Source organism: Ornithodoros turicata, chromosome 6, assembly GCF_037126465.1.
Source record: "Ornithodoros turicata isolate Travis chromosome 6, ASM3712646v1, whole genome shotgun sequence".
Classification (NCBI taxonomy): domain Eukaryota; kingdom Metazoa; phylum Arthropoda; class Arachnida; order Ixodida; family Argasidae; genus Ornithodoros; species Ornithodoros turicata.
Window position 1 is genome coordinate 24,690,296 of NC_088206.1, and position 72,089 is coordinate 24,762,384.

Below are 72,089 nucleotides of genomic sequence, written 5' to 3' on the forward strand. Positions count from 1 at the left end.
ATGGCGACAAAGTGCAAGTTGTTGAAGCAATACAAACACGGCGACAACATAGCGCCTGCGTTAATCAACGCTGGATTCAAGCGCCCAATAATCAGAATAAACTATTTAATGTCTTCGGAATTCATCAATGAAGACAACAAACGAAAACTTCAGAGTTGGAAATAGAACTGTAATTTATCGAAATAAACAAGTGTATAAGTGAAACAATAATTGTAATATTTGTCATCATTATAATGAATTCTTCGCATCACAATGAAAAACACTTTACATTTAGCATGGCTAGACTGAGAACAATGATCGCTAAGGAAACGAATATTCCACAATTTGTGTAAGAATTCTCATATGGGATGAGACCTGACCACCAAATAGGTTTTACTCGACTACACTCTGTACAAGTTCAACACCCGATGGATAGAATTGCCGAATGGATAGAATTCCAAGGCTTGCAGTGGGGGCCAAGAGAGGGCAAAACGGGAAATAAGGCAAGATAACTGATTGCGGCGGGTCGTTCGCGACAACTTTTACAATCGCATTAGGGTTCACAGCCTGGGAGATAATACGAAGCCTTCGCGAAAAGCGAATCTATTATCAGATGCCACAATGCAAACGAAAGATTTTACGAGCACGACGTACAGGCCAAGTCTACGTTTCTAATCACGTAGTCTTCGTAACACACGGCACACAAACGTATATGAAATAATTTCCAAGTGGCAATCAGTTTTTGGGAGAAGCGGATCACACAACAGCCATCAGAAGTGCTTAACCAATGCACAATGAAGATGAGTGTTATGCATAAACACAATGGAAGATATGTTATATTAATTATAATAACCAGATCAGCGCAGGTCACACATAAACGTAGATCCAATTCACAAAATATACCCGACTTTTCCCGTAACCATACAGAAAAACTATCACAATATTTTAGTGTCATAGCATCCGGGCACTACAAATGGAAAGGTCATACTTTAATTTTATAAGTCTTTAGCTCATAACATTGTAAAACGCAAATTCCACACTAAAGATCATTTTCTTCTTTAAATTTTCAAAGTCGAAACTGCACGCTATTTCTTGCATTTTTCAAAAGATATAGATTAAAAAGTTGTGCATATACTCACACATACTATAGAAGATATTTGATTGTGGTTTAATTGCTAAAATTTATCGGTTCACATTCAGGAGAAGTGGTGACTACCACACATCAGTAAGAGTTTAATTACAATTTGAACAGGTATTGCGATTTATGATGAGTGTTGTAGAATGTGTAATTTCACAATACGCAAGCTTTAGGTCGCTCACTTTGACGAGCACTCTCTCACGATGTCAGAGAAGTTATTCGAATGGATTGATATTAGATAGCATCTGATAATAGATTCGCTTTTCGCGAAGGCTTCGTATTATCTCCCAGGCTGTGAACCCTAATGCGATTGTAAAAGTTGTCGCGAACGACCCGCCGCAATCAGTTATCTTGCCTTATTTCCCGTTTTGCCCTCTCTTGGCCCCCACTGCAAGCCTTGGAATTCTATCCATTCGGCTATTCTATCCATCGGGTGTTGAACTTGTACAGAGTGTAGTCGAGTAAAACCTATTTGGTGGTCAGGTCTCATCCCATATGAGAATTCTTACACAAACTGTGGAATATTCGTTTCCTTAGCGATCATTGTTCTCAGTCTAGCCATGCTAAATGTAAAGTGTTTTTCATTGTGATGCGAAGAATTCATTATAATGATGACAAATATTACAATTATTGTTTCACTTATACACTTGTTTATTTCGATAAATTACAGTTCTATTTCCAACTCTGAAGTTTTCGTTTGTTGTCTTCATTGATGAATTCCGAAGACATTAAATAGTTTATTCTGATTATTGGGCGCTTGAATCCAGCGTTGATTAACGCAGGCGCTATGTTGTCGCCGTGTTTGTATTGCTTCAACAACTTGCACTTTGTCGCCATGAACTTGCACAATCTCTTATTGATGTTTCCTTTCTTTGTATGAAGATTCTTGAATGGCCCATCACTCCGGTGGTCCACCGCAATTGATATGTGAGTTTCAACAGGTGATAATACATCAGACCTTGCACAACAATATTGAACTTCTGTTGATTCGACATCGTTGCAGAGACTGGTAGAAGAAAATAATTACGTTGCCGTGGTAGTGGAATATATCTCGTGATAAGATTTTATGTACTTTCCATTTCAGATATGTGTAATTTCAACAAATCCGTAATGAATCGTGCGATATAGACCGCTTGTATATGATAATTTGATCCGACTGCTTTCTTGATGTACGCAATGCCCATTGCAATGATTACAATTACATCTGGTCTAGTGTATTTCAATTCTTCGTTGGCAAACCTCAAAAACTACGCCATCAATCCCAATGGCCCTTCCGACGTTGATGTGTAGATATTTTTATAAGTATTGTAGATTAGGCATATAAATTCTTGCACCTTCAGTTCTGTAGTTTGCACCATACCTCCGAATACGACCATGTCTAGGACGTATTGAAATGCAGCGATAATGAAATCGTTTCGCGGCTCCTCCTTTTCGAAGCAGTTTTTTATCACATCTTCCCATGACTTATGGTATCGAGTACAAAATCTGTCCATCTTTTCAAAGTAGAGCAATTGTCTCTTCTGTTTTCAAGTGCACGTCTACACTTAATTAAAAGCATATCTATGTTTATTTTATTGATTAAAATTTTATTATCTGGTTTAGAATGCTATAATCTCCAACTGTCGTGAGAATTATTGTTTTGACTTTGTTTCAAGTATTCACTCGTCTGATACTCTATGAGTTATGAACTTACTGCCTGAAATAATTATTGTCTTGCATTTGCTTCAATTGTTCACTCGATTGACATAAGTAAGTATCTCTAAGATTGGAATGCCTCATAACTCTGAGTTGCATTTCACATTTGATATTTCTGTGTGGTTCATTAGAAATTTCTATTGCAAGATATTACAAAAATTGATGTAATTAAATCGTTGCTACCAATTAATAATTTGGACTTTCTCTACATCTTCAATAACAATATCGCATCTCTACAAACTTAGTCGACTTGTCAACCACTTTGACGAAAGATTTCCGTTTCAGGGAAAGGATGCGAAAAGATAGTGACCCCCGCGAGTGATATCGACATCTATTTGCGCTGCACAATAAAATATATCGCCTTTGAACTCTCTCTTATCTGACCTCTAGAGCGTTCTGTTTGCTGGACGAATGGATATAGCCCCTAACCCTTTGAGTGATAAAGCATGCGCGGTGCTATGGTCACATAGATAGAGACATAAAGTCTCCTGGCTTTGAGGAAAAGAGTGAAAACAGTGCATATTTTCTACGTTTTGGATACCTCCATCAAGGTTCGTAGTGTTTGTTAGAATGAAAATTATATATTGGTCGATTTTATGATGGTTCAGTGATTGATTATTTTCCTCTGTTGTTGTTGTTTACGTGTCGCCGCGTGTTCCTCTGTTCTTCAGCGTTAAGTCTGTGCTATATTGTTAAGTCTGTACTATTTCGCCTTTGATAGATTGATTAGCTATTATTTCTCTATGTGTTGGATGATGCGCAGGTTTTGGCTCTCTATTAATTGTAGCTGTTGATTGTGTTGTTTCTCGCTTTTTTTACGTCTATGCTATTCACTTAATAAGAAATTAAAAGTTGAGTAATGTTGGAATATGAAATTGAGATTCTCTATTCTGCTCGAAAATGTTATGCCAGATATTCCCACTATTGCATTGATGGTTCTCACGTATAGGAATATTAATTTTCTGGTAGGTTTGATTTTCTGAATGATAGATTACTGTGTTGTTTTGATTAGGAATATCATCTTCGTAGTGGTATAGATTTTATTTCCTCTTGTGTTCGTGTCGTTCTTTGTTCTGTTTGTTGGCTAGGAGCGTGCTATGTGGTGAAGTTCGTTTTTAACATATCTATTTTTTGATGAGTTTGATTTTTTCATCTGATTTTCTGAATGATAGATTACTATGTTGTTTTGATTAAGAATAACTTCTTTGTAGTGGTGTATATTTTATTTCCTCTTGTGTTCGTGTCGCTCTTTGTTCTGTTTGTTGACTGGGAGCGTGCTATGTGGTGAAGTTCATTTTTAACATGTCTATGTTCTGATGAGTTTGACAAATGTATTGGTATAGATTTTATTTCCTCTTGTGTTCTTGTCGTTCGTGTTCTGTTTGTTGGCTGGGAGTGTGCTATGTGGTGAAGTTCATTTTTAACATGTCTATTTTCTGATGAGTTTGGCAATGTAGTGGTATAGATTTTATTTCCTCGTGTGTTCGTGTCGTTCTTTGTCTGTTTGTTGGCTAGGAGCGTGCTATGTGGTGAAGTGGAATATCTTCTTTGTAGTGGTATAGATTTTATTTCGTCTTGTGTTCGTGTCCCATAGTCTTCCAGTGTCTCTGCTGTTCACAGTTAATTACATACAACTATCAGAACTTCCCGCTATTGCAAAGATGGTTCTCACGTATAGGAATATTAGACTTTTTATAATACAAGTTATAATTTTGTTTATAATCATATTGATTAAGAATATATTCTTTGATTGAATGTGGTGATCGTTTTGATATGGTGTAGCTATTATTTCCCTACATGTCGGTTAGGTTCTATATTAATGCTATGTGTTGATTCGAATTATTGCCTTATGTCTGTGCTATTCACTTCAATAGAAATTAAATTTGTGTCACATTGGAATATTAAACTTAGCTATTGTGCTCGAAATTACTTACATCTATCAGATTCTCACATCTCAGACTTTTTATAATAGCACATGAAATTTTGATTGTAATCGTACTGATTAAGAATATCTTCTTTGATTAAATGTGCTATCACTTCTGATTCATTGAAAACTTCCACTAATACAAAATATTGTGTTTGATTTGTGATACCTATTCAATGCTATTGTATCGTACCTTTAATAATTATATTCTTTGTTACGTGTATTGTGTTCCTTCTATTTCAGATTTTTTGGCTAAGTTTTTTCCATTCACGCAGAGCAGAGTCATAACATAATTCCTAATGACTTTAATAAATATATTTTCACTTGTACTTTTGTGTATGAATATCCTTTGCATGTAAACTGCACGCCTGTTGTAACTGGAAAAATTACGATTCAAGTCTACTCAGGCTGAAAAATGGCGAAAGTCGGCGGCCTAAGCTGAAAAATGATGAAAGTCGGCGGCCCAGGCTGAATGGTAAACGCGCACGCAGCCCTCCGACCACTCGACGCCCACTTGTCGCGGGAATGAAGTCGGCCCAAGTAGGAAAATGGTGAAAGAAGTCGGCCCAGGTGGAATGGTAAGCACGCACGCAGCCCTCCGGTCACGCTCCGCCCACCACAGCAACCCTCCACCCGAGCACTGCCCTGTTACAGGTGGTGAAGGTTTTTCGGCTGGGTTTTTCTCCTTCACCTGGTTGACATCACAATTCCCAGCACTATTGGCTTTAATAAATATATCTCAACTTGATTGGCATTAATAAAAATATTTTGACTTGTACTTTTTGTGTATGACCCTTCTTTGCATGTCTCTGCATGTAAACCGCTCACCTGTTGTATCGGAAAAATATGTGAAGTCGGCCAAAGAAGTCTGCCCAGGTTGAAAAATATGCTACGATGAGCGCACGCGCAGCCCTCCCCCGCCGATAATCACGTGGACAACCCTGCGCACACGCGCCGCGCAGGGAAAAATACGGGCAGGCCTCAGGGCAGGGGGGTGCCGTAGTTTCTCACCCGGCTCGGTTCTCAACCACTCTTTACTACTGACTACTCTTGTGGGAAATTGAATACTGTAATGACTTATGACTATTTGGGGATTGTATCAGTTTTCATGACTATAACCTGCATTATAGATTATCACCGGATCACTTCGGGCTCCCCTTGTTCGAAATGGTCTAATGCCATGACCTATTGCTATTTCAGCATTTTATCAGCTTTTTATGACTATAATCTGTTATATGGGCTATGAGTGGACGGTGTATCGGTTATGACGAGGGCAGTGCTGTGCTCCGTTTAATGGACCTACATCAAACTGTCAATATCCCAAGAGTTGCATGCCATATCATTGCACCACTTACAGTTAGGGTAGTTCAAATTAGTCTTGTGGTAGTCATTACCATAGGCTATGGTCATGAAAAGCCCATCAGATACCAAGTAGTGATGTCATGACATTATACCATTTCCAGGACCGGCCGCTGCGGCCCGCACCCGACCCGGGCCGGACTTCTTCTATAGATTTGCAGCCCGGGCTCGGCCAAGGCCCGACTCCGCCGGCCCGGGCCTATCCCGTACCCGACTGTTTCCATGCTCAGGCTCGGTCCCAGCCCGTCTCTGCTCTATGTGTTCTCGAGGCCCGGAGGCGTATTTAGTTTTACTAAAGAGCACAACGCAGCGAGGAAAAGGACGCAGGTAATTGGTGGACAGTGAGAAGTACACTCGAACGGAGCGGCTGTGTTTCTTTGCAAGCCCTATCACCGCCACCACCACCACCATCTTTGCCGGCAAGCCGCTGTGTGCTTAGTGTTTACTTGCTTGGGAAGGCAGCGTGCAGTGGCGCGTGGGAAATATGTATATACGATGCGGTTCAAGAGGGACTCATCTCCGCTCTATTGCGCATGCACCGGTGTTAGTTGCCCTGTCTCGAACTCTCAGCGAACAAAATATGTCAGAACGCCTAACCTAACTGACCCTCGTGCCGGACTCTCAGCGAGCCCGCCACACCAATCATCCCCAAATGCGTGTAATTGCACGTGTGAAATCCAGACCCATTACACGAAATAAGCATGATCACATATAAAAAAGTGATAGTTATCAGATGAAAATATCATGATATCCCACAACCAATGGAGGAAAAGAGTGACATGAAAATTCAGCTGTCCAGTCCCCTGAAATATGTTCGCGTACATGCCCGACCATGGCGGGCATTTCCAAGCCCTTACCCAGTTGCTGAAATCCGAGCCCGGCCCAGGCCCGCGTAAAAAAGGCAAACCCGGCCCACGGGCCGGGCCGCACTCAGGACTTCGGGTAAGCCCGGGCTCGTGCAGTGCTCCACTCTGAAATAGTCCAGTTATAGTCTGTAATTTAGGTTATGTTCATGAAAGCTCATGAAGTCTCGCATAGTCATAATTCAGGTCATTATACCATTTCCGACAAGGGTAGTTCGAAATAGTCCAGTCATAGTCTATAATGCAGTTTATAGTCATCAAAAGCTCATAATACCCCGCATAGTCATAAGTCATGACATTACTCAATTTCCAAAAAGAGTAGTCCGAAATAGTGCAGTCACAGTATGCAAACAGGTTTGAGTCAGGAAAAGCCCATAAAATCCCACATAGTCATAGATCATGGTATTATACTCTCTGCAATGAGGTTACTCCGAAATAGTCCAGCTATAGTCTATAACGTAGGTTATAGTCATGAAAAGCTCATAAAATCCCGCATAGTCATAATTCATGTCATTATACCATTTCCGACAAGGGTAGTGTACGAAATAATAATAATAATAATACCTTTATTAATGTGCCCAAGAACAGCCGAAGCCTTGGTGTTGGCGCACGCAGCCAATGCAGTATTTACAAATATATACACACACATATGTATATACATACATATACAGGTTAGGCGAAGCATAACATAACATATTCAGGAAGAGGAGCGTAACGGGAAGACATTCACAGTGATACATACAATACAGACATGGAGATATACAGTACATAGTACTAAAAGGGGAAAAAACTGTACAACTTCATGTGTTAGTGAGTGAACGCAAGAGGAGAGTTTTAAAAACGTTTGAATGGGAGGTAAAGATATAAACAAAGGGGTGAATTACGTTTGTCATTTGTTGAATACGTACGATCGGATTTGCAGGCATATGGTGGGATAAGTACAATATATTCGTGTGTGGGGTTACATTGACAGGTACGGCGATATGAAGCTGATGTAATAGAGATGGTGTATCGAGAAAACTGTGTAAGATCTTATAACAGAGCATAATATCATGAAAACGGCGTCGCGTTGAGAGTGGTTGGAGGTTAAGAAATGACATTATCTCAGTATACACATACATTCTGAAGTGAGGGCTTTTTCTTAAGAATACGCTATGTACAATGTGTAGAAATTTCTTCTGGACAGATTCAATCCGTGACGAGTCGGTGCAGGAAAGAGAGTTCCACACTGGAGACGCGTATTCCAGTCGCGGTAAAATTAAGGAACGATACAGGTGAAGAAATACAGAGTGCGTGGAAAAGATTTTGCATGTATATGTGAGCAAGCCAAGAATTTTGAGAGCTGAAGACCGAACGTAAGAGACATGATCATGAAAACGCAGCTGGGAGTCGAAAATGACCCCCAAATCCTTCAGTACATCGACACGCTTGATGGCATCGGAACACATGTATGTATTGCATATTATGTTAGTTTTTCTTGAGTAAGTCACATGTTTCGTCTTCAATAGATTAATAGTCATCCCATTTTTAGAGCACCATTCAATTACAGAAGAAACGTCAGTTTGTAGCTTATGAACGTCATTTGGGTCGTGGATAACTTTAAAAATCTTCACGTCATCGGCGTACTTAAGAACATGAGAATGACGAATATGCCCTGCTAAGTCATTAATAAAGACATTGAAAAGGAGCGGCCCCAGAATTGAGCCTTGAGGAACACCTGAAGGGGGAAAGTAAGGAGAAGAAAAGGCACCGTGCACCTTTACGACACAGCATCTGTTACTAGTCCAGTCATAAATGATAATGTAGGTTATAGTCATGAAAGGCTCATAGAATCCCGCATAGTCATAATTCATGTCATTATACCATTTCCAACAAGGGTAGCCCGAAATAGACGAGTCATAGTCTATAATGTACGTTATAGTCATCAAAAGCTCATAAAACCCCGCATAGTCATAAGTCATGACATTATTCAATTTCCAACAAGAGTAGTCCGAAATAGTGCAGTCACAGTATACAATGCAGGGTTTAGTCATAAAAGGCTCATAAAATCCCGCATAGTCATAACTCGTGACGCAATACCAATGTAACAAATGACCAAATACTCGCAATTTATCTCCTTATCGTGCAGCAGTAGTCATAAATTACTGGGTTATACTGATTCCAATGGCGGCACATGCAATGATATGTGACGGATTAAATTGGCTGACCACTGGATTAATTTGGTTGACCATATGATTAAATTCAGTGACCATTGTATTAATTTCAGTGACCATGGGATTAAAATGAGTGACCATTGGATTAAACTGAGCGAGAAAACCCTGTAGTACCTTCTCTGCAAAAACGACGGCAGCACCAGGCGCCTGTCAAGCGAGCTCGCGCCCAATCTGGGTCTATATTGTAATTAAATAAGAGAAGCTGATACAAAACCGGAAATATCAAACATTCTTTCTCAACTAATTTATTGAATGTGGACATGTTCCGTTTGGAGCTCTCGTGCAACTTGTCGATAATTGAAACTATGATAATCAAATTGATCAAATGAGTTGTCTGCTCAGCCATCGACACCACTACTTGAAACACGAAACCAGAACTGAGTCATACGTGTGTGGCTCCTGACACAGATACCAGAAGCCAATCCAAGTGTGAGCGACGTTTTCGGTCGGTTGAGCAGAAGGCGTGGTGGTGTATACATGGGGTTGTTAAAAACATGTGTCAGAGAAGTGTAGTGTTACGCATAGTGTCTCTTTGATAGCCACGTATAGACCACATAAAAGTCCAGTGGAGCATCAAAGGTAAGCGGTGTTTACCAGTCTTTCTACGAATGTTTTTCTAAACAAGCCTCGTATGCACGGGCTCAACGCTGTTCAAATTCACTGAAAACATAATGCCTGTCAGCGCTGATATGTTCATTTTCCAAGTTCACTATTGTTATGACATCCTATATAAGAGTTGGAGCAGGTGGCCCTGTATAGTCCTGAACTCAAATCAACAACTCGTCCCTCATCTTTATCCTCTCTAGGAAGCACACTAAAGAAATGTCCCTGCTTTCGACGAGCCTGTTTACTGGACCACTCAAGTCGGAATAGCACAAGCATTTTGCGTAAGCTCATTCTGTGGGCCGGTAAGTCCACTAGGATTTCGTTTACGGGCGAACCATGGAGTTCGTCCTGAACATAGGAATCAGAAAAAGGTTAGGCTCCATGGGTGGTTGGCGGCATTCTATTTGAACTCTAATATAAGCTAATCACACAATATATTTTCTTAAAAGTGCGCGTAATGAAACCATCCGTACCAAGAAGAAGTATTTAAATTTCAATGAAGCAGCTAACCTAGCTACATCTGTTAATATTGCATGTCATGTGTACCAGATGTATAGTTAGTTCCAGCGAACAATCACTTGCTTTAAGAGTCGAACTCACAATTTTCACTTGACATCCTGAGGTCTGTGCACTTCTGTAGCCATACAGTTGTAAATGTGAAATGTGCCAATGCAAATGTCTATTGTCATATAACTGACAGGCTACACCCGGCTTTGGAGTTTCTTTGACCAGTTTAAATGAAGTGCACATTGAGGTTCGGCAATTTCATTCTTGTTTTCGTAGTCTGCTTTGTGCACACAAATTATCGTCTGTTTTGATGACACCAGTGTCTTATGTTCTACAGGTGGTGTCAGCTGTGATGCGGGTTACATGAGCTGATCGAACAGTAAAGGTAATTGCGTGATGTTGGCAGTTGTGCACGCTCAACAAAAATAACTCGCCACCAATGATACTGTAGTTTCATTTTGGAGTATCCAGGAAAAACATCTCTAATTCAGTACGGTGAGACTTCTTTGGAATAATTTGAAAATCTTACCACAGATAATGAAGAGGAAATACACTTGTGTACCTACACTGTAACCTCAACCATTGTCAATCTACAATAAAAGAGACTGCTTGCGCTAATCTTATTAGACCTAGACTGGGATGTGTCTCCCCGATATGGGACTCTTATCACGTGGTCTTTTGAAGTACAATTGAAGCTGTCCAGGATAATGATGTGTGTTATATCTTAAACAACTGTAGCTCCACAGTAGCATAACCGTTATGAAATCTCAACTCCTCCTTTCTACTTTAGACTTGCACAGCCAAGTAGCTGGCCTCTTCCGAAGATAGTATCGTATGCAGAGATATCTTAGTGAAACATTTATTTCCTCATTATTAGATGATGTTTATAAAGTCCAACTAAAACACCATTGCCACAATTATGTCCTCAACCTTTTTGGCTACCATACACAGTCGTGCCTCGTTAATATAGACAACTCGAATTATAGACGATTTTTGTAAGGAGCAAACTTTTTCAATGCATTTTTGTCTCGTTAATATGGAAACTCGCTTTTCGGACAATAGTGCAGTTGCTCCACAGCTGCCAAGGCAAATTGTCAGGCTCCGGCGTCGATGACTTGAGCAATGCCAAGCAAACTGTCACATCTGCTATTGCTCAAGCAGGACTACAAATGGCTCTTCAGTTCTTTGAGAGTAATGGTCACGAGCAGCAGTCTCTAAGTGTTGCTGACGTTTTGCTCAGTGTAAATCTAATGCACAACCATGAAATCTATGCACAACCATGTATACCTGCAAGCACGCACTATTTTAGGATTTTTTCAGTATGGTTTTTGTTATTTTCGTGATGTTCGATAATATGGACAATTCATATGGATGATTTTGGTCGGGGACGAAAGTGTCCATGTTAACGAGGCACGACTGTAGCTGAATACTGGTATGCCCTGTAGAGGACGGTGGTCTTCCTCTACATGAGCCCCGACCGGCGATGATGGTATGCCACGGAGAGGCGATGACGGTGGCCTGTCTCCATGGCCGCGCCGGTGGAACTGAAGCCGGTGCTCCACGCGCGTGGCCATCGTTGTCGTCGTTGTCGTCGTCCGCTACAGGGGTCCCCCGGCCGTCAGATGCGTTGCGGACGCATCGCAAGAGCTGGAGTTAACGGGCGACCGTGGTAGGCGTATAGACGTGGTGACGCGTGGTCGAACAGGGGCACGGCACACGTTGGCGGCGTTTCAGAGGGGATGAGGACGGGAACAGCATCCGTGTGTAGGTGGTCATCCTTGTGGTAGGTGTGGACGGGAACAGCGATCCGTCGCAGAGAGAGTGAGGCGCTCGGTGTCGTGGTCCTGGGGTGCCGCGACCGGCACGGGAGCCGAAGCTCGATAGTCCCAGGTGGAGTGAGTGAGGTGCCGAGACGGGCTTAAGCGTGCCGAGGCGTCGGCTGCCGCGACTGCCGCAACCGGCAGGTGAGCGCAAGGCTCGAGTGTCGCGGCCGGCAGTGAGAAGCGTGAGAAGACTTGAGCGAAGAGAGAAGCGTACGTGAGAGAGATGTTCTTTGTCCAGGTCACCAAATGTAGAGGACGGTGGTCTTCCTCTACATGAGCCCCGACCGGCGATGATGGTATGCCACGGAGAGGCGATGACGGTGGCCTGTCTCCATGGCCGCGCCGGTGGAACTGAAGCCGGTGCTCCACGCGCGTGGCCATCGTTGTCGTCGTTGTCGTCGTCCGCTACATGCCCTACCTCACAGCCTACCACTAATCCACAATTCGGAAGAATTTAAGCGGGCTTGCTCAACCCACACTTTGGGTGCATAACATTAAGCCATTCTCTCTTTCAAAAATCCTGAGATGAGCACATGCCGCGAAATATCCATCACAGAATTTTGCTATGCAAATGAGCCAAAACCAAGACAGTACGACTCAGGATCGCATCACCTTTGCTGATGGACACTTATCTGAGCTGGAAAGTGGGTAACCTGGCCAGCGGATCAGCACCAGCTCGAATCATCTTCATCACTCCAAAGCACATGGCTCTCTTACATGGAATGAGCACTGTGCTCCCTCCCCCCAGTCACTGCTGTTTTGCTCATTTGCATATTAAATGCAAATTCAAATTAGGCGATGGATATTTCAATGCATATGTGCGTGTCAGGACTTTAAAAAAATGGAATGGCTTTCAACAAGGATTGCCCTTGTTATGTCTTACTGATCATCCCCTCAGTTCCAAAGTACTCCCTGTCTTCGATTGGGCTGCACTTTGTGAACTTGTGTAAGGGGTACAAGTTCCCGCACTCGAAAGGTGCAGCCTTTGCACTACACTAGACCATTCGATTGGAAAAAGTTCTGCACGAGTTCATGAAAATGCTGCACCTCCTCCGACATTTGTGCAACATTTCCTGCACTGTGGACTGGAGGATGTGAATAGGGTAGCTGTGGTTGCTGGTGACATCTCGTCATCAATCTGGTGCATACTGGCAATCAATTTTTGTTAAAATAGGCGGGTTTTTGCTCCTCTAGTCAATTAATACGATAGCAGTCGCCGAAAAAGTTGTGAAGCAGTGCAGACATCTGTGACAGATGATCTGAAGCTTATATCATGATAGGCGAGCCTGAGCGATAGGCGAAAACACGCAAACCTGATGGCTAAAGCTCTCATGTTAGTGTCATCCTTGTGTGTTTTCGCCTATTGCTCACGCTCGCCTATCATGGAGTTTATTCGCCAACTAACTTACATCTGCACCATCTTATGTACGAGGCTTACACCTTTCTGTTTGTTTGGGCTGTAGTGGTACTTTGCATGGGGGCTGCACCTGTCATGCACTTCGTTTGCGCTCCTGTACACTGCCCCTTGTGCTTTCCAATGAGTTGAAGGCAGATGTTGCTTCAACAGCCAGCGCCAGTCTTAATGAGCTTTCAAAATTAATTTCCTTAATTAATAAGAATGGGTTGCAGGTTTAAAATAGAAAACTGAGGAGTGAAGCCCTGAAGGCTGCACTCCGCAAAAATGCATGACGAGCTTTGACTCTGCCATCAATTTGTTCTGACAAGAAGATTGTGGCGGTAATTTGTTGACTCAAACTTTGTAAGAGGTTGACTGATTAAGGTGATAGCAATTCTGTTTCACAAAAATTTCTGACTCTTTGTAGCAATGTATATACCTGCCGCAGTTAGTTTGCTTGGTTCACGGACCCAACTGAGAAATTTTAATTCGAGGGTTAGCTGATATGGAGTGCTGTGCATGTTAGTCAGAACACAAACACAGACTTTGTTTCTCTCTCTTTAGGGGAGAGATGACTGCCGTGCAACTCACCCTGCTGTGCTGGCTTTCTGTTGCCACGCTTGCATGGGCACAAAGTAAGTGGTATTCCAAAGATTTCAAATTTCGATCAATTGCATACTCATATATGAGGGGGAGTAGAAAAATAATGCCTCCTGATTTACTGCAACTTTACTTGAAAACGGATCAAGACAAAGACCTAGTCACTGTTACTTCCAATGTGCTTACGCCATGGTCGAACCCAAGCGTCAAATCCAGCTTGGAAAAAAATCTGGAGGTTGCTTCGTGACCCACGACTTTACAGTGGATTTAACTTGATCCAAATCTTGAAACAGTGAACCATATAGATTGTCCCTCATTGGACAAAACAAGTAGAAGTCTAAGGGTGCCAAATCTGGGTTGTATCATGGGTGAGGCATGACAGGACACCCTATTTTGACTATTACCTGTAGGTCGTGAATAGTGAAGTGTGTGGTCGCGCAATGTCGTGATGAATCTCTATTAAATCGATGTTTTTATGTTGTCTTTTCTTCCTAATGGCTTCTTTGAGCTCCTAGAGTGTGCTGCCATGGATTTTGCCATCGATTGTGTTTCTAAGGTCCGTTCAGAAAATCAACGAGAATAACGCCACGTCTGTCCCTGTTGTCACACGGTTGTCGGTTATCATCTGTCATTGATGTTGATAATGATCACGCCACGGCATATTAAAACATTTGAAATGCTTACTAGCAACCAAGGGTGAAGATAAATCTTCAGATTATGTCACTATTTTGGTTGTGTCAATTTTGTGAATTTTTCAATTCGCAAAAATTGCATTCCTCTTTACATTGCAATTTCCAACATGAAGAGTCGAGCCAAAGACAGTAATACATGTAATAACTATTTTCGGAATTATCTTGAGAGACGACTCTCTCTGTGGATGCTGAATGATCATTTCTCATTATGATGAAATACAGCTTGGCAGAGCTAACGGTGGAATAAAAAATAATACATGAGAGAAAAGAATAAATGATCACATTTACATTTTACATATAGATTCATGAATGCATACTTTCCACTGCAGGAGGATTCTCTCATGGGTAGATACCAAATGTGGTCACACGCATTGTCACTGCAACCATCGACCCTTTCTCTCCTACCCTGCCCTCAAATATTGCCACGCACACGTAATATGTTTTTGACTGCTTTACTTTGTGTATTTGCACAGGTGCAGTTTCAGACGTCAGCTGTGAGCGACTGAAGGACCCAACCAATGGCAAGGTGATATACGTTTACAACACGACCACTGTTGGGTCGACTATATTGTTTAAGTGCGATGATGGATATACGACATACAGTGCACGATGCCTGCCTGGAGGCATCTGGGATCAGAGCCCTCCAACTTGTCCAGGTATGTGAGTCATCAGACTGTAATAATTATATGGGTCTCTCAAATGTATTTTTGGCTTGGCTGAAGTTAGAAGGCAGAATTCATGCTTCAAAATGCTTCAATTCAGAATTTTATGTTGAAACTTCCATATTAGATGTTTCCTCAGGAGGTGGTCTTTTCAGGAAGATTTATAACTAGCTAAGCCTCTTCTCACACCACTGGGCAACAGGGAACAGAGGCATGAGCAATTGGTGTCTGGTGTAAGAGGTCTAGAATGTGCAAAAACACACAATTCTGTCATGTCGTTGAATGCACATTGAAACTTTAAAATCGTTAAAAAAAACATGCTGGGGAACAAAAAAAGAATACACAAACACACAGCACAGACCATCGAACAGGATTTTATTTACAATGACCTGCTTCTTAAATAACCTGAGCCAGCAGCGCCCTCTTCTCCAAGGTTACCTTTCACACCTCCAAGCCTGCCTAGTACTTTATCTTTTCAAAAGCACAGAAATTATCAAGAGGCCCTCTTGTTATCAACTTTCATAAATTCCTCATCTCGATTAGTTAACGGCACTAAGGGCACACTCACACACATGTTCCCCGCATTTTTTATTCATATTGCTTCATGGTACAATAACGCACCAACCTGATCAGTCTTATCTGTATAAAATTTTCGTCTCATGGCTGTGTATCTTATTCCGTTTAGCTGCGGGCGTAAATATATAGCGCAAACATCCCGTTGCATTAATGTTCAGTTAAGGAGCATCAGTACTCGGTTAACAGGAGGTATGGAACATTTAAAAAATTGTCACGGGTGTGTTGCCCATTTCCATGAGACAAAATTTTATATACGAGTAATAAGGTTGGTGCGTTATTATATCACGAAGCAATACGAATAAAAAATGCGGGGAACAGGTGCGTGAGTGCCTTCAGTGCTGTTAACTGATCGAGACAAGGAACTTATGAAATTCGATAACAAGAGGGCCTCTTGATAATTTGTGTGCTTTCGAAAAGATAACGTACTAGGCATGCTTGGAGGTTTGAAACGTAACCTTGCAGAAGAGAGCGTTGCTGGCTCAGGTTATTTAAGAAGCAGGTCGTTGTCAATAAAATACTGTTCGCCAGTCTGTGCTGTGTCTTTGTGTTGTCTATTTTTGTTCCCTGGCACGTTTTATTTATCGATTTTAAAGTATGAACCACCGAACAGCCCAATTTTAAACCCTTTGTGATATATACATTGAAAACCAGGCTCTACTTGTAAGCTAAGAACTTTGCTCTTCTGTACTTCTGCAAAGATAAAGAGTTAGATGTGAAAGTAGCAAGTTTTCTTGAAACAAAGGCTGCACTTGGACTGGTCTGATAGCACGCACACAAAATATTCAGCGTTTGACCTTTTTGGGATAAATCTGGTTCCTTCCAATTAGTCACCCCCCAAATTGGTCTCGCACCACTTCAGGTTAAACCAAATTTCTCCCTGAATTCCAATCACGTATCACACCCACTGTTCAGTAGCAGTCTAAACGCATGCCTGATCAAAACATTTTAGTGCAACAGTAAACTATAACAACAACTACTACTTTATTTTTAAGATGAGGATTTAAGATGAGGAATGGGGAGTTTCATCGCCACAACAAACTATAAGAAGCACATTTGATGTCACAGTTTGTGACACTTGCGGCTATGATTTGTGAGGAATGCATGCATCTTTAACAACAGGCTGCTTGCTGGACAGAAAGAACAAAAATAACTTGATAACACCCGAATGTATCAACAGCACCAGATTTCACACCGAATTACAGATATAAATATAGCATGCGATTTTTTCCTCCTGAATCTAGGGGTAGGCATTCAACTACAAAAAAGTCTAACCCTAAAAATATTGCTTTCAATCGCTTTAGCTTGTCCGTTTGCAGATGCTTTTCTCACAGCAGTGCAATTTCAGAGGTTGGTTGCAAACGGCCCAAGGACCCGGTTCATGGCAAAGTGATCTATATTCAGAACAAGACCAGTGTTGGGTCGACTATATTGTTCAAGTGCAATCATGGACTTTTGACATACAATGCAAGCTGTCTACCTGGAGGCACCTGGGATAAAAGTCCTCCAATTTGTCCAGGTGTGTGGGTCTGCAGACCATAATAATCATGCAGAACCTTTTAATGTTTAGGTTATCTTTTATCCCTTATTCAAAAGGTCACGGCGATAAAATAGACCTCTACCGAAGAAACTTCACCGTGACGTAATCATGACGTTGGTTGACATAGTGAAACCGAAACAGCGCAGGTGGAGAACACCGCCGTTTCACAAAGCCACATTCCTTCACGAAAGTCACAGGTGGCTTCTTTGTATTAGTGGAAGACACAAATGCGGTCACGTTTTTAGTCGTTTTCCTGTCTTCATTCGCGTTCCCAGTCCACCACAGAACGTAAAGAAGGCTTCATCCCAAGAGTTGCATCGTCTGAAAGTCAGTGTCGTAATCCTGTGCGGAATGTGGTTTGTTATTAAGACTTAGTTCGCACTTGCTTTGTATAGAGACACCATGTGCACTCCGAGAGAAACTCGTGCCATTCAGGCTCCAGAAGATGGAAGAGCCCGGTAGCCATCTTTATAAAGGGCTACCGAAAAGATAGGGTTACTGGTAGAGTGGAGCAGAACAAGGCCATATAACTACTAACATGTGAAGAATTGCAAAATGTTAGAAAAAGAACCAGACAGGTCCGTCCGCTTTGCTGACTGTGTGCCGAATAACGATGTGTCGCCGCGTGCGCCACTGTAGTCAGCTGTTTATTCTTTTATAAACAACAGAACAAAAACAAACAATGTTGATGGCTACGAGTGTCAGCCGGTATGAACACAGGACAACGTACCCCCGTTCAAGCCGGCTGATGCGATATTGCCGTCAAGACCAGTCAATATCGTTTGTAGCTCCCCTTCATAAGTGATTCCAAGTCCAAAACCTCTGGCACATAAAATGTTCTTGCCAGACGGCACGGGTTTAGTTAAGGCATCAGCGATCATGGAATCTGTCGAGATGAATGATACCTTAAATTCCTTTTGTTCGATTTCATTTCTGGCGTAGAGGTACTTTAAGTGAATATGTTTCGATCGTTGGTGGTGTACGGGGTTTTCAATCAGCTTTATCGCTGACTGGCTGTCGCAGTATCTGTACTTCTCCTGCGCATGCACTTTCATCGATTGCTTCGTTCTCGGTTTGTCGTTGCTCTTCACGTAAGAGAGCATCTCACTTTCTCGGGTGTGAAATATGATATGGAACAAACATCAAATGTTCGTGCCACTCTGTTCTACGACCTTGGCAGTCCTCGAATAGCAATTGAGGCTATTTCAGCGTCTTCGAGATTATCACCAAGAACACGAAGTTGCTCACCCAACGATTTCACACGTTGCATGTACTTTGCAGCAGTGTCTTGCTTGCCCCACTTCAAGGAGTTGAGCTTGCCTCTGAGCCCTAATTTCTTCTCTAGAACCCGTCCCCGGTTCACTCGTTCTAAATGATCCCATGCGTCTCTCGCCGTTGTCTGATTTATAACATAGCTGGTCTGGTTGCTGGAGAGCGCCTGGACTATTATATTCGGAGCTTCCTGATCGTTGCTGTCCCAAGAACTTCTTGCTTCTGCAACTGTTGGTGGATTATCCTCAGTAGCCGTCCATAGTCCTTTCGTCTTCAAATAAAGGGATACTTTAAACCTCCATGATGACCCATAACCCATATTGGATAGTTGTGCCCTTCCAGCTTTTCGATGTGGGTACTTTTCGAGGCTCCATCAATCATCTTTTACAGACAATCTTCGAGGTGGGCTGCTCCATCACCGCAAAATCTTCAACCCTGCCCAACTGCAATCAGCTGTATTCAAACTCTGCCTTCAGGCGCTTCTCTGCCCATAACCCGTGTTAGAAAAAGAACCAGATAGGTCCGTTCGCTTTGCTGACTGCATGCCGAATAACGATGTGTCGCCACGTGCGCCACTGCTGTCAGCTGTTTATTCTTTTATAAACAACAGAACAAAAACAAACGATGTTGATGGCTAGGAGTGTCAGCCGGTATGAACACAGGACAACACAAAAAAATCTTACAATATGAGAAGCCACATTTAAACGTGGCGTTCTTGTGACCTATTGATTTTTTGCTATAGTAGTTCCAGTCTACCAAGTTGGCGGCGCTGTTGTACCATCTGACGTCATTTGTTTGTAAACAGGGATAGGTCTATTGAACATGGTTTTGCGGAGTACAGTATACTTCCGTTAATTCGATTCTGAGGGGAATGCGAAATTTGATCTAATTATCCAAAGCTCGAATTAAAGAATTGGCAAAAAACAAACGTTAACGAGGTTCGTTGTCGTGTAACGAATGTCTCGTTGAACGAGGTTAATATAACTTTTATTAGCAAAGAGAGAAAAAAAGGGGGGAACTGGTGTACCGAAGAGGGGAGCAAAGAAATGGGGGGTGACGTTTCGAGTGAAGGCTCTTCTTCAGACTAGATGGATGACAAGTTATGACGTTGAATTCGAATGACGAGTTTTGAAGCTGATAGATTACGATGGCGACGTGATGGGATCTTCTACAAGTAGGGCACACCATAATACGATGTTGAATGCATTTCCAGAAAAGAACCGACCCATTTTCCTGCAATCGTTTCCATTGGGAATAACCCGGATCCGTCCATCTAGTCTGAAGGAGAGCCTTCGCTCGAAACATCAACCCCCATTTCTTTGCTCCCCTCTTCGGTACACCAGTTCCCCCCTTTTTTTCTCTCTGTGTGCCTGGCAGTCCTTTTGGTTTTATTAGCAAAGACAGTCTGTGATCGTCTGCTATCATTTGCGCTTGAAACGTGCATCAGAAAACATCCACGTAGGGCATTGATGTGATGGAACACCCTTTCGGCGTTATCTTCATACGATAAATAGAGTGCTCAACCGAAAGCACCGACAGATTCTGCATGAAAGCCCGGTGAAATGCGAAACAAAAAACGGAGAACAACGAAAAAGAAGTTTCCTCCTCGCCTGGGATGATATGACACGCTTGCGATTGCTTGTGCTAATGCAATATGTAAAATGCAATATGTACGTTGTTGCCATCTGCCACCGGAGCTTTAGGGTGAATTTTTCTTTCGCTATGTGCGGTGCAACGCGGGCGACGCTGATGCTTGGTACGCGGACGGATCGGTCGAATTCTACAATGTGGGTTGCTTTCACATTCGAAATAACGAACTTTTTTATCAATAGAAACATATGGGGATTTGACGGAACCTTCGAACTCGATCGAATTAAGCGAGAAAACAAATTATCCGAGGTCGTATTAATGGAAGTCTACTGCGCCAGATTTTCCTTACTTTTCTTTTAGTGTGAAACAAACAGGGATGTGCAGTAGTTAACTGTTTGTTAAACTACTGCATTGTAGTTAAAAAAGTAGTTAGAAACTACTTGTATGACTACTAGTTAAACTTATTTTTCTGTGGTTAACTACAGTAGTTAGGTTACAGCAGTCTACAACTACTACTTCACATTTTTTAAGAATTTTCGACAGGGGGTCGGACAGTATCCAAAGTGTTGTAACAGGACCATTGGTCGAGTTAGACTGGTTAGACGTGGAATGGGGACATTCATTGTCAAGTTTGCGTACAGAAATGCTACGGCACATGAGCAGAAAGTAGTAGTAGAAAGTGTTAATCACGGTGCGTAACGATCGACACACACAGCACACTCAAAAACCTTACGCCCCCTCCGTCATCAGATTGGAGGTCATGACTTTATAATTGCATGACATATCACTACATCAGTATTGTATGGAGGGGCATGTGCTGTGCTATGGTTGTTGCTAGTGTGGGAGAGAGTTCACTGTCTTCTCGCTCCCCACGCACTCACATGCTATTTTTATGCCTAAGCTATCATAGATATAACGACGTGTACAAAATATCAGAGTAGTTAAAAATGTAATGAAGCAACTACATCGTAGTAGTTGCACAGTAGTTTTAACTAGTGCGGCTGTGATGTAGTTATTACACTAGTAGCTAAACTACAATTTGACGCAGTAGTTAGTAGTTGTGCTGTAACTACCTTTTTAGTAGTTTAAGTATATCAAGTATAAAATCCTCACTGTCATCAAGCAGGAGACAGGGAGCGTTATACAAACGTCGCCATAGCGAATGTTAAAGGGACCATGAAATGATTTGCGTGAATTCTGAGTACTATGCCAGAAATGGTTCTCATGATTCCTCACTATCATGCACACATCGAATTTTAACTGTATTCCGTGCACCGGGGGCGCAGTTACAATGCAAAAATAGCGAGGCGTGACCCCCGGATACATCCCTTCGAAGCTGGCCTACGTCATCACCATCCAGTCCTCTCAGCCAACTGTGGACGACCTGGAGGACACACCCTGCGGGACCACGTGGGTGCATGGTTTCGGTTTGGACAACAATGACGTCGTATATCTGCCGTTGAAATCGGTAGAAATATGGCTAAACGCAAATTTCAGTGATGCAGGAGGAGATTATGCGACACACACAGCGTCTAGGAACCGTTCCGTATGCAGCGGCTCATAAAAGGCCACCGACAGAGACATTTTCTGACGAAGAAGTAGTTCAGAGAGGAAAACACGCTCTGATAACCATGCTAACAGTCAACGCCTACATTACACTTCTGGTAGGATTTTGTGTCAACGACTAGATACAATCTTATCTCCAGGTCAAATTAAAACATATTTCATGGCAAAGTTTGCAAGCTTGCTTGCAAATTTTGCAATTTACTCGCAAAAACCCGTCCGCGAATCGGCAACATCCTCTGTGTATGATGTCACGGCCAGTTCGCCTCGCAGGCGAGCCGTAGCAGCCGCCGTTCACGGCCGTGATTAGTATAGAATATTTTCGCTATTTGGACGACTTTCAACTTCATATTTCACAGGGTGAATGCTTTAGTACACAGGAACAAATTGAAAATGATCGTAGGCTTGTCAAATATCCTTTCATGGTCCCTTTAAGCTTTAAGAAATGTTGCCTGGAGTCAGCGTAGTTTGTTCAAGTGAACATGCAAATCCCTAAAAATCTGCCTTGTAAAGTGGAATTACCGGTACCATACACAATCTGCTTGCATGTGTTGGAACTCTGGAAACATCTGAACCCTGAAAAGTTTCCTGGCACAGCCTCTCAAGGCATCCTGGGAGGTGCCTGATGAGACGAGCGTGGATAACTACGCACTAAAAACTCCCGAAATGTGCATGCAACTATGCACTGAAAATCTTCGAAATATGCAGTAAAAATCATCACTATATGCAATGTTTTTCATTGTTCTTGGTGCTAAAGGAATTCACCAAATGCCTATTTAAAAATATGTGAGTATTTTATTAGGGATAACACTGTAAAATAAAGCCACCTTCATTCTGCAGCACACAACAAAGAATAATTGAACCTCTGTATGCAATAAGGGGATACGTTGAAAAATCCCAAACAGAGAAAAGGAGCCTGATCTGATTGTCCGTCTCATTGACACACATGCATTTCCCATTTATTACCCTCCAGTAGCGGGCCAATAAATTGCAATACGGTCCTAAATTTTTTTTGGCAGATACATTCTGGTATGTAGATGGCATTGCAGCAAGAATAGTAAAAAGGGGATAAATCGACTTACCCTCTTATTGCATACAGAGGTTCAACTGTGCCGCAGATATAAATCATGGAGCTGAAGGCTTTGCGTTCGTGATTGATAAAATAGCGTAAACGCAGGCTAGCTGGTGGACGAAACCTATGACGATATGACAAAACCTATTGCCCACGCTCAGGCCTGTTTCGTCATGGCTTTGTGTTCGGCAATGCATCATGCCTATTAAAATGCAAGTGCCGCCCGTCTTCGTAATGGTAACGTGGCGAAGGTGAAGTGTGGCCCATCGGCCATGCACGCAGTGGAGGAAGGAGCAGCAGGGTGTGGGCTGAACACTGCACCACACGCCACCGAAACATGGAAAATATTCTATTCCAACCAGAATTTTGGCAAAAGAGGACTCAATGCCATAACCAGCAAAACCGTCCATGAAAACGAAGAAGTAAGCTCTCGCACCAGAAAATATAGCAAAATATGCACTTTTCATGCACTTTCATGCGAAATATGCCACAACGTGCAAAACATGCATTTATATGCACCATAGAATCCTTCTGATCAGTCCTAAACCAAGACCAAAAGTGTTTTTTCATCGTCCAGGTACGAAACCATATACAGAAAAAAAACATGCATTTGCATGAAAATCCGCGTTCTACTGATGAGTTTACAAATGTAGTGCTAAGGTACGCTGAGATGCTGCCTGCAGGAATCTCAGGAGGATAATTCACACTGAATGATGAAATTCTTCTTCTGATGAAATGACAGCACATTAATTTTGCATAAAGGTTCCTGAATGTGTATTTTCCACTGTGCAGGGGCCTTTTGCAGATGAAACTGTAGTAATGTGGTATGGTCACTGTACAGGGGAAGCTTTCCTCAATGCATAATCACACATGCAAAATGTTATATTCAGTTGCTTTAGTTTGTGTGTTTGTAGAAACCTTTCTCATAGCAGTGCTATTTCAGAGCTCAGTTGCGAGCGGCTCGAGGATCCAGCCCATGGCAAAGTGATATACGCTGAGAACAAGACAAGTGTTGGGTCGACTGTTTTGTTCAGGTGCAATTATGGACACACGGCATACACTGCACGCTGCTTACCTGGAGGCACCTGGGACCAAAGCCCTCCAACCTGTCCAGGTGTGTGGATTAGCAAAGTTCAATACTAATTGTGTAGAATCTTTAGAATGCATTTTGGTTCTTCTGCGACAGACTGTATATGCCAACATCATGTTGTGAGGAACGATTATGATCTCTTTATGTCAAAACTTACAATTGGAGCCTAACATGTTTCTAGGAAACGCTGTTTGCAGTAAACTTTTTGACTGGCTGAACTGCTCCTCAAACCACTGAGCAACAGTAAATGGAGGCATGAGCAGTAGGTCTCTGGTGTATGAGTGCTGGAACATGCTAAGGCAGGTTGTACTGTTGAGTGTTGCACTGTCATATGGTCGTATGTTCGCATTCACAGAACCAGGCTACGCTTGTAAGCTACCATAACTTCGGCATATAATGTGCATGTTATATGGATGTGCACGTTGCACATGTAAGCGAGCTTTGAACCATAGATTACAGGTTCAGGCCCAACACCATCAACTGGGCATGGTACGAGCTGCTTTACCCATGCTGTATTCCGCAGGAATGTTACATAACTTACATAATGGTTAACTACACATTACAGAATCCTCAGGTGGGCGAAATTAATTGACAGACCGGCCATTATAGTGTTGCTCATGATCATAGTTGTCTCGTGACGTAAGGCTACGAATTACCACAAATTACATGTCGCAATTCATCTCAACGTGGTGCTACTTTGTTTTCTGGGCGTAAGCACTGACTGTCTCATGTGATGTGTTATATGCTCGTCCACTTTACATGCAGTATTTCTATATTTAAAATGAATTTTCGGTGGGTGTGCATCATCAGCTGTAAATTATTTCAGATATTTGAGGTATAGTAGCTGACTGATTTATTTATTTATTATTCGGACTGCCACGGGGAACCGTGACCTTCGCCATAGGATTAACACATTTTTACTACAATTTTTATGGTGATTTTTATGGTCGGAAGACCCAATTTTCCGGACTAAAATGCTTGTGGACAAGCACCAATATGACTATTCCTGTACTACGATGGCAACTTCAAAACCACCATTTTGAATTGTGCACTTGGATTGGATTGGTAATTGGAATCCTAGACGAGACTGCTCTAAAACTCCCGGACCGTACTGCTAGGTGACGGCACGGTGGTGGCAAGCACGTGCTGTGGCTTTGGATCTACTAGCCATGCAGCCTTTTTGGCAGCGATGGCGTGTGATAGAATTACGAGGCGCAGGCAGCACGCCATCCCTGCATTGATGGCGGCGACAATCGACACATGGCGCGCCAGTGAACGTGGCGGCGACCACGTGCAATGAAACAGTGTGCTGTGTCCACGGACACAGACAGCATGGAAGGTTATAAATACAACCAAAAAAGTAAATGTGTTTGCGTTGTTGTGGCTCCGGCTGTCCTCTCTGGGTGTCTTCCCTGAGTTTCCCTCAAACGCTCTCAGGCAAATCTCTGCGCAGTTCCCTGTGAGCTCCCAGGAGGCATGATCCCTCTTCCCGAGCAACATGCCACCACACCGGCAGGCTGTCTGCTCGGCAATAATGTGCTGCGAACCAACCATTCAAATAAATGTGTTCTGTTTTCAGTTCAAAATGGATGTAGAAACGGGGCCTCGAGCGCATGCTGATTTCTTTGCTCAAAGCGACCTCTCGCGTTATACATAACGCGTTGAACCTAAAAAGGGAAGTCCTACTTCCCTTGTTCCTCTTCAAAAGTCACCTAAGTGTTCGCAAAATATTCTAGTTGTTGCAATGTACTTCTTTATGAGCACAAAATATCTATCTATATAAAGAAAACTTGTTCGTAAGCTGCTCGACAAATCTGCCAAATAGTAAAGCCTCCAAAACTGGTGGCGGCAGCGTCACAGAAAGGACTGGCACACCAGTCTGGATCAGCATGACTCGTAGCTCTATCGACGCCTGTACATTTTGCGGGTGGGTTCCTGTCATGGGTTAGTGGGTTAGTCGAGTTTCTTTGCACATTCCATTGGCAGAGCTGGGTCAAAGTTTTGCCCTGGGCAGGGGCAAACACTGTTCCATTGGCAGAATCAGGGCATGAATTGAATGTTCCATTGGCGGAGCAGGGGCAAAAAAATTTGCTCCAAGGAACAGTAGTTTTTGACCCAGCGATTTCCTTGGGGCAAAGCCAGTGGAACCCGACAGAAAAGAGGAGGCATGCGTGCGTTAAGTGAGGCCGTGGTGTTCGAACTTTCTTTTCTTTTTCTTTTTACTTGTGTGTCGCGCAGGTTGCCGTGTATCTCTTGAACAGTGAACAGCATCCCTTGAACATGGCGCGTCCTGCTGTGCGTAATTATATTGTACGATTTTGAAGCAGTCTGCAGAACCCCACATAGCCGAAGCAAACCCGAGAAAGCACGCGGGTCACGTGTTATGCACAAAGCGTGCTTGTACATTTAATGCTAGCATTCCATTGACAAAGCAAACCCATGCTACCCCTCCGGGAGCATGCATGAAACCTCACCCGGCGCAGGGCAAAAATTGCTCTCCCAGTGGAATTCGCCATCTGTTTGGGCATGCTGTCACTGTCCACCAGCTATCGACGCATTGTCACTATTGTCAAATGTGTACAATGAACGTATGATGCTCGTGCAAGTGCAAGTGCATCACACGCAGGAGCCACATGCGGCAAGGCACAACTACAGACTTCGTTAGTGCAGTTGATTTGAAATAAAGTTTACTTTAGTGATCGTTGGGTTTTTCAGTCTTCTGTATTATTTGGACTTTTTTCCGGTCACCGTCAGCTTCCGAAAATCGGTCGGTTACCATGTTTATTTCTAAGTGCCCATGGACAGTGTAAGTCTGGGTAATGATTCACAAAAAGAAAGGAAAGATAAGGAAGAACAACAAAGGCAACCACAACAAACTACATATTAGAAACAGCAGTACTTAAGGAGACTAGACCAAATAAATGTAAATCAATATTTACAGTTATCACATTGAACATGCTCAAAATTCAGTATAAGGTGCAAAGGCCGAAACGGCAGGGTGCATCAATAGGAGTAAATGACTGGGTGAGGAATACAGGCACACGAAATAGGACAAGGGATAACAGATAACTGCTGTCAACACGATAATTGGCGAGTTGTTACAAGAAAAGGGAATCACAAACAGTACGATGATTGACAGTCATCTTATATGGATTGGTACAAATATAGTTGTCAGAGCACCAATTATAAACAACATCGGCATCAAATTGAAGCTCGGCACAGTAACCTGTAGATTCAACGCAGTGGTAGATCTTTAACCCTTTGAAGGGTGGGCAAAAATTACAACTACATGCTAAAATGGGTAAGGCTTTATAAACAACGTGCACACCTGATGAATTTTGGAAAGTTATTTATCGAGTATTCCTATGAATACCTTCATAAACATTTGATACTCACGTTGCTTATATTTGCACTAGGGTTATGTATAACAGAGCATCACACTTGTCTCGTGAAGTAAAGCCCCAAATTATTATGTACAACAGAACATGTTTTGTGTTTTTCTACTTGTGTACAAAGTTTTGCGAGAGTGAGGTACTACTTGAAGGCACGGCTGTATGCAGAGGCCTTTGTCATGCTTAACGCATATGAATTCGGTCTCTTTCGTAGCTGAGTGTGCCACGTTGCCTGTTGGCACAGGTGAAGCGCCTCCTGCGTGTTTGGCTGACCTGCACCGCCATCTGAAGTACGGGCGATGCTCACCCTCCAGTGATATTACCATTATACTTGCAAATATACTTGCAAATAGCCTGCAGATGGCGCCGCAGTTGCTCGGGGAAGCCTCAAGCAGCCCAAAGCAGCGCTGCAGCACTGTAAAGTGAGGGTACGAAAATTCAAACCGTGACCTTCGGATGCACTGGTGCGCCCGTACCTGCAGCGGCACGGTCGCTCGATTGATTTGAACAGCAAAATACAGGTGCAGCCCAGCAGCCCATGTGAAAAGCAGCAACTTCTCCACAAGTGAACATGGGGTCGGCCGTGTGAACCTGAATCGGCTAGATCAGTGTTTTACCGCTGTGCGGCCTTGATTTGGCAGAAAACGCTAATACTGCTAAGGATCAAAATTAGAGACAAAGCTCTCCAAAACCCTCACTGGCTCAAAGCCTTCAATGCCCTCACAAAGCCCTCCACTGAACAAAAGCTGTACTTATACTGGATTGGAATGTGAAATTTTTCTTATGTGTAACCTTCAGATGTATAGGGTTGTGTTAATGCAGTTCACTTATGAGAAGCTAATGTATTTACCTAATGAGGCAGCTTAACTTTTTTTCCTGAACATTTAGTTCACATCCTATAAGAAGGACAGAGAAAACTCTCCAAGGCTGTTCGTGTAGTACCTCCGCCTTATTTATGAGGCCTGCAAATCTCCTACGTCTCTCTTTCCTTTGATCACCACAAACATAAATAGGCGCTGCCCAACATGTTATTTAACACATACATTTCGTTTTTCGGAAGGAGCAGCTTCAAATGAGAGTAGCTTCATGTGTGTGTGTGTGTGTGTGACATACAGGAAGAAAAGTGAAACATGTGTGAAATAACGTACAGAGCAGCATATCAAAGCATCTATCTATACATCATGCATAGGGTTCTCCGTTTTCGCGTGGAACCCGGTTTTTCACGATAGTTCCCCCCCGAACAAGTTTTCAAGAATTCGGGTAAAACCTGATATCTTCCCGAAATCCTTGTGGTCCTTCAACTTGTTGTTCTAGGTAAACCGTAAGAAAAGTGAATCATAATATCAGCAAAGAGAGCTATTTGTGACAACCTACCTGTCCTCCTTTTATAATCCCTTCCTGCAGGAGAAAAAAGATGAGCTTTTGTGGAGCTCGGACAAGTGTTTGAATACCGCAGTCATTCACTGCCCCAGTTCCGAGAGGAAATATAAAGATTCTTGTTTCTCGTCCCAGTGTCACAGCAGTGGCTTGTTTCATATGCCTTACGTTTCACCAAAAAAATTCTCCGATGACATATCAAACAGAGATCGTAGCGCCCAATTTCCCCTCGAATTCTCATGTGTAAATAGCACCCCCCCCCCCCCTCTGAATTTGAAAAATCATGAAACCCGAAAACGGAGAACCCTAATCATGCATTGCATTAATTAACTTTGTTGCTGTACTCTCTCATATTCTGTAATTGTTTCAGCACCTCCAAATGAGGTCACAACTGGGAAGGATGGAAGGCAATGCCCTCAACTTCGAGATCCTCCCCATGGAAAACTTTTGAGCAATGGTTCAACCAACAGTTCAGCCGTGTTTGCTTGCAATGAGGGATATGTTATGAAAGGTTCCCCCACCTTGGTTTGTCAGCCTGGAGGCACATGGGAGCCACAGCAATTGCCTACCTGTAAGTTTTAGTTCCTCTGGATACTTTTGAGTGTGAGACATCCTCAGTGTAAAGTAAGATTTCATAAGGAATGAAGTTCAAAGATTTGCATTTGGACTTGATGTCCACACATTTTTGGCTACCTTATGTTTCACCTGGAATTACTGAACTTGTGGCTCATGAGAATGTTTGATAAAGTAGTATGATACCACCCACATATGTGCATGTAGCAGCACATGCACACCACACACACAATTCCACCGGGGTGGATGACATCCCATCGTAATACAAAAGTAACTGGTAATGTGGCACAGCAAAGTGAAATTAAAGGCCAAAGCAGCATCACAGTAGTACTACAATGGCAGTATGAACTAGAGCCCTGCACGAGCCCCTGGTCGGGGGCACGAGCCCCAGCCTGGGTTGGGACCCCGGTCTGGGCCGGGCTTGTTATTGGCTATGTGCTCCTGGGCTGGGCCGGGCCGGGCCGACAAATTACGCCAACACCGCCTGCCGGGCAGGGCCCAGCCCGGCCTGACAAAAGATGCCAGAACGGCGAGGCCGGGCCCAGGCCGACAAACATGTTTCCGAGAGTCAGGCTCGACCAGGTCACGCAGCTAGTTTCACGCAATGGAGGATTATTAGTTCATATCATCACGTGCTTGCGTCATTCCTGTGTGTAGTGTTTGCAAAAACAAGCAAGGGACACTGCATTATGCGTATGATTCGACCCTCTATAACATTCTCAAAGCCACTTTACATAGCTCCTGACTCCTCACATATTTCACAAACACGTTCGCAAAGCTTGGTGAGTGGGGTAAGGATTGGGAGGAGCTTGTCGACAGCATCCTCTACATCCACAAAAACTTGGTAGTGTATCAGTAACGCGCTTGCCTGCATGCGTCCTGGATTTAATTTGGTCTTGTGCTGTTGTGGTGTTGTGGTGTCTTGTGCTGTTGTGGTGTGTTGTGGTGTTGTGGTGTCAAACCGACTGTTCTTGTATGTTTGTGGCCGTGTCTTCTCTAAATTTACTTATAAATTTGTGTGATAAGCGCTAGAAACGCGTACCTAACATCTGGAAATACTAGGCCGGGATCTACGCGCTGAGTCACCGGGCTGGGCCGGGCTCTATTCACTGGGCTATCGGGCCGGGCCACATAAAAACATGAAGGTCCGGGCCTGGGCCGGGCCAGGCCATTTTTTGATGCGCCCAGGTCGGGTCGGGCCCGGAAAAGTCGGCCCGTGCAGGGCTCTAGTATGAACATTACTGGGATGTATGATGCGCCTACCTATTAGTTCAATTCAGTTCAGTTCAAATGTTTTATTTTACAGCTTGTACAGAGGTAATGCCATACAAAATGGGGTATAAAGAAATTGAATGCATTATACGGCACGAATTAGAAGGATCAAACGCCATAGGCGTGGAATTGATCCAATATTGTATGCATACAACTCAAGCTGACACACGACAGTGATCGCTAGGAAACACAAAAGAAAAAAAAAATTAGTATTACAAACGACTCATACAGGACCAGGACCTTTCGATCAAAGAAGAAAACACCAATATCAACAACATGAAGAGTCAACACCTGATATATAAAGCACCAACGACAATTACACAGCGCTTTCACCCATGAAATAATCATGCATCATCTTCCAGAGAACCACTAACGAATTACAAGTATGAATATAAGGTGGAAGCGAGTTCCAAACTTTGGCCGCGAAATACTGGAAAGAAAAGTAGCCATGGTTGGTTCGAATACTAGGCAAAGTCAAGACAAATGATCCCTGATTCCTTAATGGGATTACGCAGGTCTTGGCCTGTAAACTTACAAACGGTTAGGTACGTTAATGCCCAAAAGCAATATTCTGCTTGTTTAGAGGAGGTCCAATAATGTTGTATCAGCCTTTTTAACTGTTTCCTTACCGCATTAAAACCGAGGGTGGTTCGACAAATATTGTTTTTGTGACTGTCAGTATCACATTAGAATAGGTTGCTAGAGAGGAAACTGTACCTAATTGAGCACTCCATCAAATGATATATCTATGAGGGGTGTTCAAGTCAAACCAGGACTTTTCATTTTTTGCAAAAGTAAAATGAACTTACAAGCGAGAAATTAGTTTTATTTTTCAACGTCATCTCCAGCTGCACTAGTCCCCTTGTCCCAGCGTTTCACGAGGGCCTGGATGCCCGCAGCGTAGAAATCCTTACCGGCGCGTAGCAGCCATGATCGGACCGCGTGTCGTGAGATGTGTGGTATGCGGGCATGCATGGTCCTGTAGGAGGAGGACTCCTTTGGTGATGAGGCCCGGCAGCTTTTGCTTCAGCGCCTTATGCAGTTCCCTGAGAACCTGGCAGCAATATGCACTATTGATCGCACTATATGCACTATTGATATTGAGACATGTTATCCGCCGGTCCTTGAGGATCAGGCGCTCCACAAGTTGGATGTTCTCAGGAACTCTGACACTGGGCTCTGAGCCGCCCCGGGCGGGGTCGTCCTGCACTGATGTACGGCCGTCTCGGAACCGTTTGCACCACTCAAACGCTTTGCTGCGGCTAAGTGTATTGTGGCCATACTGAGCCTGATGTCTTCTGTGAATTTCAGATGACTTTACGCCTTCATTCACGAGAAACTTCATGACAATTCACTGTTCGATGTGCGCACTCACCTTGTTGTCGACCATCCTGTCCCGCACGTGCCTTCTGTTTTCCACAAACTTTGAACCACCACGTGGTGAATGGGGAGGCCTGTCGCGTGTGAAAATGACGAAAAAGAAGTAGCGCAAGCCATTTGTACACTCAGGAGACAGAAAGTCCCGGTTTGACTTGAACGCCCCTTGTAGGTTTTAGAAAAGACGCTATCATGTATTTCGAAAATTAATTTCGGAACACAAAAAAATCTGCGCAAACAACAAAAAATTTGTGAAGATACACCTGTATCTCGAAGAAAAATATCAACCTAGGAATTCCAATATATACAGAACATGGCAAAGTTTGTCTGAAGTAATATCTGCAAATACCAACACTCCAGGTCAAGAAGTTTTGTCAGTCATGGAAAATAAAGTGGACACTCATGCCGTACATGCCATTGAGTGACGCAGTTCCTTGAAGGAGTAAAACAGGACTTGGCATCATAACTTCTGCAGAGAATAGTAGTTTCATGCTCAGCTTTCCTGTCCTCGTACCACGCTCTGCTGTTTCACTGCTTTTCCATTCCTCCCTGGTCATTTTGATGCAGGTTGAAAAGCAACAGTGCAAGTTCAAATTCTAGTTTGCATTTTTGTCGGAAGTGAATTAGACTTGCGAAAACATTATTTTTGTCCGTTTTTCCGAGACTCATATTATGTTCTATGCTTCCCTTCGTTGCAATTCACCAAATATAGTTTGAGCCAATAATTTTTGGGTGTGACCAGATATCTTTCGAATTTGCCTCCTGACCAAAACAACATGCATTTGGGTTTGACTCTGTCTATAGGCTGGACAAAATGAGCATTGCATAATGTGATTTGCATAACAGCACTCGATGGGAAATGATGTGATGTAATATTGAGTTTGATGTCGAATGATGGGTAATGATGTGACGTGATGTTGAGTTTGATGTTGAATGATGAGTAATGACATGATGTGATTTTGAATTTGATGTTGAATTATGAGTAGGGTTCCGGGTTTTCGGATTTATCAGAAACAATCAGAAAAACATACTCCAGTAAAATTTTAAGCAGTTCGGATGAATCCGAAAAACTCCACTTGTTGAAGGTTCCAGTAGGCTGGAACTCAGCAGGCAGATGTTTTTCCTAATAACCAGGTTATTGTTCTTGGACTGCTCTTGCGTCCCGGGTTTCTTCTGACCTCGGATACTGGCCCCACGGCAACATAATAATGATTTCCATGACCTAGCATTTTTCGTCGGCAGTCATCTCGACCACTTGAGGGTTCACCGCCCGGGTTTTTTCTCAGTTTGTTTCCCGATTTCCTTGTCCTACATGTGACCAAAGCACTAAAATAAGCATCGAACTGAGGTCATACGGAGTGGTGTTTTTGAAAGGGCAACTAGTTGCAGTGCTGACGACAAGATGGGACACAAGCGAAAGCTACCCTGTGATTACGTCAAGGTGTACCTTGATTTCGAGGAGTTAACATCGTCCCGCGATCGCGATGCAAAGGTTGCTATATATAGGTACTACTGAACCCTAACAGTGTGCATAGCACAAAGTATATTGTTAAGCTTGTGTCTCTTTAGTGTTGAATCAATAAATGTGACAACTGCGTTTTCGCTGCACAACTGTGGGTGCATCGTCAAGTTTTTTCTGAATTTCGGATATTAAGTGAGCTGTAAATCATGAACTCCGAAAAACATCATCCGGTAACGCCCAGAAATAAACTCCGAAAACCCAGAACCCTAATTATGGGTAATGATCTGGTGTCGAGTTTGATGTTGAATGACTGATAATGATGTGATGTTTAGTACGTCTGGCGCAAGCTTGGAGCAGATTCCTGATATTTTGCGAAAATTGGCGCAGCAATCAAATCACTGCTATACCACATATTTTGTAGCACTGTGAATGTTCTACACTTAGCATAGCAGTCCTAGCATAGCATAGCATAGCTTGAAGTCCTTGTGATTCGTTTTTCAAGTTGATATCGTCACTGTTTGTAGGTTCTGACATTGACAGTTCTGGGGGGGAGTTGTATAGAAGTATACTTTGACTAAACATGAATATGGTGCCCCAGCTTCAGTGTTTCAGTGAACCTGACCTCATGTCTTGTGATAATCTGAGCTTACCGGTGGCGGGAAGGTTCCAGTCGTATGCGTGACCTTGCTTCCGATTAGTGGGAGAGGAGGGGTGCTGGCTGTTCAGCGTTGCATTCAAACTTCGGAGTTGGGGTCTCGGTCGGTGGGGCAGCGCTGTACTTAGATGGATGGCATCCTTAAGGAGCAAAGGAGGAGGGTTGACCTTGGTGCGTTCGCGCTATTAGTTTTGCATTGCAGGTGTGGTCACTGTGGTATAAAGGTGGCTGCAGGATAAAGATGCGTCACGTTCGGGCTGTTATATCGAGTGTGTGGGAGGGTGGGGTGGGGTAGGGGAAGGGTTTGCCGTTCAGCGTTGTAGTTGGAGTACTGAAACTACCCGACTAGTGAAAAAATTGGCTCTGTTAATGCTCGACGCAGAAAAACGGGCAAAGTCACGATTCTCCCCTTCACCCTCTGCTGGCACATGCCGACATGCCTCCATCCACCATGGGATCCTGGTCATTGTCTCAACCGCAAACATGCTAGCCATAAAAAGGAGTAGCGCAGCATCAAGAAAGTTGATACCATAAAGCCACCACAGGCCAAGATCTGTTATCGGGTGCAACACACTTGACGCGTTGTGCAACAATCCGAAGACTGGGCAGCGGCATACCGGTCGCCACTGTAGCCAGTCCTCCCTATTGCACGCACCCCACATTTAAATACACGCTTTCAATACAGCACTATAGCCGTCCGCCTTTACCCCTGCCCTGCCAAGACTCGCTGTGAATAGTGGGCGGGAGCCCCGCCTACCATTACAACACCACCACTACGCAACACAGTGCGCATTCAATTTACGAACCTCACTGTAGACTGCTGCCCCACTAATCAGAGATGAAATCTGCCCGGGTGCCAGCCTACAGTCACAAAAGCCTAGTCACAAAACCTACGGTCACAAAACGGTCGCAAAAGCCTAGTCGTCGCCGAACGCAGGCATGATGCTCAGTATCCAACGCCTTCGGTCTCTTCTCTCGGTCACTGGTGTTTAGCTTCAAAGTTTAAAATGTTCTGAAGTTGAATTCTGACCTATGATATGATAGGCTGTGACATCAAATGATGAGTAATGATGTTATGAGCTGTGATGTAAAATGATGGGTAATGATGTGATGGGCTGTGATGTTGATATTGAATGATGGGTTTTGATGTGATTAGTTGTGATGGTGATGTCAAATGATGGGTTATGATGTGATGGGCTGTGATGGTGATGTGATGTTGAATGAATTTTTTTGGAAATGCCGACCTATGGCCGTACCAATGATACCGTATTATACACTAAATGGGGTAAACTGCTTGTCTGTTAGAACCTGTTACAAGTTTACCAGGTACCTGGTGTTTAATGTCCCATGTGACGGGCATGCACTTCATTGTGGCATCATTAAAACAGTTGCATGGCATTTCCTTCTCTATAAATACGACATAGACCTTGTCATAGTGTTTGTGACTTTAGATGAACTCTGCGACAGCTTTAATGTTCGCTCCAGGCTTGGGCATAGCCCACAAGGGCCCTCATGCAAACATTGGGGTGCTAAGTGCTACTGCAGATGATTGCCAAGTATGTACCCTTCAAGGAATAGCCAGGAACCAGCATGGGTGTTGATCCTTGTTCCTGTCATGTATCAAGTCAAAACTCAGGAGTAGAATATGAAGAACAAGAACGAAACTGTAGTAAATGGGATGAAGGTAGTGCTAAAGTTCAAGTGTGGTGTGCCGTGACCATGTATAACTAAAAAGACTGTGCACATTAAAACAATACACTATATGCTCAATAAAACTGTATGTGGTAACTGAAACACCTATCATAAAAATGGATCTGAGCTTGTCACTATCGAGGACTCACATGTGATGTGAAAGTTCTTTCTAAAGCAGTGTAAACCAAATGTCATGGGACGATGCTAAACATTGTCCAGCTTTGATGTTCACTAGAGGGTGTGAAGTTAAAGAGCTTGAGTTTGATTATAGATCTGATTTGATTTGATGTTAGAGAGTGAAACCATAACATGTATAAACCACGTGCAAACCATAAGTGAGAGTGAGACCATAACCAAGGTTATTCGTTATGGAACAAGAAGAGGACAAAGAGTTCAGGTGAACATGTCTTTGAAGCTGACTAGCTTTGGAATTCCAATTGCAATATACTGAGTTAGGTAAGTCCCAGGAGTGCTGTTCATGGTGAATGATCAGTTCCCATTAATATGAAATACAGCTTGGCGGAGGTGACACAGAATAAAAAGTAAGAGATGACAGAAAAGACTGAACAATCACATTTAAATTTTACATATAGATTGATCAATGTGTGCTTTCCACTGCAGGAAGGTTCTCTCATGGGTAGATATCAAATATGATCACATAGTATGATCACTGTATATGTCAACCCTTCCTCTCCTCTCCTACCCTCCCCTCCCCTCCAATACTCGCATGCGCGCGTAATAGCATGTGTTTGACTGCTTTGCTTTGTGTATTTGTGCAGGTGTTGTTGCAGAGGTCAGCTGTGAGCGGCTGAAGGGCCTAGCCAATGGCAAGGTGATATATGTTGACAAGAAGACCACTGTAGGGTCAACTATATTGTTTATGTGCAATGATGGATATACGAAATACAGTGCACGATGCCTGCCTGGAGGCATCTGGAATGAGAGCCCTCCGACTTGTCCAGGTAAGTGAGTCGTCAAATTGTAGTAATTATGCTGGATCTCTGGAATGTATTTTGGGCTCGGCTGCAGTCAAAATACGGAATTCATGCTTTAAAATCCTTCAATGCATAATTTTATATTGAAACTTCCATGTTAGATGTTTCCTCAGGAGGTGGTGTTTTCAGGAAGATTTATAACTGGCTAAGCCTCTTCTCACACCACTGGGCAACAGGGAACAGAGGCATGAGCAATTGGTGTCTGGTGTAAGAGGTCTAGAATGTGCAAAAACACACAATTCTGTCATGTGGTTGAATGCACATTGAGAACCAGGCACTTCTTGTAAGCTAAGAACATTGCTCTTGTTCTTCTGCAGAATCCGAAATTAGATGTGAAAGTAGCCAGTTTTCACCAAGCAAAGGCTGCACTTGGGCTGGTGTGATAGCACGCACATAAGATATTCATCTTTTTTGGGTTTAACCTGGTTCCTTCCATTTACTTCAATTATTCCAATTATTATTCGGTTCCAATTATTTACTCACAAATCAGTTTCGGACCAGCTCAGAATAAACCCAATTTCTTCCCGAATTCCAATCATGTATGACACCCACTGTTCAGTAGCAGTCTGAACACATGTCTGATCAAAATATTTTAGTGCAACAGTAAACTATATTTGATGATACAATTTGTGGTACCTCTGACTATAATTTGTGAGGAATACATGGTTCTTTAACTACAGGTTGCTTGCTGGCCAGAAAGAACAGAAATAACCCAATAACACTCGTATGTACCACACACACCGAATTACAGATATAAACATAGCATGCGATTTTTTCCTCCTGAATCTGGGGGCAGGCACTCGACCACAAAAAGTCTAACCCTAAAAATATTGCTTTCAATCGCTTTAGCTTGTCCGTTTGTAGATACTTTTCCCACAGCAGTGCTATTTCAGAGGTTGATTGCGAACGTCCCAAGGACCCGGCTCATGGCAAAGTGATCTACATTCAGAACAAGACCAGCGTTGGGTCGACTATATTGTTCAAGTGCAATCATGGACTTTTGGCATACAATGCAAGCTGTCAACCTGGAGGCACCTGGGATAGAAGCCCTCCAACTTGCCCAGGTGTGTGGGTCTGCAGAGAATAATAATCATGCAGGATCTTTATGTTTAGGTTATCTTTATTCGAAACGTTACAACGGTACAATTGAACATGTGTTTTTTGTGGAGTACCAGATTCTTCTTACTTTTTTTTAGTGTGTAACAAGTGTAAAATCCTCGGTGTCATTAAGCAGAAGACAGGGATTGTTATACGAACATATGAAGCTTTAAGAAATGTTACCTGGAGTGAGCACAGTTTGTACAAATGAATGTGCAAATCCCCTAAAAATCTGTCATGTAATGTGGAATTACCAGTACCGTACCTGATCCGCGTGCATGTGTCTGAACTCTGGAACACTCTGAATACTGACAAGTTTCCTGGCACAGCCTCTTAAGACATCCTGGTGCGGTGCCTGATGAGGTTTACAAATGTAGTGTTAAGGGACGCTCAGATGCTGCCTGCGGGAATCTCAGAAGCGCAATTCATGCTGAATGACGAAATTCTTCTTCTGAACCCCATTTATCATCTCACAATAAAGTTGCTGTTCTTGGTGTTCTTCTGATGAAATGACAGCACATGAGTTTTTCGTAAAGGTTCCTGAATGTGTATTTTCCACTGTGCAGTGGCCTCTTGCAGATGAAACAATAGTAATGTGGTATGATCACTGTATGGGAGCCTGTTCCCAACGCATAATCATATATGCAAAATGTTACAGGCTTTACTTTGTCTGTTTGTAGAAACCTTTCTCACAGCAGTGCTATTTCAGAGCTCAGTTGCGAGCGGCTCGAGGATCCAGCCCATGGCAAAGTGATATACGCTGAGAACAAGACAAGTGTTGGATCGACTGTATCGTTCAGGTGCAATTACGGACACATGGCATACACTGCACGCTGCTTACCTGGAGGCACCTGGGACCAAAGCCCTCCAACCTGTCCAGGTGTGTGGATTAGCAAAGTTCAATACTAATTGTGTAGAATCTTTAGAATGCATTTTGGGTTCTTCCATGACAGATCGTATATGCCAACATCGTGTTGCAAGAAGCGATTATGATTTCTGTATGTCAAAGCTTGCAATTGGAGCCTAACATGTTTCTGGGAAGAGCTGTTTGCAGTAAACTTTTTGCCTGGCTGAACTGCTCCTCAAACCACAGAGCAACATTGAACGGAGGCATGAGCAGTAGGTCTCTGGTGTAAGAGTGCTGGAACGTGCTAAGCAAGGTCGTACTGTCGCGTGTCATACTGTCGTATGTTCGCATACACGGAACCAGGCTACACTTGTAACTACACTGTAACTTCGGCATATAATGTGCATGTCACACATGTAAGCAAGCTTTGAATCATAGATTACAGGTTAAGGTTCGACACTATCAACTGCGCATGGTAGAGCTGGTGGGCATGGTAGAGGCACTTTACATGCGGTACTGTCAAACCACGTTACAACGAAACGCGCTATAATGAAATTCGCGATAGAGCGAAATAATTTGGATTCCCCGGCAGAGGGCCACAGAGACAAAGGTATTTTAACTCCCGTTACAACAAAGCATTTTGTAGCCACCGCCTCGATACAGCAAGAGAATGAGATAAGGTTTATGACCCCAAAGCCGACTTCAGGGTCACGAAAAACAAAGGGCACAACCAGCGTCCCATTCCCACAGCGAAGGATGGCACTTGCGATTAGGGTCGGGAGGAATCCGTGCCTACAAAAGGAAGTCTGAGTCATTGGAAGGTTGGGAATTTTCCCTCTGAGGTTCCTTTCCATGGTGATTTTGAACTGTCCAGTTGCAGCCAAGTACAGGATGAAGGCAACAGCAAAGCACGAGACCCAAAGCGCCATCGCAAACGCGTGGGAAAAGCTCTGTTTGTGTGGCGGCGTGTGTGACTAAGTCAGCCTAGATGATTTTCTTTACGGAGACAAACATGTCGTAGCAACTCAGCCTTATGAAAGACGTACTGCAGTAGGTTTGTGGTAGCGCAACACGATATGGAGAAAGCTGTGGAAGCTTTGGCGGCATACAAACAATGCGTGACATCGCATCTTCTATAGGCACAACGCAGACGCGAATAACTGGCTATTCACGCAATAATAAAATGCTGTAGGTGCTCTTTGGTGCTTTATTTGTCATTGCTGTCATTTTTCACAAAAACCTTTCTGGATCATAGCGGGAGTTATCGATGCTTATGTACTGCGCGCCCCCTCATGATTCGAATCCAAGGTCGCGATTTGCGACCTCCGATTCAATACAACGAAATATTCGATACAATGAAAGAAATTGCGGTCCCCTGAGTTTCGTTATATCGACGTTTGACTATATTTAACGCACGTTCTCGACTGAAACTTATTTCAGGTATTTCAGGTACAGCAGCTGACTGATTTATTTATCACAGTAGCTGACATACAGTATTTATTACAGTAGCCCGGGCCTCTTCCGGCTGATTGAAAACTCTCTGCCTATGGTGCAAAGTCCTGGGGAGTACATGGAAAATGCATAGTTATGTTTGGAGCCCCAAGCTTTCTGTGATTCTGCAAAATTTCACGGAATTGGCCATGTCTCGTGGAACCTGCTGTGTCCCTCAGAATCTTGTGATTTTTACGGAATATTTGATACATTACAGAACTGTGCTGGTATTTTTCAATCGATCTGCGACATTTTCGAGGGTTAAGGCGGTGCATCATAGCCGGCACTTTGTCGTCTACAGTCGAGGGATGGCGCAGCAAGCGAAATGGTGCGCGCAGTCACCACTTCACAACATTTTGGCGCTTGCTTGGAAATGCAGTACTGCTGCGCACAGGCTGTCCAGCTGTCCCTTGAACTTCTTCGTTGATCTGTTGCTGTTCCGTGCTGTGTTGTTGTCGGGCGAAGGGTTAGTCACGAGCCGTTTCGTGTGATTTCTGCAATGCTTGCTCATATACTAAACGAAATCTCTCGTAACACAAAAAACCTAGGTTGGACACAACGCGGTTGAAACAAGTTGGTGTCGACATGTTATAGCCTACCGACATGACGCGGAAATTGCGAAACGAAACCGCAACCTGTTTTCTTTATTTCCTGTCACCCTGGGCTTACAAATTTCAGACCACGTTGTGGTGGTGCGCAATGCTTCATTTACTTGCACAGTCAATGGAAATGAAATAAAACTGCAAAGAGGCTGCATAACGTTTCCCATATCCTTGGACATCAGTGGAGAAAGAGGAAAAAGACAAAAGAGAAGAAGAAACGGGAAGAAAAGCAGGGTAGAGGAGAAAAATGTGTGTGCGTGGACCATACAGTTGCTAGGAACGTAAAGTACGAATGGGGGTTTCCAGTTTGGTCGCGTATATAATTCGGGTCTGTTGTGCTCATCCTGGTCGTCCCTAACCATGGCCCCAGACTTCGCCCTAGCACAGATCAGCATGCCGTGAACTGGGTCTCTGATGTCCCATTCGTCCGGAAGTGACCTTCAGCTCGTGGTCCTGTCAGTTTGGATCTCAGAGTGAGAGCATTTCATAACAAATTGTCATTGTGAGTGTCATCTTGCCTGCCCGTGCAAGAACTTCCAGAAATCCTCTCTAGCTTTCTTTTTCGTCCTTGTCGTGGCTGCCGACATCACATGACCTTGTCTCGATTAGCAAAAGGCACACGGCACACCGATTACAATTCTTCTGGCTTAGCGTACTTCCTTCTGTAATCGGACTCTGTAATCGGAACTCTAATTCGCATGGTTCGAGGATAGCGAGGGTCAACAGGCTCTGGCAGGAGGTAGTCGCTATAATTCGCGCAAGGTACACCACCCTTTTCTCGTTCCGAAAGGTGTCGTCCAGTACCTACAACGAAGAGGCAGTACTGCTGGTTGGTTATACGTGGAGTTGGTCGTGGATCTGGTACCAGTAGACATGCGCGCACTTCCACAGACCGCACTTCCTCAGTTCCGATACGTGACTCTGTCCTGTACGCTTGCTACTGTCCGCCAGTTGGTCCAGATACTTCGTGAATGTTTCGGTCACCATACATGGCAACTGAGCATTGGCTCAATATGCCGTTCCACTAGAGAGGACTCCCAAAACTACAGCGGTGTTCACGTCCAATATGATCTTGTCTGATGCTTGGTGGAACATCAGTGTCGGCCACACCCTTTAGTGTGCACATTTTGCACTGCAGTGTTAGTTCACTGCGCAGTCCTTTTCTGCGTTCAGAAACGACTTCCATGTCCGCAAGTGCACAACTGAATGGGTGATAGGTTCCGAGCGTCTTGAAGCTACTCAACAGATGCATTAGTGAAGACAGACGTAACTAAAGCCCACAATATTGACATGTAACTAAAGGCCAAAATGTTGACATGTGACTAAAGCCCACAATACTGACATGTAACTAAAGCCCACAATACTGACATGCAACGAAGGCCCAAAGTACTGACATGTAACTAAAACCCAAAATATTGACATGTAGCCTAAAGCCCAAAATATTCAGTCATCTGAAATACGCACTTCGCTGCTGTCAACGACGTCAAATTGCACAAACAATTGCACATATATTTTCATGTATCCATAACGCAGCAAAGATCCCCTGGAAAAACTAATGGTTTCATAGCATGCACAAGAAAAAGCCATTTGTATGAAAGTCCAGCCTCGGTATAATCGTGTCCCTTCGCGTCGACGTCTTCGGTACTGCAACTCGACAAGCTGAGACCAGCCCACCTCGGAGTGTGGTCGCGTGCTTGGCGGACGGTGCGGTAGCGGGGGAAGACTTTCGGAACCCTGCCACACTGCTGGATGGAGTAACATGAAGGACTATAATGCAGGACGAGTGACGAAGGTGTTCCTGGTCACAGCGCAGATAATGAGACAACGGAGTCTGCGAGTTGGCACTGAAGAGTACCACGCTTGTTGGTGCGGACGCGGCACTCTGGGAGGTTACGCCCGAGGACATAGTACTCATTATTAAGCGCAAAACGAGCCGCTGACACGGCGAAACAGCCGGTAAGGAGGGAGTAGAAACAATGCTCACGTTCATCAGTGTCCGCCCTGACGCCCTCATTGTGTAACGGTGTGAGGAAGACGGCACGGTGGGTTTGCCGTGCCGCCGGTTTTTGACGCTTCTGCCATCCCAGTGCTCGCTCATGACGTCGTAACGCTGAGATTCATTTCCCAATCTGAGGGAGCCAACATTTCTATTCATTTATTTACCGTACTTCGACCTGGGTCCCAAGTGCTCAGATTCCATTTCAGCTTCCATTCTGATTCAACTTCGATCCTGAATAACTTTTCTCAGCCGAAGCATATCTGCACACTTGCCCATCAAATTGTCCGCTGTACCTTATTGTACACTAAACTATATGGACGTGTCTGAAACCTGCCCCAACCAGCTCCAACGGCCGCCCGAAATTCCAAATGCTTAGAGTCTAGGGGACCACACTTGATCCGCGCTCCTAACGTCATCGGACGAGGGGATACCCAGTGCAGTTCAAATAACTATTGTAAAGTTGTCCCATGAAACAACAGACCCCCCTTCCCGTTGACATCCTACTGGATGAGTGCTAAAAGCGCTGCCAGGTTTCCGGCATCCAGTGCAAAAGAAAAGATTTCACTGTATAACCTATCCAGCGCCACTATTTTTTTTACAAGCATGATCCTTCCACATTTCTGTGGCTGCGACTGGGAATTCCAAGACAAATAAGTTTCATCTACTGTTCCCCCGAGAAAATGAGCATCGTCGAACAAACAATAAACAAAATTTGGAGCAGGGCTACGCTGCCCGTGCTCGTGCTCTCGCGTCATGGTCAGCGTCGGCCTCGTCGTCTTCCGGCCACGTGCAGCGGTATATCATTTCCAGCGGTCAAATTGTTGTTGCTTGTGACGACACACTCGATGAGAGATGACAGCACTGTGCTGCCCATTCTGAAGCGGCGTACTCCACGGATGACCATACCTGAGAAAAACTAATGTGCAGAGTCAACGGCTTAACATAGATGAAATCTTTTTGTTGGTATTGGTTCTTGATATGTTTTTCTAGTGCGTGATCGAGCCAGATTTTCGATTTTGGGCGGCTCTATTTTGTAAGCGAGCGGAATCTCGAAATATAGCTTTTCCCAAACCTTTCGACGACGATATAAAAATTTCTGAGTCTAAAACCACAAACCTCAAATCTGACCGCGTGGCTTCAGGACTACCTAGCTGACAGACAGCAGTTGGTACAGATCGGTGAGAGCAGCTCTAACTTGGCTTATGTGGAATCCGGCGTGCCTCAGGGCTCGGTTCTAGGGCCCCTGTTGTTTTTAATTTATCTAAACGATATCACTGAGAACATTCCCGTAAAAATATGCCTTTTTGCTGACGATTGCATAATTTTCACCGAGGTAAATTCCGTCTTAGATCAGATTCAGCTTAATGAATGTCTTCGTAGGATTAATGATTGGTGCTTAACATGGCAAGTGACTCTCAATTTTCAAAAATGCACACACATGCATGTCACGAGGAAAAGAATACCATTGTCCTTTCAGTATTGTATAGATGGATGTGTTCTATCATGTGTTGATTCCTGTAGATATCTCGGAGTGACGTTGTGCAATGATTTGAGATGGAATCAGCATATTGATACTATCGTGAGAAAGGCAATGGGTAAATTATACTATTTGCATCGTCATCTTCATCAAGCGTCCGCCGCCACAAAATTGAAGGCATACAAGACATATGTACTATCTGCTCTGGATTATGTGAGCGTTATTTGGGACCCTTTTACCGCATCCAATATTGATAAATTAGAAGGACTGCATAGGAAAGCATTGCGCTTCGTTTTTAACAAATACAGAAAGCTGGATTCAGTCTCTAAGCTTTACGATAGGGCAGGGCTTGAGTTGCTTAGTTCCCGCAGGAAAATGCAGCGGCTCAGGTTCCTTTACCAAATGATTCACAACAAGTTCAAAATCGACAGCACACTTTACCTGCAACCTTTCTCTGGCCGAGAAACTAGGCAGTCACGCAGTTTACGTGTTAAACCTTTCAGCGCGAAAAGTGATTGTTTTAAATTTTCTTTCTTCCGCGGACTGTCCTGGAATGGAATGAGCTACCACAGGCGATAATGAATAGTCCTACAGTTGAGAATTTCTGTAAACTGATAGCGACAGTTCTGAATTAATGTCTTCTGTTATCACTTTTTGTTGACCTTGTGTGTTTACCTTAAGTGTTATGTATCCCACCCTACTTAGGCTTACTTGTAAGCCAGTAGTATGAATAAATAAAAAAAAGAACAAAAAATGCAAAATCTGCTTCGATCAGGCACTAGATCTAAGCATCCTCTTCCATTTAAAAGCAGTTGCACGGAGATCAACCAAATTTTCGCTGCGCTACGGGAGTTGAAAAATGTATCGGGATTCCCATAGAGCGTCGGTGGTGATGCACCGCCTTAAACCCGATCAGTCGCGACTGCAATGCCTGATGTGACTGACACCCCTGGCACTTGCACGGCTGAACGTGCCACGACGAAATAAAATTTAACATCAGCAATGCCCAGAGAGAAATTGTCAGAGATGAGTATAATTTTCTTTTTGCACTGAGAAGATACTGTGGGACGAGTCTGTAAGCGATCTCGGGAGAATGCTGTAGCACTTCTTTTGCTTGTTATCTCTTTCCTGCAGAATTTCATGGATTTGTAAATCTGAATTTGCGGAAATGTTAATTTTCCATTGCAGAGAGCTAGGGGCTTTACTTATGGTGCATATTGTGTCACATAATGTGTTTCTTCCGCTGTAGGTCAAGCTCCATTTCCATGGGTCATTGCGGCAGGTGTAGGTGCAGCAGTGCTTGTGCTATGTATTGTGGCCGTAGTGTGTCTATTGTGTCGCCGCCGCCACCGCCGCCCTACTGGCTATCGGCGACAGATCAGGAAACCCAGTGCGTCAGACTCTCACACGCAAAATGAAGTGGCACACCTGCACAAGCCTTACCCAGTCACGAGCCTATAGGACATTGTGATAATGAACAGCTGTGTGACCCTCAACTCAAATGGATCGTATTTAGAGCCTTGTGTTTTAGGGTTAAAGCCAGCAGAAGCCGTTTTTATCCCCCGATTTGCATAATCATCACTTAGGGTAAACTACGAAAACCTTTGAAAATTAACTTGCAAAAGTGCAAAGTCAGATGCCAATACAGGCACTGGCGAACGCTAAGCGCTGCGCATCCAACACAGCTGCTCGGCATCCCATGTTAATCTTAAATGCAAGACACTCTCTTTATTTTCCACCTGAAAATTTGCTCATTCACTCGATGTACAGTAAAACTTGTGTATAACGATATCAACGGTATTCGCGGATTTGATCATTATACGAGGAATATTGTAAAAGAAGGGCTATTTAAAAAAGTGCCCTATCAAGAAAATGGTGTGTCACCCTGCTAGTAAAAAAAAAAAGGAGGAAAGAAAAGAGAGACAGTCAGAAGCCACAGGAAAATTCAGCACTTAATTTGAAGTAACTTGTTATTGACCATAGCAACGTCACATTTTAAAAGCGTTCAGCTGGGACAAGTACTGTGCAGAGAGATCATGCTGCATAATGAAACTTTTATGTGCACCAATAACACAAAGTGCCACTGCACATGTATGTCTACGGCAAATTATCTTCCTCTCTACCGGAGGTTTTGTTACTGTTCATCTCATCCATTGGTACCTCACGCATGATTGCGTTGTCCGTCATGAGCTCTGTGTCTAACAAATCGTCGTCTGCGCTGACGTAATCGTATAATGAAGTGCGTCTGTCAACTGGGTTGACTCTATGGATGGTTGTCGAAGACATTATGTCTCATGATCATGAGATTCGTCGTCCTCATTAGTGACTGTGTTGAACGCAGGCACATCTCCCTCAGGCGGAACAAAGCCACGTTTCAGGAAGCAGTTTCTTATCGTCGTCCAACGCACGTCATGCCATGCCGTGTACAGAAACTGAACAGCCACCAGTGGCATTACTTCATTATTCAGACAGACCTCGTTCTCTTTACGCACTTGCACCTGTCAGTGCGGAAGATTATGCGGTCAACAACGTAACATCTGTACAGAACTTTTGTTTTGTGTTGTCTGTACAGAACATTTGCAAGGATCCTCAGTCCATCGGTTGAAGCCCTGTGGTAGTGTTCAGTGGCAGAAAAAGAAGTTCCACTACGGTCAAATGAACTTCTACATGATGAGCAGTACAATTGTGATGAACTAGCAGGAACTTCCTTTGCTTCCTGCGCATGTCAACGTCAAACTCTTCAAGCCGCTAACTGAACAGTGTGCGTATCATCCAGGCCTTCTGATTGTGGCAGTAACGAACAGGGATTCGTAAATCCACGGGCTTTCTCTGCTTCCCAATCACTAAAGGTTTCTCTCGTTGCTGCCGTCCATATTTGAGCTTCCCCTCCCAAAAAAGGCACGGTAATCCGTACTTTGCTGTGCTTGACCCTGCACAATCTCCCCCTTCAAATGCATGGGTACTCGGAGGTAGGAGCTGGTAGAAAAGTCTCATCGCCGTTGTATACGTCTTTCTCTTTGTACCTTTGAAAAATATCCTGGAGGTGCTCTTGTAGATGTGCCTCCCTACCGCAATTGTCCACTGAAGCACTTTCGTGCACAATTCCATACTGCTCCTTAAACCTCTGCAGCCATCCTCCGCAGGTTATGAAGTTTTCATTATCGAGTAGGAAGGCAAACTGCCTGGCTTTCGCGGTAAGCTCGAGGCTGGGACATTGCGGGAACGTGCATCCACAATCCTTTTGTAAAGTGCTTCTTCAAGAGATAAACTGATGTTCTGAGGCTGGAACAACATAGAAGGGACAGATACAAACAAAGCCTCAAGCTGGCTAACCTTTTCAGTGACTTTCATCTTTCATCGTTGCTTCTTCAACTTTGCGTACACACGCTCATGAATCCTCGCTTGAACGCATGAACGCTTCGCAGTTGCATTGTCACTGGTAGCTTGCTCGCTCAGTTCCTCTCCGGTCTTCAAGATTGTGGAGACTGCAAAAGTCTGTGCTGCTGACCAATGCACGTCATTTTCGCCTCACAGTGATGCCCATCGATAATTACCAGGTCAGTTGCTTTGCGTTTGTTCGGCTGGTGTGCATTCATTGACGGCGGGCAGTACCGATAATGTGCTAAGGCTCAACTGAACAAGAGTTGCTCTGCAGGTTATCGAAGCAGAAACTGACAGTCACCAGGGAAAACAAAAACGCTAAAACCCCATGAAACGGGTTGCAAGGGTATGAAGTGGTCAGCCTCCTGGTGTCCCCATTCTTCTTGTGTCCTCGCATTCACGAAACAATTGAACGTGCGAGCATCCACGTGGCGCGAAAGTTATGCGAGGGGAAAAGCGTCTGATACCACTGTATGAGTACTCGAAATGGCGATCTCCATTGCTATCTGCATGTTGTTTATCCATAGAAACAATGCACATTTTGACAGTAAAAGCATGAACCATCGCTCTACGAGGGATATCATTACGAGGTATCGTTATCCCCGGGTTTTACCGTATAACCTTATTGGTCAGATTTTACCCTATTTTACTGTTTCTGAAATAAAAACCAATTCTTACCCTCCTCCCCCCAATTTTCAACCCGAAAACACAAGGTCCTAATTATATTCAGAGCCTGAAGTTTTAGGGTTTCACCCGTTTCTTCCCTGAATTTGCACCCCATATTGAAGGCTGCCTCTTTAAGGTGAAACCAGCTTTTTACTTGAAAATTGCCCTCACTAAACGCCTGTAGGAATGAAGACTAGCTTGTTTGGCAGCAAGCACAGTTACATCACCGTTTGCACCAAAACAGTATGGTTCGTTTGAGTAATAGAGCCCGATTTCTCCCTGAATCTCGCATACTGGAAGTTTTCCCACCCGAATTCGCATGAATTTTGAGCACATGTTGATTTCCCCGATTTTTACCCCCCGAATTGGGGGAAAAATATGTCCCGAAAACTTCAGGCTCTAATTATATATTACATTTATGTGCCTCACTTTGTGCCTTCAATTGTATTGCTGTACGATAGTTTATACTGAGGGCACAATAGGTATTCTGAGCTCTCCTTTTTTTCACAAAGCCTTCTAGATTTTGTTCCAGAGATTCTCAACTGGCCTCAGTGGATCGGTTGGTAGCGTGTCCGCCTCCTGATCCCAGGGTTGCTGGGTAAAACCTGGCCGAGGACCGCCAGCAACTTGGTGGCAAGGTACAAGTTGCTTAGGCACGCCGTCTTCCGCGAGGGACGTTAAATACGGTGTGCCGTGTGCAGAGATTTTCGTGCACGTTAAAGAACCCTCAGGTGGGCAAAATTAATCCACAGACCAACCACTGTGGCGTCGCACGTCATCATAGTTGTTTCACGATGTAAAGCGATGAATTATTTTACAAGATTCTCGATATCCAGACATGTGAGTCACGCAAGTGTGATACCTAGTCATGTATTGCTCTTTTCTTTGAGCACTACTATAGAAGTCCTCTATTTTGTTTCACACCCAACTGGTTTTCCGTGCGCCCTGAAAAGCCCAAGTTTGAGATTGAAATAACATTGACACACACCTTTTGTGGACCCGTCAAGCGTGACACAAATTATGCCACACTGGCTTGACTACCTGTAACTGTAACAAAGGGCATCTTGCGGACAGACAGAACATGCAAGCTGAACAAGTATCCTAGCAGGTATCCCAGGTCTCCGTTTGACACGGAAAATGCGGATTTCGAGTTTGGTCACGAAAAAATGAATTTTGTTTATCGTTGTAGATGAAAATAGTGCTGCCCACTTTGTCATGTATCTTGGACCATTCCCTCACTAAAGCATGTGGCGGTTCATAGCAGCCAATTGTAAGCTCGCAAGATAACAACAGTACATTCTCCAAATATACACAAGACCCTTTTGCTGATACAGAACAACCCCAAACTTACATGCTTTAGCACTCCCTCTCTCTCAAATTGCAATACATTTGTTTCACGTCCCCAGTCTGCTCTTAAAGAGGAAGATGCAGCTGGGTTGCTATAGGTCAACTGTAACAACGTCGCATTGCAGACAGGCAGACAGACAGTTTGTGTACAAATTATGAGAACCAGAGAGCGGCAACAGTTTTCTGCTTCGTAGGGATAAGTGCCACTTCAGGGGGCATGTAATGGTCTCTATATGAAGCCTGAAAAAATGTAATCTGACCACATTGAAGTCTGATTTTATTACCGTCTGTGTGGAAAGTTGCGACAGAGTGAAATTATTATTGCCTGCGTGGGGCATCAGTCATGGAAAAATGCGAAATTGCCAGTAGTTTAGTGTGGAATTGGAATATTTTTGCTGCCGTAAACTAGGATCTCTGAAACAGAGATGGCACTGCCCTGAAAATGAGGCAGGCGACATCTAGTGAACATGATACATGTAAATTAACCAAGCTGAGGCCTATGCTTTTAGACATTGGAGGTTTTGTGTTTGTTGGTGTGACAGCCTCAGCATGGGTAAGTCATGTTCAGAAATTTAAATTTTCCACTGATATGTTCATTCATGTATGCAGAAGACGTGATGTCACAGACTGGAAACCGAAGGAACCAGCTTTTTCGATGTGCTAGATTGAAAGCTCTCTTGGGCATTAAGCCCTCTTGGGCATTAAGCTTGCGCACTGCACTCCTTTTTGTGCAAATATGTATTCCAGGGCTTGTAATTCTAGTGTCTACCCTTCCTGACATATTTTATTTTCAAACCCTTCCATACTCCTTTAAGTATCAAAGACCAACACTGTTTTCGACCAGCAGCGTGCAAGTAGCTTTATTGTGTACATTTCTGGAAATGATGGTGCTCAGTTAATGCAGCTTCACTCGGAACTCTATTGACGCATACTTCTGGTTCTACACACAAAAATTTCTGCACACAAGAAAAGAGAGTGTGGCACTTGACATGGAAAACTGCATTAATCCTACCAGTGACCACACCAGACAAGGTACTGTATAGCAGTGATGTCACCCACCATATAAGTATTGTTACCCTAGCAAACTGAAACAAACACAAGTTTGGAGCATTCTTGAAATTTTACTCGACCTAAGATTTCACCTTAAAGCGATATGAGCATGAAGCAGCGCGGTGCCTTCCGCCTCTGCTATGAATTTTGGTTCCCGTGAATCATGTTCTTGAGGCAATTATGCTAATGAATGCAAAATATTTTCCACACAGGGAAAGATACTTGAGCAGTATTTTCTATCTTCTTGTATTGTACAGTATGAGTTTTGAATCACTATGGACTAAAAAGTGATATTTATTTTACTTTGTATGATAAATGAACCTTGCTCAACAGCTCCGTACGCAAGATATAGATGCCATCAGTGAACATTACGCACTTATACAAATTTTCGAAAGAAGCGGCGAAACTCCATAGATTTGGATTCTCCAGGAGTAGTTTGTCGCCATGAGCAATGTTGCCAGATGCATTGCCAGATTGAGCACCACATGACGTCATATTCCAGAAAACTTGAAATTAATTTTACGATACTTCCGCTTCACGTAGGGGAACCATGTTGTTAGAGATTACTGTGTGGGGTGCTTAGATTGCAATGGCACAAATTTGGTAGGGTGTCTCAAGACACGAGAGTTAGTCCGCAGTGGCGTTTTAAAGGGGAAGTGACACTGCCTCAAGTTTGGTTGCATAAATGTAAATGATGGTTATTTACATCGATGTGAACCTGCATTCCAATTTTTACGGCAAAAGGAGTAATAAGAAGCATAGAAAATTGGCACTGCAAAACTGCGAATACCGAAACTCACCTGACGTCAACGTCACTGTGAGCAGCTCCACCAGTGAAGGGGTGTTGGAGAAACCAGGCGCTCATGAGAACCAGTAGGTAGGGTGGAGGATCTTGCTCCTTGATGCCAGGACAAATTGCGAATATTTGAGTGAGCACAACACGCAGAAAAATTATAATTTTTTGTTGTGTACTGTGGCATGCAGTGCAATACACCCATGATGCAATGAACCACATCTATCGAGTTGCCACAACCCCCTTTAAACAACAGGGCATATCCTCTCCGGGTATTTCATGGAGATGTGAAATTTGCATTGTATTTTGTGTAAGTTTACCATAGAGTTGAATGTATCGAATTTTGTATTCCAAATGGTAGTTTTGCACACTGTTCCCTTTTGTTGTGTTGTGTCCATGGGTGTCACCTAGCACAACAACAACTGGACAAATAATGTGTCTATCAAAGTAATGCCGATCTGCCAGTGCCTTCACTGCGCTTGTGCGTTGAACAGTACATAGCTTTGGACGGCGTTGCATTAGATTCTGGTTTATGGCAGAGTCTGCTGATCTCGAACCCATTCTGCTGGCTTACAGTATGCGTAGAAAACTGTGTGGATTTGTTGTTTGTCCTTTGTACTGACCTGTACATTTGTCCAGGTGCTGCTATGTGGCTGTAATGTATAGGCAAACTTTTCTAATGGTTTTCTTTTGTAATTCGAGAGAAGAGAAGCATTTGAAATGGATTTATATTCACCAATGTGAAAATGAAAAAAAAGTGTTGCTGTGTTCTATAAATAGCTGCTTTTCAAGTAAGTTGCAAACGAGTAATAAAATATGAAAGTGCAATACAGTCGCAGACCTATTTTTCGGACATGCTCGATTATACGGACGCGGGCCCCAATGAGTTAATGGGGTCGGATCCAAAATGTCGGACGCCGTACAGCCCCGTCACTCGAGATTTCACACCAGCCAGCTCACCTCGTGCGCATGACGCAATGCGAAGGTCAAGGAATTGCGCATTACTGATCTCTTACTTATGACCCACTTTAACTGGACCTGTAATAAGGAGTGAAACAGGTCAAAAGGGGACAATGTCCCCCTTTCCACATCGGGAAACGGGCAACCGCTGCACCAATGGCGATTTTGTCTCAAGTTTCGCGTGTGTGATCTTCCGTTCATTTCATCCCGGATGCGGGAACTGTCATATACGTCGAATCGTCGTCGTTAGTAGAATCAAGACAATACGAATCTCTCGATCGGGACGCTGGAAAATATTTCGTATCATCCGAAATTCGTATGACAAGAACCAAACCAGATATAAAAATTCATGCAAGAAATTGCCATAAGAAAAACAACGCACTACACGCGCTCTTTGATTTTCAATGCGCGCATCCGGTAGGAGGTTATTCCAGGCGGTAGGTGGATGCTGCCTGCTTTACGAGGCGAAAGGAACCAACTTAGTGCTCTAATATCGGCCTATGTGCTTGTTTACCACCGCTCATACCACGATATTCCTTGCCTGCACGCTATAGGCATGTTCGGCTGGAGTTTCGGGGGGCGACGGCAGCGCTGCTTTTCTCCCCTGGTGGGCCAGTCTTGCAACTCTGCTAAGTACACTCGTATTCGCTTCGGCTACAGTCGCACGTGTTGGTTCAAGTTTTTCGCTTAATCACTATCGTTCGTGCCACAAGCGTTCGTAGGAACAACATTAGTACCTTTATTCTCACTATAAGGGGGGATACACTCTTAAGTGGCTTGTGGGTATCATTCCCAATGGCATGATTGCGTTTGTTTCTGAGCCCTATGGGGGACGGCACTCAAATTCCCTCATAACAAGGCAGTCTGGTTTTCTCACACATGTTCTGCCTGGTAATGAGCGACAAGGGTTTCCCAGAGATAAAAACTATAATGGATGGGAGCTGTTCTCCTGATGCCACCATTCAACACTGGGGGAGGTCAGCTTTCTGTAGAGGACATGAACTCTACACTTGTCATAGCACAAGTAAGAATCCATGTAGAGCGTGTAATTCAGAGGTTGAAACTGTATAATGTCTTGAACAACGGCGTACCGCTTGCCCTAATTCCCCACATGGGTAAAGTAATGGAAGTGTGTGGGGCCCTTGTCAACTTCCAGGCACCGATCATAAAATCGTAGCTATGTTAAATGTCCTACTCCTCTGCAAATGTTACCAAGGCCTGCTGAACTTCCAAGGAAGTGGGGTGCTGAGAGACGTGAAATAAAACATTGAGCACATACTGACTTGTGACATATACAGGGTCCGCCAAGATAAACTCCCGGGTTTGTAGTGCTGATAAAATGAATTATGCGGGACCCTCAGAGCCAAATCGCATATCAGAGGACGAATAATGCTCTAGAATTTCATCTTATAGCCTTGCTTTTGTTTAATTCGCCGTGGATAATTCGAAAAAAAGGAAAAACCGCGGCTCTTTTAACATTTCCTTTTGCCTATAGGGCTGTTGCAGTGAAGTTTGCACAGCGCCATTTCGGGCCCAAACGGCCGCGGATCACAACAGTAAGGAGTTCCATCAGCGGGTTTTGCATGGTGTGTCAAACGGTATGGTGCCAAGGAAGCTACAAAACCTGCAGGAAATCAACAGAAAAAGCGGTGCTTCTTGAAAGGCGCGAACAACTCGAAACCGTGTACTTGAAAGTGCCGCGTCGTCTGCTAAACTGGGGAGTGTTGCATGATTTGGGGCGCTGATGTTGCTGCTCACTCGCGCCACCTGGCCCAGAGCAACAGGCCCATACGGCGCTAAGCCTATAAAACCACCCGCAGGGCAAGACTGCTATCATGCCGCTAATCCCGCTGCATCCTGCACATTCACACTACAAAACCCTTCCTATGTTGCGTGCCTACCTATTCTATGTTGCGTATTGCTTGACGAGTAGCGTCCCTTTCTTGACATTTGCTTGAGAGAAAAGAAAAAAACGTTTTGTTTGTTTGTTTGTCTCTAAGAAAGAAAAAAAAAACAAGGAGAAATTGAACTCTGTCTCCCGATTTGTTCTGCTACTCCTAACAAAATTCTCACCCCACCCCACCCCCAAAAACTACTACTCAGGTGCTCTACTCGCAAGTTCGCAATTCACTATCCACATGTTCACTAGAGAAAAAAAACGTCAATCCCGCGCACTTCAGAGAACGAGTAAGAGAGCCGAAGCATATCCCAGCCGTATGAAGTACTGTGTGGCTATGCCAAACAGCACACCGTGTACTTAGCAGAGTTGCACAAAACTGCCACAGGCATCTCTGAAAGCAATGCGCACTCGCGCCCTCTGGCCAGCCGTACGTCACCCGACAAACGTCATCATGACGTTGTTAGACAGGCCGAAACCGAAACAGATCGGAAAGGGAGAGCTGGTTTCCAGGAATGGGCAGTTGTTCGCTGAAAGAAAAGTAGGACCGAAGGCCGCGTCCCTTTCAGAGACCATCGTAATCCCAAGACCGCGGCTTTCGGGCGCGACCTTGTTCGCCACTAGCTTTGAACGTAGTTCGACTCTACCAAACACGTGGCGTTGTCGAACACTATGACGTCATTTGTTTACAAACAGGTAGAGGTCTATTGGCCTCAGACCTCCTCACAAGCTCCGTGCATCGAAGAAGACTCTCGTGACAGCAAGAGATTTTTTTCTTGTTTGCATGCGCAACAAATTATGGGAACTTATCTGTCGCGTGTTTGAGATGCCATATAGAGCATTCAACTCCTCACGCGTTTCTTCCAAAGTACACGGTGTATTTGCGCTAATTCACCTGGTTGAGGGCTTCAACCAGCGCTTCAGTGCCTCTCATGAAGCCTCCTTTACAGGTCAGAAATTTGGAACCTCGAAGACCCCAATATTCGTCAACGAAACTTGCACCATATGATTCGCTATGACACAGGCAAAGTCCCACTAGAGAACGAATGCAAAGCGGTAGCAACTGAACGTGCTGCACGCGCTTTTCTATTCCTAATACATGGCCTCTATGGGAGCAGTATCCGGTGAAGCCTACTTTACGTTTTGTCCCAAATTGCTGGGCATGTGTGAAAATTTGAGAAAATGCACATTTTTGACCGAAAAATTCGGTGTGAGGAGGTCGGGATAGAAGCGTGACCAAGGTGTCATTCGACGCATCGTCTTCCTTGCAAGAAGTAGCAGAAAAATCTCAGAGGTACCTTTTTGTTAAACTCAAATAATCTTTTAATTGAAGGTAACTTCGCAAACGTGTATGCGCGCTGCGGCGCATCGTACCGAATGAACAACTAAGCGGGTCACTCACAAAACACTAGATGGAAAGAAAACACTAGGAAGTCGTATTATTGAAGAGCGAATAAGGATTGCAAAGATAGGGGTCCATTCATTCTTTATGGTACCGTGTGGTTGATTTTTGGCCATGTGGCATCTGTCAGTCGAGTCGTTAACACAAGTCAAGTTTTCGCCAAGCACTGCATCTTTGAGGGGCTCTGCACCCCATAAATTTCAATTTCCTTAGAAAAGACCAATGTTCCGTTGCTTTCGGAGTCCTAAGGAATCACCAAAAAGATTCACATAAAATTCTAGGGGGGGGGGGGGGGCCCTGTCGAGCGGCACTTCTGGATCACTTGGTGTGGAATGGCCCACGTGCATACGTATTTAGGCAAGGTGTTTTGCTATGTGCATACGAATGTCAATATCTACAACACTACACGTAGTGTAATATGACTACATACAACATTATAAAGGAATCATGTTATAAATGTTACTAGAAGTTATAAAATATAACATATTCTTAGCCAGGCCTTTGCTGGTAATCATTTTTACTTGTAACCGACCACAAGAAGCAGTGGTTTGCCTATTCCAAAGGAAACGACTTCCAGAATGAATGATACCTATTCTCAGCTGTTTTCTCCACATGTAGGTGTGTGCACGCTTTTTTAGAGGTGAGCTCGAAGTTACGAATCGGCAACACTTCGGTGTAGGCGCACGGAAAATTGTCACTACCAATTTCCACAATTTAGGAGCGCGAATGATAGGTCAGCTGCGATGTGTTTTTTCATAAGGTATCCGCAACATCTCTGTATTTTTGCCCGCGCAGGTGCCTGCGGGACCAATTTTTAACGCCCACACAGCCACCAGTAACCGTTTTTTCCAGGACCATTTTTTCCTACACACACATCTCAGCTTCTCGGTGTATGGTCATCTGGTGCACGGACACAAACGTGGCGACGGAAGTAGTATAATTAGAAGTCCTATAGCTAAGAGTTTTCTCTAATCCAGTAGAAGCCAACTCTAATCCAATTCTAATCTAACACAATCCATTTCTAAGCCAATACAATCCAGTTCTAAGCCAACACAATCCAATTCTAATCCAACGCAAGCCAATTCTAAGCCGTCTGATTGGTCGCCCTTATCTCCGCCCCTTTATGCTAACGAGCTGGCTTGGCTCTACCCCTTCAAGGTGATTGGTCCATGTCAAGCATACCGATCACTGATTGGCTGGTTGTAGCTGCGCCCACTTCGTGCTGATTGGTCCATTCTAAGCATACTGATCACTGAATGGCTCTTCACATTTTCTATACTTCTAAGCCCTCTGATTGGTCCACCTAAAGCCTACTGATTGGCCCTTCATGCTGATTGGTCTGTAGAGGAGGTGGAGTTCCTCTACAAGAGTCCCGACCGGCGATGATGGTATGCCACAGAGAGGCGATGATGGTGTCCTATCTCCATGGCCGCGCCAGTGGAACTCATGTAGAGGAACTCCACCTCCACTACATTTGGTGACCCATACTATGAACACCATGTTCGCGTAATTTGGCCCTTTTACCATCCCAAATTTGGCAACCTTCCCGAAAATCCAGCATCGACGGCACGCTGCCGCGCAGCCTGGAAGCCCTCCATTTCCTGTCCGACGCTACAATGGACCGCTATGGTAGCTCTGTGATACGGCAACCGATCGAGCCTGATGCTCTCCACGTATCCTCAACCTCACCTGCCCAGCAGCGTGCGTCATCCACGGTCGCTCTTGCTCTCTCCCTGCGGTGTAGACGTGGTTCATTGATTCATCATTGTTCTTTCTCACCGCTCCGCGTCTGAGGGGGAAGCACTGTAGCGGACCGTGGACAACGATGATGATGACCACGCGACTGGAGCACCGGCGTCAGTTCCACCGGTGTGGCCATGGAGATAGGCCACCGTCATCGCCTCTCCGTGGCATCCCATCAGTGTCGTTCGGGACTTATGTAGAGAAGCACCACCTCCTCTACAGGTCCATTCTAAGCCTACTGATAGCTGGCTCCGCCCCTTTATGCTAATTGACTCTGCCTCTTCATGCTGATAGATCCATTCTAGGCCTACTGAACAGTGATTGGCTAGCCCACATTTGTCGCTCCTAAACCGGTCGGACATGGGCTTCACCCTGGCCGCTGGGCAGCAGCTTCAGACAAGATACAACAAAATTGATTTCGAACTTTACTTGGTACAACAGCGTTCAGCCTCCCGTTATTGGTCCAGTTGCATCATAGAGCATGGGTTGGTCACTTCCACTGGTTCAACTGCATCACAGAGATCATTGGTCACTCATGTATCGATCCACTCATTGGTTCATAATTCTATTTGGTCACTTCCATTCATCTCTTGACCCAACTGCTCGTTGGTTATTCGAGCCGGTCACTCAGCTCCATCATAGGTCGGTAGGCTCCAACTGCTATTGGTTCATCTAATTGCAAGCCACTCATAGGTCACTTCCGCTCCCAACTGCTATTGGATCATCGAACTGCAAGCTACTCATTGGTTGCTTCCACTTATCTCCAAATTACTACCCGGCAGCTCATTGGTTCACAATGGACCCTTTTTTACTACGCTCCCGTGCGCGCTCTGTCACCCTGACGGCGCCGAAGAAGGTTCCCTACATATTAAATAGATGAGCCAATATGGCGCCGGATGTAGGCTGCCTGGATACTTGTGCTACTTGCGCCCTCTTTGCAAAGAAGGCTGAGGCACTCTAGCTGGCTGTGTTTTGACGTGCGCCGATCGTGTTCCGCTGGACAGCGGCAGGATACAACGTGAGTGTGAAAAAGGTCCATTCTAACTGCAAGCCACTCATTGGTCGCTCATTTCTAGATTTCTACCCAACTGCTTATTGGTTCATACTTCTAGCTAGAGAGCCGGTCACTTCCACAGCATTAGAAAGCTAATCCGCTGCTGAACAATACGAAACGTGAATAAAACAGCTTGCATAAACATGTTTGGTGCCGCCACCTGAAGTCAGCCTCCTTCCTCCTGTCCATGCCGCCCATAGCCACAGTTGCTTCGCGGTGCCAACGTGAAATTAAAAAACATGTTCAGGGTATGACGTACACATCTCAAAACACACTCTATCCATCTCTCCATAGAACACGAGTAAAAATGGCTTCACCATGTTGTATGCATGCGTAGGGGGAAGCCCACCTCTGGGAACAAGCTTCAGGTCGTTCCTGTCGTAGTGTGCTTTGCACTTCAACATAAAAATTTATTTCAATGTTTATCTAGTAGAATGGCAAAGAACGCCCATAAATGATGCTATGGAGTGAAGCATGTTTGTTCTTAAAATCTGAAGAACGATTTTTTTCACAGATAGTGCACTTTAACCAACAACATCAACAAAAAACATCATTTTAATGTTGATTAAGCAGTGCGCAAAAAGCTCATGATGCTCTGAACGCGTCCGAAATAAAAACGCTGAACAGGAAGATGCACATGATCAAGAACCATCAATAGTTGTCGTTGATGCTGTGCAGAGGACCTCGTTTTACAGAAAAACGATTTCAACGTTGATTAAGCAGATGATCAAGAAGCCCTATAGAGGTGCACTACCGTGGAGCTTAACATCGCTTTTGTCTTAGCGTGCTTTGCGCTTCAACATAAAAAAGTTCAATGTTTGTCATGCAGAATGGTAAAGAAAACCAGTAGTGATGCTATGCGGTGAAGCTTAAGAGTTTCTCTCACTGATTAGCTCATTCTCTTAAGTTTCTCTCACTGATACTTCGACGCTCCAATGATTTCAACGCTTATTGCACAAAGTCATGAAGTAAACCCATAGTGGTTGGGGCTGTGCAGTGAAGCTTCGCACGTGCTCAATCTTAAAAAGAAGAAATGTGCTAAACCCAAGCCGAGTAGGAAGGGACACAATTTCGGATTGCCTTCAGAGATCTCACAGCTTCAGAGCTCTCACAGAACGTTCTGTGCATGCACCATAAACATATCCAGCGTATATTTTATGCGACACACCTCTTTTTGACGTCATCCGCACGCGTTCCTTCTAGACGGCATGCAAGAGCACTACTGAATAGTAAGAAGCACCGTTAGAAATATAAATTTAGGGTGATTACACAGATTCAAAACGAGTAAAGCTCATCGCATTTATGAACAAGTTCATTTCAGAAAAAAAATGTGTTCACCTTAAAGGAGCAGTGTAGAGGCCCACAACTTTGTTTCTGTTTTTGGTCAGTATGGAATGTTAGGCGGCCGTAAACAGTTTTCCCACAATTAGTGCAACCGTAGCGAAATTGGGACGCCTGCAATAGCTCCCCGAAACTCCCGCGCGCGAAACATCCTCCTTCGCCTTCACGATAGGCACGTGATGAGCGCTACCACGCACGTCACTATGTGACGCAAGTGGAAAGAACGCTCCTCATTGGACCTGGGATCACATGATCGAGGTGAGCAACATCGCGCAGGCCGGAGCGTCTGCTACCGCTTTGGAGATGCCATGTGTGATGTCCGAAACGGAGGGTTTGAAGGCTGTCCACGACACAACCACGATTTTTTGGGATCGCAGACACCACGAGAAGAACGAGTGGTGCAGCCCGAAATTAACTGCGCTTGTACAGCGAAAACCCCGTGCTTCGCGACAGTGTGCAGGCTGTCCGACCGTTTTCACCGCGCAGTTGGTTCAGTGGCAACAGGTGGCGCCACAATACCGCTGCCATCGCTTGCTTTCTGCTACTGTGAATTCTGAGATTGCACAGACGCCACGGATATATTACTCTTGTGATTGTGATCTTATTTTCTCAGGCTGCATATATGCTTTATTTTTTGTTAGAAAACTTGATATATCATATGAAGAATAGAAGTCAACAAGAAACAGCTCGCAATGTTCGTAGCAGACGGTTTTTCCTACGAACGAATGAGGGGCTCTCTACCACCAACGTCACAGTAGAGTGGGTGTAGTCTGCAGTTGGAGCGCTCCGGCCTGTCACCACGGCAGCGATTTTCCATATTAATTGCACCGTGGTGAAACAACTTTGGACATAAATATTTTGTGGGAATGCTTTTCACATACTGCTTCACAAGATGACAGCAGTTTTTGGCCATGTTAGATACCACTTTAATGCTCCTTTAAGAGTATCACAATTACAAATATGAAAGGTTTCACACAACATAGATTCACAGGGCACAAACTTGTCAGTCAAGAATTCACGAGCACCGCGGGCACGGCGCGTGGGTAGCTTACGCGATTTTAGCCTACCCATGTCCAGGTATATTGGAATTTTTCATCTCACAGGCATCCACACGCCGTTATCACGTAGCTACACACACACAACACAATTTTGAATGCATAATCTGGCCTTGCATCAGGTCATTCACCCTAGCATCCCAGGACTCCGGCAAGCTCGGCAGAAATGTACGCAACTGCCCCAAAATTCCAGCCGCTAACCCTCACGTTATGTAAAAGTTCTACGTTGAAATTCACGAAAAAATGACTCACATCCGAAGCATGGCGTTTTTTCCTTTGAAACATATATCGAAGCTCGGGAAGCATATTGGGAGTGAAAGCAGTCGTTTTTTAATTATCATGCGGGGCACGTCGCTTCCCGTGAACTTTGACGATGTTACGTATCTCCATAACCATTCAAGATATTCACCTGATTCTTTTTTCACTCGTACCTGTAGATATCTAAGTAAGTTCTCCTTCTGATGCATATGCTAATCTATTGGTGGAATCAATCTTGTTGTATAAGTTACAAAGCAGGGCAATGTTTTATCTCACAAGAATTGAGCGAAACTGTGCAATGCTCCAGTAAATGGTATAAGAAATAATTTTGAATTTATAAGCTATGGATGATCAAGGACACAAGGTGCATAAACTTGCAACAACGAAGACTTCGCCATGTCCATAGAGAACAACATCTATCTTCCTGGCTCTCCAAGCTAGCTGTTGCAGCGAAAGCAGCGAAAGCAGCGAAGTTTACACAGCACCATTCCTGGCCCAAACGGACACAGATCCAACAGTTTCATCAGGGGGTTCTGCATGGTGTTTAAAGCGATATGGCATCAAGGAAAGTTGCAAAACCTGTGCTAAACCCAGAGAAAAAACGACCAAGTGCAACCAACTCGAGACCATGTATTTCAAAGTGCCACGTCGTCTGCTAAACTACCATGTGTTGCACATTTTAGGACGCTGATGTTGCTGCTCGCTCGCGCCACTTGGCCCGCAGAAACAGGTAGTTGCCCTCTCGGTCGAAGATCGTGCGCGCGGGGTGATATCCTAAAAATAGTCACCGGGGTCGCTCCATTCCACTATATATGATCATTCCCGCAATTATTAACCCATTTTGTGCGTACTTTGCGAGCGTTTGTCACAAAAAGTTGTACACCAAATCATACTATTTTTTTAATGTGGACATTGAGTGAACTTAGTAAATACATGAATGTGTGTGTGAACTTTATGAACTATTTTCACTCCTGAGTATTTTCTCCCTGTTTTTCAATAATCTCGTCGCTAAAATCAATAAAGACGATGAAAAAGTCATTTGTCGTATAAAAACATGGTGTCCTTTATTTACAACACTCTAGCAAGCACGCTTTCTAACGTGGAGACAACTCGTTCCTTTCCATCGGCGACGTCCGAGCTTGTGTGGTTCTCTTTCCAGTATAGACACGCATCATGGGGATCCGGCTAATAGACCTCTCCCTGCTTGTAAACAAATGACGTCATAGTGTTCGACAGTTTGGTAGAGTTGTACTATGTGCGAAGCTAGGGGGGCGAACAAGGTCGCGCCCAAAAGCCACGGTCTTGAGGGGAGTACGATGGTCTCTGAAAGGGATGCGACCTTCGGTCCTACTTTTCTTTCAATAGGAGGCAGCGAACAAGTACCCATTCGTGGAACCCAACCCTCCCCTTCAGATTTGTTTCGGTTCTAGCCTGTCTGCCAACGTCATCATGACGTTTCTCGGGTAGAGGTTTATTGTCTCGTCGACGGGTTCTCCGCTTCCACATATCGCTCGAACAATTCCAGCTTGTATCTCACAATCTGTCTTATTTGATGAGTACTCCGCATAGGAATAGCTTTTGAAATATCACTAAATTTACTCTCTTCTCAGAGTTTTTTAGGCGCGGTAAATCTGAAAGCACGCGTTTGCAAACGAACTGATCCACTCACGCAACACACTGTATCTTTAAATTGGAAAATACATGTATCTATTTACGGGCAATCGCTCGCTGCCATACTTTTGAAGATGTGGCGCATCATTTTTTCTTCGTGCTGATTATGTCAGGGGACGCGACTCTTTCACCATCCTTGAATCACTCCTCCTCCAGTACTAGATTCGAAAACTGATGCATTTCTTCAAATCCGTTAACCGCTTGGAACAATTGGGTCCCTTTACGTATGATTTTCCACCAGGAGTCCTAAGTACACCGCCTCCCCGTACGTCGTTTCGGTGTTGCTCAAGTCAAACGCATCAAGGTTTGCATTCGTTGGAATCACCCGGTTTCTTTAGTTTATCGAGCTTCCTTGACTACCTCTGAAGTCGGCTCAGGAATCTCAGACAAGTATCTTTTTGGAGTGCTGATCTCAAACGAGTTATACATATATATCAGAGTTCAATGTAACTCGTTACAAGTAACTCGTTGCTGTAACTAAGTTCCTTTTTTTTGGTAACTTGTAACGTAACTCGGTACTTTTGCACCGTGGTAACTTTCAGAGGAACTCGTTCCTTTTTTGGTAAGTTAAGTTCCAAGTTACTTTTAACTCACTGTTCGCTCACGTCCACACATTTTCTTGCTTTCTCTCTGGTTCCTTCATGGCATATTTTGCCATAAAACTTGATATTCAATGAGTGACAGTATTTTATTCAGGAAGTAAGACCTGCTGCCATTGAAATAAAGCTGAACCATTGTGCGCCCACAAGGGGTAAGACGCAAAGCGTTCGAATAGACCTCTACCAGAGAAACGTCATTATGGCATATTGGTAGACAGACTGAAACCGAAACAAAGCGGAAGGACGGCTGGGTTCCACGACCGGGCACTGTTAGCTGCCTCCCATTGAGAGAAAAGTAGGACCGAGGGTCTCGTCCATTCAAGACTGGCTTTTGGGCGCGACCTTGTTCACCTCTAGCTTCGAGCGTAGTTCAGTTCTGCCAAATTTTGGCGCTGTCGAACACTACGACGTCATTTATTTGCAAACAGGGAGAGGTCTATAGTTGGGCATAAAGGAAAACGTTCTAAGCGTGTTGCACTCCTCTGCAGACAACTCAAGGTCTAACTCAACTGCTCTCGCGCTGCACCTGCGTAATGCTATTTTGTGTCTGAAGTAACTTGGAAGTAACTAGTTCTTTTTGTTAAGTAACTCAGTAACTGCGAGTTAGATTTCATGCTGAAGAACTTCATTATTAACTTAGTTACATTTAGCATGCGGTAACTTAACTTGTAACGAGTTCTTTTTCACAGGTAACTTCTCAATCTATGATATATATATATATATATATATATATATATATATATATATATATATATATATATATATATATATGTTTATAAGTCCCAAACGTGTATTTTAAACTTCATTTATATATATATATATAAATATATATATATAGATACTCATTGAACGATGCGACAGCACCAGAGGACACGTGTTTCGCCGTGTTTGCGGCTCGTCGGCCCTGGGTAGCTGCGCATCGTTCGGGATTGGCAAACCAGGGGTCACTCAGCGAGCGATATACACCTGGGAGGGTGACTGAGCACTCCTCAATGCCACGGTGCAAGCCAGTGAGTTATAAAGAAGGGGGAAAAGCCATTAAAAAAAAAGTAAATGATGCTAGACGTGTTTGAAATTCAAACTTACAGATTAAAATGGCTTCTATGGCTGCACGTAGAGAAACAGATACTCATTGAACGATGCGACAGCACCAGAGGACACGTGTTGCGCCGTGTTTGCGGCTCGTCGGCCCTGGGTAGCTGCGCATCGTTCGGGATTGGCAAACCAGGGGTCACTCAGCGAGCGATATACACCTGGGAGGGTGACTGAGCACTCCTCAATGCCACGGTGCAAGCCAGTGAGTTATAAAGAAGGGGGAAAAGCCATTAAAAAAAAGTAAATGATGCTAGACGTGTTTGAAATTCAAACTTACAGATTAAAATGGCTTCTATGGCTGCACGTATATATAGACGTATATATATATATAGGTACTAGAAAAAACGAGAGGCAGACAACGAAGGTATAGGAAGTAAGAAAAAGGGGGAAGTTATTTATTTACATGTGAAAAGTTAGGAGACACTTCGACGTTGCGGCGGAAGCTCCGCCTTCGTCAGGACTAAGGGGTGACAATGGGTGGCTTGTCACTCCTTAGTACTGACGAAGGCGGAGCTTCCACTGCAACGTCGATGTCATCTCGATGTGAGCATTAGGCAACGCAGGTCGAAGGACAACATCAAATTAACCACCGACGTTGGCATCTCGACGATCGACCCAACCGCATATGCGCGTTCATTCCCGCTTCGCGCTCCGAGAACATCTTGGCTTTCTTTCCCGAGCTGCTCAAGCCCTGCAATCTTTCGGCGCCAGCCTCGCATCATGTTCACATTGAGACCTCAGGCCCCCTCATCACGGCGACCTTTCGACGACTATCCGGCGAACGCCTCTCCGTTGCTCGCCGGGAGTTTGAACATATGTTGGAGCTGGGGATCATCCGTCTGTCATCTAGCAGCTGGGCTCCGCCGCTGCATATGGTGCCCCAAAAGGAGCCCATCGACTGGCGGTCTTGCGGGGATTACCGCGCTCTTAAAGGGTCTCTGACCAGAACCTGGTCAATGTCTTTGTTTGTATGGATAACGAACCTACATGGTGCCTCCAAGTTACAACTGAAACGTTTCGTCTCTGCGGAGCCGCCAACTATTCCAAACAAGGAGCCGAAAAGCGGTTTCGATTTCTGCCCTCAACTCGTGCGATCAGCGCAAAACTCTAGCTATTATGCAGTGGTTTTCCCATGTGTATGACGTCAAACGCCCGCGACGTTTATTGGTGGAAAGTCCACACCGGAAGTTCGGGGGGTTTCCGCAACTTCCGTATTGCAGGGTGCTTTTTCAATATGGACGCGGAAGCACAGCGGAGTCGACAAGTCAGCTTTTCAGCTACCTTTCAGCAGCTGAGAGGGCTGAGAGGCACCTGCTACGTGCAGCAGAGTTTGGAGGCCTTGCTTTTGAAATGTTGAGCCGCGAATCGACTTCAGCATGAAGAGTTTCCTCTTCAACGACAGACTGTTAGATGAGCTTTCAGCATCCATCACGATGAAGCACATGAACAGTTTGTGTAAATTTCATGTTTGACGGTGCCGTGTAAAGGGGCCGGAGTGGTTCATTGCATAATAATGCCGAAAGAAGTCGAGTGCTTATGTTGCAAGGAGCTGCTCTTAAAGTAACATACATGGTGTATGCTATAAAAGGTCAGTCACATTTTCGTGCAAGAAGTGATATCTCCTTGATGCTATACCTCTATCGCGAAAAGCCTTCCGCTGCCTCAAAGTGAATAATATATGCTAGAGGAAGCTACGAAACGATTGTGGTAACCTAGCACTGTGTAACAAAATAAATATGACCATGCAAACTTTCACTTCCATCCATCGGTATTGCGTATAGGAAACGCATGAAGACGAAAGTTTCCGGGGCCGTGTTTATTTTATTACGCAGTGAATGGTAACCACACTTTTTTCGTAGGTTTCTCTGGCATAAGTGATTCACTGTATGGCAGCACAAGTCCGTCTCTCAAATAGATATAGTGTCACGCGCGAAAATGTCACTGACCTTTTATAGCATACACCCTGTATTTCGAACTTCGAGAGCAGCACGAACCCAGCGCTCATATTCACAAGTAAAAAGCGTACGTGTCTCGTGCACAATCATGCTGGTTGGTTTCAATACAAAATAGTTTTTCTGAACTTTTCGTTATTGTTCGTCACTTATTCAGAAAGAGTGCAGCTGAATTAATACTCGGCATCCTACTAACTTTAGCTTTGTTCAAAGCTTGCGTGTTTCATACAGGAAATAGATACGTACACTACATACCAACAGTTCGTGAGATGGATGTTGCACAAACTTGAAAAAAAAAACAAGAGAATCGTTATACCAGTCTGCGCGTTGAACAGGATACGCAAAGCCTTTCCCATAGTAACTACTACATGCTTTAAATACCCAAGATACTGGGGTGGAAGTACCCGCTACAGGGGGTGCCCTTGCAATTTCAGCTGTAGACTAATGATGCAACTATAATAATGATCCCCCTCCCCCCGAACTTTTTTCAACACTCCTCCATGCTTGGGATTCTGGATAAACCACTGTGCTGACCCCTGACACAAAGCACCATCTCATCAGCCTGCTCCGCCTGGTACGAATTACATCGGGCTCTCGATTCCACCACAGACACAAATCCAATCCTGTTCTGTCGCATCCTTTTGTCCACCCATTCAGTCAATGTCGTAAGTGTTGTTCGAACTCTTACTGTCTGATAGCACCCAAATAGTATTGTTTAGGCACCTCAAGTATTTTAATGATCGGTTATGTGGAAGTGAATCAGACTGTTATGCAGGTTACCCCGTGTGTGACCTCGGTTCCTGCTCTCAGTCCTCCAGAAGTGCTCACTACACAAGTTGACTATCGAAAACCTCAATCTTCCATGCATGATGTAAAACCCCAGTTCGCTTGCTTCCTAGCCATTTTTTCATTCTCAATCTTCCTTTTGTGTGCAAAGTGCACACCCAGTTCGAGTAGGATGTAGACCTTGAGGAACCAAGCTTTGAATCTTGTGCTGCTCGAATACTCAAATAGGCATGTTTTAGTCAAAGATGATGTAACATGAAATGTGGTTCATATAGTTTATTGTGGCACTAAGATAATATCTTCATAATATGTCTGCAGAGATTGCTCCAAAATAGCATATGTGATGCAGCGTTCTACATTATTGGGCTTCTGGGAAAAATCATGATTCACCTGATACAGACGGCAGCCTTTGTAACGGTGTCTGACACATTTTTAGCAGCCACGGTTTTGAAATATGCGTTAAAAATGCTCAAATTATGAAAGTATCACGAAGTTCTTCATTTCATTTCTTTACTTAAAGACCGTTGTGAAGGGATTTACATAAATGTGGGAGGTTTTTTATCAAAAAAAGACAAATACCAAAATGATGTACACAAAATTCGTTCACTCACCACAAAGAAATTCATTCGATCTGAAAATGATCATAGCACTTGGAAATAAATGACGATACATTTTGTTCTGATGCTATGTGGGCAGGAAGGTCATTCCAGTTTGACACCATCAGCTGGTGCGGAGAGTAGAGGAATTTTTTTGTTTGTGTAGGTGGAGCAACAACTTTGTGCGAGTCATCAAGTCTTGGAAGTAACTTGTGAGGGGATTGACAGTAAGTGGGGTGGGGAGGAGTGTGACTGTAATATAACTTACGAAAGAATGCCAGGCCTGATACCTTTCATCTGGTAATCAAAGGAGTAAGAAAGAGTTTGGCTTTAATGGCTGAGACGCTGGAAAAAGGATGATAATCACGAGCAACAACCCGTGCGGTTCTGTACAAATTCTAGAGAGATGTTGGGATGGGTTCCAGGTTGCAGAGGCATATTCCAGTTATTTTGAACATGGCAGTTGATGTTCTGAGACTGGAACACATAGAAAAGGCAAATACATACAAAGCATCAAGTGCCTAAGAAATGAATGATGAAAGAAGGCAGTCACTGGAAAGGTTAGCCAGTAGTAGGACTTGGACCCACATCTTCTGTATTACCGATCCAGGGCCCTTACCAATTGAGCTAAGCGAACACGCCTCTCCAGTGACTTCCAAGGGTGCAGATGTACCCTAGGTATCGGTTTATGGGAAGGAGAACATTAGTCACTCTTATTATACAGGCATAGCTCTCTGTCCAGTGTGATCACCACAGAGCACATTTGCAGGAACTCACAGGCACAAAACTCGCATAATAAATATGCAATAACCTCAAACAGCTATTATATATAATAACTGGGACATGGAACTCCAATAGCGGATGGTCTGGCAGTACAACACAGGTAATCTTGCCATCACTATATTTTTCCCAAAATGCTGAAAATAAATCGATAGAATTACTGCAGTGAACTGCTCAATTTTTCACCTCAGATATATTTTTAGCACTCTGTCTTTCATGTTTCAAAATATACATGCATCGAACCTACAGAAGCTTGTGTGTGTAAGTAGAGTCACACATCTCATGTGCAACAGGCAGGTCTAAGTTGTATTGAGATATGTCAATTCCTTACGCGTGCTCACCTCCTGTAGATTCCTTTAAAAGGAACAAAAAACTTTTTGTTTTTTTGTTAGTAACAACTTCACTCTATATGCCACATTTATAAAAGAAATTGATCTCGTACCTGACGGACAACTGTCATGACCATTGCCAGATGTCTTCCTCTCCTGTTCCTTCCACTTCCATGAAGTCATCACCCTAACATTGTTAAAAAAAAGCCATATAAATGCGATAACTGAGATATTACCACTACGAGCATACAGCAAATCACAACCACATAAATAAAATACACAATTGCACCGAGCTGTCCACATTTTCACACACACACACACAAAAATACATAACAGAGTGGCCTGTCTCTAATAACACTTCAACAAGTTTGTGTAACTCTGTTTTGAAACTGGACACAGGAAGGCCATTTCCAATCAGCTGAAAAAATTTGTTCGGAAGTAGAACAGTCTCTGCTGATTTCCGTAGTTGGTCCGTAGCAGTGGAACCTTGTAAGGTGGTACAGTGATAGATTTCATACTGTAATGGCAAGTGTTTGGGATGGCGCTAAAAGATCCTGAATTTTCAAGGCAATTTTGTGTAAATGTTTGATTTCCAAGTGAACGCTTTGTCTACTGTATTTTGCATGTGTTGAAGGAGCTGAGGGGCTGGATGGATGGATTGTAGTGGCACCCCTGGTGGGCCTCTTTGCAACGAGGGTCCAGCACATTGCACCTGTAGACAACCTGTAGACATGGTTGTCGTATACCAGGCTTTCTTTCTTTTTTTTTTGTGCACTGCAATTTTATCGTAGTTGCCCTCTGTGGTGTTTCCCCAGATTAGACAACAATAGTACAGCTTGGGGTAAACTAAGGATTTCAACTGCGTTGGTTTAGAACCCAGAACCCTTCTTTACTATGTGCAGTATGCTGCATATTATAAGGAAAACAAATAGAAGAAAACTTGTACCTGATCCCTGCCTTGTATTTCCAACATTTGGTTCCACATCTTGTCCAAGGAAGTCATGAACTACATTGGTGCACACCGCTGTGACAATTATAATGTTACATCTAGATGCGGAATACACAGCTTCATTTTACGTACTGTGAATGTTGCTTACTGCATGGCTGCATACTGCTATACTGCATGAATGTTGCAATTGGCATGGCTGCATTCAACAACACTCGGAATTGTACAGTAATCTTTTGATTTAGTGCGTAAACTTCAATTTTCTTTAATCCGTATTTTGCTTTGTTGCGTAAATGGTCTCCTAACATCTGCATGCCACAACGTAATTCCCACAAGGAGAGTAATCACTGTACAAATTATACAGATGCGTATACGAAGAGGGGAGTCAAGTCCTGTAGATCACATAAACAAAATACAGAAGCCGACACTGAAGATTTTTGTTTACGTTTAATTTGTACAAGCTTTCGCGTGGAGGTCCACGCTTCCTCAGGTACAAAGTGAAGTGGTGACACACATAAGTATATATAGTATAGACATATACACTGCTGTACAAAGAAAGGGAAGAGGAAAGGAGATATGGTGCCACATGTCTGTGTACAATGAATAGCTGGGCAGACGGATAGGTGACCTCTAACCGTTTAAGAACAGTAAAAGGTGTTGTTGTGAACAAAAAGGCTCGCCAACCCAGTTTGGCGGAAGGGGGGTCAGGAGTATGGGAAACGAGTGGCCCAGAATAGACAAAAGGGAAGGTTACGGATTATCTAACGGAGTACCAGACGATGACTGAAAGTGGGGATTCAAGAATTGTGCACAAATAAATATAGATATATAGCTACTAAATTTACATAAGCGGATATAACGAGCCAGGACTAAGATTCAGACCATTTGGTGTGAGACACTTGAATTGCGAAATTAAGTAGGACTCTCTATTCTTACGTTTAATGTCGGTGCGGAACCCAGATTCTAGCAATATAATTTTCAAATCAGTTTCAAAATCGTGATTAGGTTGATTGAAGTGAATGGCGACAGGAGTTTGGCGGGCATTTAGGATATCAAATTTGTGGCCATAAAATCTTTGTCTCATTGTGTTGGAGGTTTCACCGATGTATTGTGAATTGCACTTGCCGCAGAATATCAAGTAACAAATATTGGATGAATTACAGTGGAGTGAATGACGAATTTTCAAACAGAAGTCACCCAAAGTGCTACGGGCAATGGTGGACGGCGCGATAAATTTACAGGTCTGGCACCGTGTACTACCACAGGGATAACAACCCGGCGAGCGCTTCATCGTGCATGATGACGTGAGGATGTCACGCAAATTTTTCGATCTACGGAATGCTACTAATGGGGGAGTGGGAAAAATTTCCTTTAATTGCTCGTCAGCATGTAATATATTGAGGTGGCGTCTAAGAATGGAATTGGTATTGACAAGTGATTTATGATATGTGGTGGATAAAACTACATTACTTAAGTCCTCTTTGCGTTTCGGGGTGAATAAGGACTCCCTGGATAGGCTAGATGATTTGGCAAACGAGTCATGGATGAGTTCAAATGGGTAATTTCTTTTTTCGAAATCAGTTTGAAAAATCAGTCAGAAAAATTTGTGCACAATTCTTGAATCCCCACTTTTTAAGTCATCGTCTGGTACTCCGTTAGATAATCCGTAACCTTCCCTTTTGTCTATTCTGGGCCACTCGTTTCCCATACTCCTGACCCCCCTTCCGCCAAACTGGGTTGGCGAGCCTTTTTGTTCACAACAACACCTTTTACTGTTCTTAAACGGTTAGAGGTCACATATCCGTCTGCCCAGCTATTCATTGTACACAGACATGTGGCACCATATCTCCTTTCCTCTTCCCTTTCTTTGTACAGCAGTGTATATGTCTATACTATATATACTTATGTGTGTCACCACTTCA

The 72,089-nt window shown here is 43.9% G+C and overlaps 1 protein-coding gene across 5 annotated transcripts; it reads left to right on the forward strand.

The window, feature by feature from the left end:
- Positions 1–9,610: 9,610 nt before the first annotated feature.
- LOC135396452 (P-selectin-like) lies at positions 9,611–52,531 on the forward strand. 5 transcript variants are annotated; one of them, XM_064627423.1, is made up of 12 exons: positions 9,611–9,750; positions 9,978–10,079; positions 10,622–10,779; positions 14,068–14,138; positions 15,269–15,451; positions 17,379–17,549; positions 24,011–24,181; positions 29,297–29,497; positions 36,737–36,919; positions 37,846–38,016; positions 38,760–38,930; positions 45,716–52,531. In XM_064627423.1, exons 4-12 carry the CDS (start codon positions 14,075–14,077, stop codon positions 45,925–45,927), a joined length of 1,527 nt encoding a protein of 508 aa, XP_064483493.1. In that variant the 5' UTR covers positions 9,611–9,750; positions 9,978–10,079; positions 10,622–10,779; positions 14,068–14,074; the 3' UTR covers positions 45,928–52,531. The 5 variants fall into 5 exon arrangements, with proteins under 5 accessions (XP_064483493.1, XP_064483492.1, XP_064483496.1 ...); XM_064627422.1 differs by having other exon boundaries at positions 10,622–10,669; XM_064627426.1 differs by having other exon boundaries at positions 9,978–10,058.
- The last annotated feature ends 19,558 nt before the right edge of the window (positions 52,532–72,089 follow it).

Excerpts from the sequence above, each read along its gene's own strand:
- LOC135396452 (XM_064627423.1), top strand. The coding sequence starts at position 14,075 with ATGACTGCCGTGCAACTCACCCTGCTGTGCTGGCTTTCTGTTGCCACG. Across the intron at positions 24,182-29,296 it reads AAGCCCTCCAACCTGTCCAG|CACCTCCAAATGAGGTCACA; the intron begins GTGTGTGGATTA and ends TAATTGTTTCAG. Across the intron at positions 36,920-37,845 it reads GAGCCCTCCGACTTGTCCAG|AGGTTGATTGCGAACGTCCC; the intron begins GTAAGTGAGTCG and ends GTGCTATTTCAG.